Source organism: Neolamprologus brichardi, chromosome 23 (assembly GCF_056152115.1).
Source record: "Neolamprologus brichardi isolate AB-2024 chromosome 23, ASM5615211v1, whole genome shotgun sequence".
In the NCBI taxonomy this organism is placed as follows: Eukaryota; Metazoa; Chordata; class Actinopteri; order Cichliformes; family Cichlidae; genus Neolamprologus; species Neolamprologus brichardi.
The window spans coordinates 20,443,913-20,516,001 of NC_142125.1; the positions used below are offsets into that span (position 1 = coordinate 20,443,913).

At 39.6% G+C, this 72,089-nt stretch overlaps 3 protein-coding genes across 5 annotated transcripts in view; 1 reads left to right on the forward strand and 2 right to left on the reverse strand.

Moving 5' to 3' along the window:
- Positions 1 to 3,679: 3,679 nt before the first annotated feature.
- Positions 3,680 to 39,112, reverse strand: stk11ip (serine/threonine kinase 11 interacting protein). Of its 2 annotated transcripts, none has more exons than XM_006800270.2 (26): positions 38,950 to 39,112; positions 38,585 to 38,652; positions 35,965 to 36,167; positions 35,800 to 35,874; positions 35,590 to 35,685; positions 35,397 to 35,504; positions 35,239 to 35,310; positions 35,007 to 35,136; positions 34,606 to 34,709; positions 32,629 to 32,718; positions 32,284 to 32,325; positions 31,874 to 32,044; positions 31,704 to 31,785; positions 30,952 to 31,461; positions 30,581 to 30,798; positions 30,370 to 30,480; positions 29,046 to 29,286; positions 26,186 to 26,343; positions 25,837 to 26,089; positions 22,480 to 22,589; positions 21,438 to 21,535; positions 18,754 to 18,935; positions 12,269 to 12,353; positions 11,069 to 11,151; positions 8,662 to 8,882; positions 3,680 to 6,165 (listed from the first exon to the last, which is right to left on the reverse strand). In XM_006800270.2, the coding sequence occupies exons 2-26, from the start codon at positions 38,649 to 38,651 to the stop codon at positions 6,025 to 6,027; spliced, it is 3,651 nt and encodes a 1,216-aa protein (XP_006800333.2). In that variant the 5' UTR covers position 38,652; positions 38,950 to 39,112; the 3' UTR covers positions 3,680 to 6,024. The 2 variants fall into 2 exon arrangements, with proteins under 2 accessions (XP_006800333.2, XP_035767707.2); XM_035911814.2 differs by having other exon boundaries at positions 3,681 to 6,165; positions 18,754 to 18,932.
- Positions 39,113 to 44,289: 5,177 nt separating this feature from the next.
- igfbp2a (insulin-like growth factor binding protein 2a) lies at positions 44,290 to 61,612 on the forward strand. Its single transcript, XM_006800269.3, has 4 exons — positions 44,290 to 44,700; positions 58,080 to 58,261; positions 60,294 to 60,434; positions 60,822 to 61,612. The coding sequence occupies exons 1-4, from the start codon at positions 44,301 to 44,303 to the stop codon at positions 60,972 to 60,974; spliced, it is 876 nt and encodes a 291-aa protein (XP_006800332.1). The 5' UTR covers positions 44,290 to 44,300; the 3' UTR covers positions 60,975 to 61,612.
- Positions 61,613 to 64,473: 2,861 nt separating this feature from the next.
- igfbp5a (insulin-like growth factor binding protein 5a) overlaps positions 64,474 to 72,089 on the reverse strand; it is a 10,137-nt gene continuing 2,521 nt past the window's right edge. The window contains exons 2-4 of one of the 2 annotated variants that reach the window (XM_006800268.3): positions 68,786 to 68,979; positions 68,373 to 68,492; positions 64,474 to 68,244 (exon numbers count right to left, since the gene is read on the reverse strand). In XM_006800268.3, the coding sequence (XP_006800331.1) occupies positions 68,113 to 68,244; positions 68,373 to 68,492; positions 68,786 to 68,979 (446 nt within the window). In that variant the 3' untranslated portion in view covers positions 64,474 to 68,112. Of the gene's footprint in view, positions 68,245 to 68,372; positions 68,493 to 68,749; positions 68,980 to 72,089 lie in introns of both variants that reach the window. The other variant, XM_006800267.3, reaches the window with a different exon arrangement.

A 72,089-nucleotide genomic window follows, 5' to 3' on the forward strand; every position in this document is an offset into this window, starting at 1 on the left:
GATCAGACTTATAGGAGGAACGCTAAACCTGTTGCTCTTCACTGGTTTTGGAGGGATCGGGGGGAGAGAGAGAAAGAGAGAGAGATGGGTTCCTCAGCCACGTGGCTGCAATTGAAGCTTGTCCAGTGCTTCAACAAGCATGTGCACAGCACATGTAAAACACCAATGACTAAAAAAAATAACTGCACCTTGAAGGTGGTTAACTTTCACAGAGCTGAACCTGAACCAGTGGTGATTCCAGAGTCTGTTGGGGCCCAGGGCACATACTAACAGTGGACCCCTCCAACCTCCGACTTTATCGTCTTTATGTTAGAAATGTTTAAATAAATAAATAATATCAATTTTTTGACTGAACTGAAACGAAAAAAGAAACATGGATAACAACATAAGGAGGACTCTTTGGAGTAGAGTGCACTTACGATATAATACATTAAATGTGGAACAATACTGTGGCATTATCAGCCTTTGGAGTAGGCACCTTATCTTTCTCTTTTGCTGCTGGTGCCAGAAAAATAAGTCAGTGATATAGTAAGGGATATAGTATAAGGCACTCATAACAACATGTTAATAACATTAAAACGTTTTACAGAATTCCTCAAATTCAACTTCTGAACGGTCTTCTTGGGTGTTTACCATCTGCCCATTCATCCATCTTCTGCCACTTATTCAAGTCTAGCTTGTGAGTGTGGCAATCTAAGCAAAAAAGGTCCTCCTTCTCCCCAGCCACCTCCTCCAGCTTTTCCAAGGGGACATTGAAGAGTTCCCAAGCCAGCTAAGAGATTTAATCTCTCCATGTCCTGCGTCCTGTGGCCTCCTCCTCATGCGACATGGCCAGGACGACTTGCCTAGGAGGTGTCCAAGTCAAATTATATCTCAACTCCCTCGACTGACTCCTTTCAGTGTGGAAGGACAGCAGCTCTACGTTGAGCTCCTGCCTACAGACAGCATTCAATCTATAGGGTTTACTGTTTTCTTTTGATAGATGTGATGTAATAGTTCCAATACAGATGATTAAACTAATGTGCACTGTGGCTGCACTGTCCATTTAGAGTTTTACATGATGACACATGAAACCACAAAGTCTGCATTAACAATACAGAAAATACAATAAGCGCACCAGACTGCACATCCAGCACATCCAGCACAATAATGGGCAGTTCAGTACAACTTAGCATAACTTCTAGTGCCCCGTCCAAATTTCTTTGAATCTAAATTTCATAACTTTCATCAGTTAATTATAAAAATGTGTTGTCTGCTGGGCCAAGGGCCCCCAGCAGTTGCCTACCTTGCCTGGTGGCCTCTGGTTTGGACTCACAGTAAGCTTCACTTTACAGGAACAAGCTCGACAGTTTGGCTTCAACTGACTAACGGGAAACATAACATAAACATCCTTAAACAATCAAGACTTGAAGACTTGACTTGAAACCCCAAGCAGAATATTATAATGTGCTGTCTTTTCTTCTCTAAATTAAAGTTTGTAGTTTCAAATAACGAGGTCACCATATGTGCAAGTTAATCCCTTCAAAGGCTTCAGTGAGTTCTAAACACTCAGTTTCAGATGGTTGTTTTCTACTCCCAGATCTATACGATTGTCATCTCAGCCACACATCAACCATCCCTAGTTTAAGACTGTGTGGCGGCAGAAGTCACTGGGACGTTTGTATCATGAAGGACATGTGTAACTGCACTTTGCGAGAGGCAGCCAACCGTAAGTGGGAGGGTCCTTTCACACCATTGCACTGGCTCACATTAACTTCAGGACACATTTTCAGATTCTGGTTGTGACTTTTACATCGATACACCCCAACACGTCCCTGAGGTCATGTGACCAGAGCCTGCTGATGCTCAGAACTAAAGATTCCCACACTCTGGAGCTCTCTCGCTCAGAACTTCAGCTCCGTGGACTCAGTGACCTATGAGCTCAGAACTAATCTTTTTAAACTTCTCGCTCATATGTTTTTGGCATTTTGGTTGTGAAGAATTTTGAGATATTTTGAAAGACGCTATATAAATTAAATCTTACTCCATTTACTTTAAAATGACTTGTTTCAGACAGTATACAGTGGGGCAAAAAAGTATTTAGTCAGCCACCGATTGTGCAAGTTCCCCCACTTAAAATGATGACAGAGGTCAGTAATTTGCACCAGAGGTACACTTCAACTGTGAGAGACAGAATGTGAAAAAAAAAAAATCCATGAATTCACATGGTAGGATTTGTAAAGAATTTATTCGTAAATCAGGGTGGAAAATAAGTATTTGGTCAATAACAAAAATACAACTCAATACTTTGTAACATAACCTTTGTTGGCAATAACAGAGGTCAAACGTTTACTATAGGTCTTTACCAGGTTTGCACACACAGTAGCTGGTATTTTGGCCCATTCCTCCATGCAGATCTTCTCAAGAGCAGTGATGTTTTGGGGCTGTCGCCGAGCAACACGGACTTTCAACTCCCGCCACAGATTTTCTATGGGGTTGAGGTCTGGAGACTGGCTAGGCCACTCCAGGACTTCCAAATGCTTCTTACGGAGCCACTCCTTTGTTGCCCGGGCGGTGTGTTTTGGATCATTGTCATGTTGGAAGACCCAGCCTCGTTTCATCTTCAAAGTTCTCACTGATGGAAGGAGGTTTTGGCTCAAAATCTCACGATACTTGGCCCCATTCATTCTGTCCTTAACACGGATCAGTCGTCCTGTCCCCTTGGCAGAAAAACAGCCCCATAGCATGATGTTTCCACCCCCATGCTTCACAGTAGGTATGGTGTTCTTGGGATGCAACTCAGTATTCTCCTTCCTCCAAACACAACGAGTTGAGTTTATACCAAAAAGTTCTACTTTGGTTTCATCTGACCACATGACATTCTCCCAATCCTCTGCTGTATCATCCATGTGCTCTCTGGCAAACTTCAGACGGGCCTGGACATGCACTGGCTTCAGCAGCGGAACACGTCTGGCACTGCGGGATTTGATTCCCTGCCGTTGTAGTGTGTTACTGATGGTGACCTTTGTTACTTTGGTCCCAGCTCTCTGCAGGTCATTCACCAGGTCCCCCCGTGTGGTTCTGGGATCTTTGCTCACCGTTCTCATGATCATTTTGACCCCAAGGGATGAGATCTTGCGTGGAGCCCCAGATCGAGGGAGATTATCAGTGGTCTTGTATGTCTTCCATTTTCTGATGATTGCTCCCACAGTTGATTTTTTCACACCAAGCTGCTTGCCTATTGTAGATTCACTCTTCCCAGTCTGGTGCAGGTCTACAATTCTTTTCCTGGTGTCCTTCGAAAGCTCTTTGGTCTTGGCCATGGCGGAGTTTGGAGTCTGACTGGTTGAGGCTGTGGACAGGTGTCTTTTATACAGATGATGAGGTCAAACAGGTGCCATTCATACAGGTAACGAATGGGGGACAGAAAAGCTTCTTACAGAAGACGTTACAGGTCTGTGAGAGCCAGGGATTTTCCTTGTTTGAGGTGACCAAATACTTATTTTCCACCCTGATTTACAAATAAATTCTTTACAAATCCTACCATGTGAATTCATGGATTTTTTTTTCACATTCTGTCTCTCACAGTTGAAGTGTACCTCTGGTGCAAATTACTGACCTCTGTCATCATTTTAAGTGGGGGAACTTGCACAATCGGTGGCTGACTAAATACTTTTTTGCCCCACTGTACATTTATCAGGTCACAGTTCGAGAAAAATAAGCACTACTTACGAACTGTGATTAGTACATCGCTACACTATTTAACTGCCTGGATAACACTGGTCTGGTAATGCTAATGAACAGAATAGATTCCCTTCAAACTTAAGTTAGCAAATGTTTTAAAGTAAGATTTTAGTAAAGCACATTCAATACACTTCACATTTACAGTGCTGCTCCCTTATTTCATAGTTTTGAATATTGGTCACACTTACATGTTTCAGATCATCAAAGACATTTAAAGGTTAGATAACCTGAGTGAATACTAAGTGCAGTTTTTAAATGATAAGTTCATTTGTTGAGGGGACACAGTTATCCAGACCTACCTGTAAAAAAGCAACTGTCCCCTAAACTCAATAACTGTCTCACTCTTGGCAGCAAGAACGGCAGTCAAGTGTTTGTGATAACTGGTAATGAGTCTTTTGCATCACTGTTGTGGAACTTTGTCCCACTCTTCTTTGGAGAATTGATTTAGCCACATGCCAAAGCATCTCAATCAGACTTAAGTCTAGACTGATTAGGCCACTCCAAAGCCTTAATTTCATTTTTTGAGGCATGCAGAGGTGGATTTGCTGGTGTGTTTTGGTTGATTGTCCTGCTTCATAATCCAAGTGTCCCTGGAGCAGAGTTCATGGTTCCATCAATTACAGCAGGTCGTCCTGAAGCAGCAAAGCAACCCCAGACCACCACACTACCACCACCACGTTTGACTGTTGGTATGATGATCTTTTTATGAAATTCTGTTAGTTTATGTCAGATGTGACACGAGCCTTTGTGATCTTTTTGGTCAGCAGTGGTTTTCTAGTTGAAATCTGAACTTAACTGAGACAAGTGAGGCCTGCAATTCTTTAGATGTTGTTCTGGGTTCCTACGTGACCTACTAACGATGAGTCGTTAATGCGCTCTTGGAGTCATTTCTGTAGGATGCATGATAATGGCTCTTTTTACGTGGTTCAGTGGTGTCTCAAAGCCTTAGAAATTACTTTGCAACCCTTTCCAGACTCTTTCAATGTCTTTGCCATTTCTTTAAATTGTGGCAGCATGTGTTGCTTTTTGAGATCTTTTAGCCTGCTTCACTTATCAGACCGGTTCTATTAGGTGAGTTCTTCATTCAGCAAGTTTGGCAGTAATCACACCTTGGTGTGGCTACAAAAAAATGAACTTCACTTCCAAACACATCACTTTCTTTAGTCACGTATATGCATCATTGGCATCACATTGATATAAAAATAAAACACAGTCTTCTGCATAAACCTGTTATGAAAAAAAAGCACAGAAATAAATAAATTACTAATTACCTAATTAGTAGACCTAAATTAACTGCTGACCTTTGCTGTAACTGATATGTACAGTTTCCCATTGCAGTGGTTACATATGAACACAGCTGTAGACGTTCTGTCTTACAGCTTTAACCGACGTACAAACTAAATAAACAAGGATTCAGTTGAGATAATGTTTATCCATCACATTTACTGAATGATGACAGTGCCTGATGTCAAAACAGATTTTTCTCCCTGCCCTTGATAAATGCTCTGAAAACAAACCAATCAACCAAACCCGAATTACAAATTAAAATAAACATCTTTTTCAAAATGTTTAAACACGAGAAGTGCTACTGTTCACCGAACGTCTGAAACATCACAAGACCTTAATTAGGTGAAAACTGCGTGCAAATTCTTTGACGACAATGTCTTGAACCTTGGCCTTTCAGAGGCTCCCCCAGCCTCGTGTTGACCGCGTGATGCAAAGCACCCTAAGACGATGAGAGAAAAAAGAAAAAACGGACAAAGGCGGTTGACATATTCTAGGCTCAGCCTCTTGCATTACTTCCCTACAAATCCTAAGACAGAACATTTGTTTCACTCCCTTGACTTAATGCTTGTAACTCCAAACCTTCCCCCAAAATCTGCTCCATATTAGCTTGATGCTACAGACGATCAAAGAACAGCATGTGATGCATTAAGGTGCATTTCATTAGGACAACACAGCATCAACAAAAGAAACAAGGCACACTCCATTCCAGCTGTACAAAAGTTCAGTGGGATGGTATCTGGAGGAAAAATTATGCAACCAGTGCTTTTACAGGCTTGTGTGCCACATGAATGAGTGCAATCATTTCCAAGTTCTTGGCTTAAAGCAACAAGCGTAATGGGACCAGACTGAGTGCAGACTGCGTAGAGAGAAAACAAAGACACACTCGGTCATGCTCACCAAACTTTACCCGGCACCATACAACTTTACAAAACACACACACAGAGTCTATAACTTTTTCTCTCTTTGCACCCCCCCCCCCCCCCCCCACCCCACACACACACACACACACACACATTACGCCGCTTTGTCTTGCAGACTTGTGTGCAGTTTTACTCCGAACATGGCCTCCCACTGTGTTTTGACCCAGGCCAGCAGACCCTGGAGGAGCTCGCCACTCTCTGAGCGCACACACCACGTCCTCTCCTGTTTCACAGTCTGCAGGAAACACACACGGGAAAGTATGAAAATTAAAGCAGTTAATCACATGCGAGTTAAACTTGGCAGGGCCACAATCTATAACATGCTGCTGCACAAACAGAAGGAGAACGGCAGCAGAACTTTGACAACATCAGATCTGATAACAAAGTAATAAACATTAGAAAACAGCACTGCATTTTAGCCACTTACTGAACAGCAGTATGGTTAATTCACCGGTACGTACGCTGTTGGTAACAATAAACGTCAAACACAGTGAGATTGTGTTCATCTTCAGTGAAAGTCTTGTGCGTGATATGGTCGTCACAAAATACTGGGATGGATGATATCTGTGACATTTAATAAGTCCTCCACATGGACTTAAATGTATAATGGTTCTTTTTTATGATTTTCTACAATTAATATTTATTTATCTCCACATCCCTACACTTACACTGAGTGTAATTTGCTTAAAAATAATAATAATAATAAAAAAATGGGGGCAAAGACTAAAGTAAGCACATGAACAATTAAACACTGACTGATGTTTTTTACAGGTATTTTTACCACTATAGTAAAAAATAAATAAATAAATATTTCAACTTTCACATGTAGTAATTAAACTTTGGTGGCCTTTTATGTAACACAGATACAACTCTGATTAAAGTCAGAAGCTGCATAAAAAAAGTTGGTTAAGTGGTGGGTTGCAAAGTGGCTTGCAGTGGTAATAGGCTACATAATAGATCCTGATATTTCGGGATTTAAAAATCTGATATATTGCCCAATGGTTGTTTTTCTTAAACAAACAAACAAACAAACAAACAAACAAACAAACACAAAACACATCCATCACACCGCTTTGCCTTACAGACTTGTGTGCAGTTCTACTCTGAACATGGCCTTGAACGACCTTTCTCCCATCTCTTTTTTTATTTTTAAAATTTAATAATGTTGAAGTCCAGGCTCTGGGGAAGCCAATCCATGACCGATTGTCATTATTTAGGGTCATTATCATGCTGACAAACGAATGGGCTGCTAATAAGATGTTTTCCAGATGGTATTACATGGTGGATCGAACTCTTATGGTACTTTTCTTTGTTCATAATTGATCAATTTTGACAAAATCTCCAACACCACTGACTGCAATGCAGCTCAAACCATGACAGAGCCTCCAACATGTTACACAGATGCCTGCAGACACTCACTGTTGTACTTCTCTCCAGACCACTTCAGGAAATACTGATGATGATTTGAACAAAAAGCGTAAAATTTGCATTCATCACTTCATCAGACCCGTTGCCACTGATGTTCGGTCTAGTTCTTGTGTACTTTGTCGTACATCGGACTTCTCTCCCCATTTCCCTTCCTTACAGACTGCTACTTCATAGACGTCTTTAACAAATTACAATACAGTTTACAGCTCATTGGAAGCAAAATATAAGGAAACAAAGGTTGGCCCAGGATTTCTGCACAGTACTTTATGTCAAACCCCAATTTTAATGTAAACTGAGTGATAACATCTACCTGTTTAAGTATATCTTTACTTTATCTCCATCTCCAATGAAAATTAATTTCCATTGCTTCTACATACTGCTGTAAGAGTTTCCAACTTCACCTCATAATCACTGACACAACCGCAGATTGCAGGTCTCATTTGTGCAGCATGAAAATATTTCTTAAGGTCTGGCAATGCCATATCTCATTTATGTTCTCCTAGCTGTTTTCAGATTTGATTCTCAGCCTTTGACCAGCCCGTATGAACTTGGAGAAAACTTTATCCCCGGTTCTAAATCACACAACGTTTTCTGACTTTATATTTCATTGTTGGAACACAACAAAACTTTTCCACAGTCAGACAGGCCTGCCAAAGTACCCGAAACAGACAGACGCACACACCCACACATGCGATCACAAGATTAAATCAATACTAACTTTGCAAATGTAGTTGCTAATAAAGACGAAGGAATGACACAAACATCCCCAACTGCCACGGCCAATTTAAAACCTCAAAATACTTCATATGCAAATACGCGACTGTTTTTGTAAGTCATTTTTGTTACCTATTTGTTGCTTTATCAGCCTGTTATTATTATAGAGTTTAGGATCTGCCAAAACACCAACGAGCCATTAGTTTGTTTCCCTAAATCTGTATGCAAGTTTCATACGAGGAAAAACTAAATGTATGCCAGAACATGTTCCTGTGAACTACAATTTCTGCCAAGATACATAACTAATAGAGCGGTATTACATTCATTACTGCTTTCTACCAAAGAGAGTGTTTGCATTTTCTCATGCCTAATTATTCCTCATCTCCCCGGTGTTTTTAATCAGCTGTATGCAAAAGAAACAAAAAAGGAAGCTTGTCTGGAATCAAACTAAAGATATATTTATTCTTCATTTCTGTGTAGTTTTGAGTGGCAGTTGTCTTCATGAAAAGAACCAGAAGCACATAAAGTTACTATAAGACTTTCTCATGACATTTCTGAGCTTTGTTTAAACTTCTGAGATCACACGCACCTCATCGTAAAGCTTTATATCCATCCTGCACTGGTCCACAGGCCACAGGAGAACTGAGCTCACACAGCTGATTGGCAGAGTTTCTAACACAGTGACGCTCCCGCTGCACGGTTCTTTATTTTCATTCGCCGACGGGCTGTTTTTCCTCCACTGGTGATCCTCTCTGAGCAGATAGAGGGTTTCTCTAGTCGCCAGAACCGTCAACGGCATCCAGATATCCTCTGAAAGAAAGCCAGAAAAGTTTCACGTCATTTAAATAACTCCAAAAGTGCCATTATAACATATTCACACAGAGCTAAATCATATCTTAAGTCATCTCAGGTCATTCTATAAAGAACTGCAGTATTTTCTCCCTCAAGCAAGAGCAACACATTTAAACGTTACTGTTTTGAGCTTTGAGATTTTAACCTCTGATCTTGTCATATAAGCTGCCTTTAGAGGTCACTGATGTTAAAAGCTTTACAAAGTACTTTTGAACTATAAAGAAAAGTTATGGTGTTACATTTCATGCCAGAAAGCTGCATCTTCTGTGGGAAACGTGAAGGAAGAAAAAAAAAAAAACAGAGAGAGAAGTCAGATCCAGACATGTTAAAATTATAGTACTTGAAATTCCAGAGACCTACACAGCTCTGTGCAGCCTGCAGCTACCCCTGCTTTAAATGTGCCTGCTTTAGCAGAGCCAGTTAGGCGTCCTGCAGGGCCAGTATCTACCAAACTCACGCCAAAGCAGTCACCTGCCATCGCTGAGTAAAAACAAAAGATGTCTGCCTCATTTAAGGGCACAGGTTTGATTGTTGACAGGCGTCTCACGTCAGCTACTCCCCACGGGGGTGGGGGTGTGGGGGTTGGGGGGGGTTTGAGGTGGGGGGGGGGGGGGGGGGGGGGAGCCTCTTCCTGCCATAATCTACTTTTATCTTCAAGGAAATAAAACCTTGTTGCCATTTCATTTGTAATGCTCCCCTTTAGCACATTATCCTGGCATTTATTCCTGCAGTAATTCTGGGGGTGCAGAAGTAGCGTCAGGGATTTAATTGGGCCAAGATTCCTTACTTCTGGCTAAAACCAACAGTTAGGATTTAGCTTTTTCTCCAGCTTGTAAACTAAATTACCTCAATACAAAAACCTCACAACAAACAACACTAACATAAAGAGATACACTCACCAGCCACTTTATTAGATAAACCTGTTCAACTCCTCATTAACACAAACATCTAATCAGCCAATCACATGGCAGCAACTGAGTGCATTTAACCATGAAGAAGGTCAAGACGACCGCTGCAGTTCAAACTGAGCAGAACTGACAGATCACCTTTTTCAGCAGAATGGTCAAAAAGGTGATTTAAGTGACTTTGAACGTGTCTTGGTTCTTGGTGCCAGACGGGCTGGTCTGAGTATTTCAGAAACTTTTGCTTTGCTGGGTTAGGGTTACAACCGTGTCTAAGGTTTACAGAGAATGGTCTGAAAAAGAGAAAATGTCTAGTGAGCAGCACTTCTGTGGGTGAAAGTGCCTTGTTAATGCCAGAGGAGAATAGCCAAACTGTTTCCAGCTGCTAGGAAGGCAATAGTAACTCGAATAACTACTACTTGTTACAACCAAGGTATGCAGAAGAGCATACCTTGAAGCAGATGGGCTACAGCAGCAGAAGACCATAATGGGTGTGGTCTCCTGTCATCAGCTAGAACAGGAAACTGAGGCAACAATTCGCAGACTCACCAAAATTGGTCAATTCTGGAAAAATGTTGCCTGGTTTGATGAGTGTCGATTTCTACAGCGATACTGAAATGGTAGGGTGAGAATTTGGAGTAAGCATGCACGGATTCATCCTGCCTCGTATCGACTATTCAGGCTCGTGGTGGTGTGGAAGATATTTTCTTGGTACACTTTGACCACCTAGTACCAAATGAAGATTGTTAAAACACCTTACCCTGCCTGAGTATTGTTGCTGACCATGTCCATCCCTTTATGACCACAGTGTACCATCTTCTGATGGCTGCTTCCAGCAGGATAACACACCATGTCAAAAAGCTCAAATGACCTCAAACTGGTTTCTTTAACATGACAATGAATTCGCTCTACTCAAATGGTCACAGTCACCAGATCTCAATACAATCGAGCACCTTTCGGATGTGTTGGCAGCAACTGTCTAAAGCTATCATGTCAATATGGGCCAAAATCTCTGAGGAATTTTCCAGCTTGTTGAATCTATGCCATGATGAGTTAAAGCAGCCCTGAAGATAAAGGAGGGTCTAACTAGGTACTAGCAAGGTACCTAGTTATCTAGTGATAACTGATAGAAATCCAGAACAGAAGCAAACTCTATGAGATAAAAAGAAACAAACAGAAAAAAAGAGTAATAAAAACTCAAGTCAGCAAAAAAAACAACTTATGAACACGTGGATGTGGCACCTTGTAGGACAAAAGCCAGAACATAGAAGAACTGCAGCTGTCCGTCCTCCACATCTGCCTGGATGTCTTCGCACACTAAAGGCCTGACAGATCAGACAAAATCCAGTGTTTAACATGACATACAAACACAAACAAAAATCTCCTTCAGTTAAAGATACAATGGCATAAACACCGATTTGTATAAAATAACAGGGCGGTTTGGAGCCTTGTGGCTGACAGGTGTGAGATTGAAGGGCTTCAACATCCCAGCGTAAAGTTCACAGTGACTCTGAAGCAAAGGGGATAATTAACATAATGACAGCTGACAGGAGTAGTGTTGTGCAAACACTGGAAGTGAGACTGTGGTTCGCTGCCTCAGAACACATGAAGGTTTGTTTATATTTTTTGATTTTGTGTTGTGAAGCCTGGAGGAAAAATGACAAATTGGGAGATTTAAGGCCTTAATGTGTTGGCACCTGAATGAATTTGCTAATCTACTTAACAGCCACTTAACAGGCTTGGTTTCTGTCACTGTCAATGTATTTTTTTAAGCTAAAGAAAAAAAAAAGTATTTATTTATGTTCTCTAACTTGGAAAAAAAAATGTTTTCCAGGATGTCTGAACTGCCTCATATACTTACACAGTTGGTGTGTATAATTGAAAAGTTGGATTATTCACAGCACTTTTTTTTTTTTTTTTTGCAGGTTTATGGGGTTTTTTTTTGTTTTGCCTGTTTCTTCCCTGAAATCATACTTTCATGAGCTAAACCACATTCCTTTTCAGTGAGCACCCAGGAAAAGCGTCTATCTTCTGAGTGAGAAAGGAAAACATACAAATAAAGGTGCAGAAACACTACTGGCACTGTTAACAAACTACACGGGGGACATGCATGCTCTAGGACTTGCAGAGCAAAACACATGTTACAAATTAAGATGTGGTTTACCAGCTAATTTAGTGGAGCCATTTTACAAAATGGAGTCTAAAAAAAGCTGATTGTAATCAACTAAAGATGTGTCAGAAATGTGCAGTGTTAGAACTTCTACTGCCGTAACTCCCTTTAACCTACACGGCCCAACCACATACAAATGTGCACAACACTATTCAGACCACATCTTTCAGCATCTACGCAAATAAAATCAAAGACGCCTGCTGTTTTCTCACTGCATCCAGCGGGTCCTCCCTCAGCAAAAGTAGGCGTGCAGATGCAGTGTGGGTGCGTACCAGAGATGGTGCTCAGGGGTGAGCCTTGTGGTGGAGATCGACTTCAGCTTGCTCTCTGATTTGTGAGCCATCTCACGCACAATTCCTGAAGAAACGGCAACAAAACAATTAGTAGTGGTTAAAGAATTACCCGTGAATATTCCCTCTCACCCAGGTTTTACTAGAGTTGGCTTGCATGATTCACTGTTAATTATTTTATGCTGCATCTTGGTGAGCTCCCTCAGTTCATCCTACCTGAAACAAGCCATTTTAGCACTTCTCCCTTTAACTTTTTAGCCCCCGAAAGCCTCTTAAGTGTAACCCTTGAAGCTCTTTTATGAACAGTTGTTTCTGTCATATTTCAGACCTCCTCATAGAACAGAATTACTGGGTGTGCCTGAGAAGATAGTGAGGGTGGTCTCTGCCTATGCAGCCATCCTTGGATAAGTCCAGATGCTATTCCAACTGTCATCAAACCACATGTTTATTGATATATACTGAGGTGTTAACACTTGTCATTAAGGGTACTGGGGCAGGTTGCCAAATATCATCTTTATGTGGGAAAGTTAAAACCTTTCAATAGTTCTGCATTTGTTCAGGTATTTGAATATGCAGAACTTAGGCAGAGGGGTATGCAACCTATGCAAATGTGGTTATATGCGGTGTTCCAAAAAAAACCACAAAGCATGTAGCTTAGTATCGATGATGCTGTGCATGGGTACATGCTTATTGGTTGGAAGGCAACAGGATGAAAAGAACCGATGAAAGGGAGTTCACCATGAATGGGAGAAGCATGAAAAAACACCAAAGATTACCAAAAAATTGCATGAGAAGCATCAAGAGTGGCCGCAGTCATTTCATTGTTTTTAGCATTCAGTTTCACTTCATTTCAATTTTATTTAAATAGAAACAAACCACAACAACAGTCACCTCAAGGTGCTTTATCTTGGAAAGTAAAGACCCTACAAAAACAGAGAAAACCCCCCAACAATCAGATGAACCTTGCGAGGAAGCACTTTGCGACAGTGTGAAGGAAAAACTCCTCTTTACCAGGAAGAAACCTACGGCAGAACCAGGGTCAGGGAGGGGCGGCTATTTGTGTGCTCCCTCTGTGACTGACCAACAAAAGTACAAACTGAGGTTTTTTCAGCATTCTGAATATGTAATCTGTTAAGATTTGGGTTTATATTTGTGGAAATTGATGTCAATTTTCATTGTGGGATATGATGCATTAGGGTCATTTTAGGTGACATTTGCAAAATAATTCCAGAGGTGGAAGAGCTCTAGTATTCCAAAAGAAACCACAGAATTTCTGAGATAAAACTTCCACATATAAAGCGTGTCACTCAGTGTCCATCGATGTATCGCAGAGTTCATCATTAATGGACAATCCAGGCCCCAGTTGCCTAGATAATCCTCTAATTTATTGATATTAACATTCATCAAGCAACTACCAGTGCGAACAAAGGATACTGTCAATATTGACAGTATCCTTTGTTCGCACTGGTAGTTGCTTCATTTGGTTATCTTAAGTTTCAGGAGGTGTATTTGTCATTTGTCTGACATGTTCCATTTAGCACATTAAGAAATATCCAACCACCAAAAATTCAAAAATGGTTCCAATACTCAAAAAATGTAATGAAGGTTGAATGAAGATTAAGAGTCTGAAACCTCAACCTTCCCAATCAACGATCTATTAGTTCACCACTGAAAATTACTTAAAATTTCTTAGATTCCTTCTGAAAATGACATGTGACCATTTCAGCAGTTTACAGCTGGCTGGTTTACAGCTTGTTGAATCAGCTGAGAGGGTAGCACTCCTCTGTTCTCACTTTCCTGAGGCATTTTAGATGAAGTGGACAGATTTGGGGGTTTAGGAACATTTAACAGGAGAAAGCAATCAGGTGAAAGGATACAAATATTACTTCTAAACTTGTAAACGTGTACTATCCTAGAAATGTCACACCCAAACTTTCATGGAAAGAAGTCTAAAGACAAAAGTGGAACCCAAGCCGAAACTTCTTCTCGTAACTGTCATAAGGTGCAGGTGTTAAATATCAGCACCATTGAATCAGTGGTTGAGAAAATGCTGGGAACACAATCCGCCGGGTCACGCCAACAGTTGTGAATTGTGGCGTATCATTGAGTGTGACTATAACAAAGGGAAGAAATGATAACTGGGGTCAAGTTTGAATAGATGAGATTTCAAAGATTTAAAGAGACACTGAGGGGGAGACGGAAAGAAAGAGGACAAGGCTCAGTTACAGCTGAAGGAACATAAAATGAGGGCAAAACATGCTTTCTTTTATTAAAAATGTAAAAATCAGAAAAAAAAAGTCTTATCTAATTTTCACCTATGTTACAAAGTGACACCGTATCCCCAAAGGTTCATCTACAGTTTGGTTCCTTAATTTCAACAAAAACATTGTTGACATTTAATAAAATGATTCTAAAAATATACACCAGCTTCTAAAAGGTGTGTATCAATCTATAATGTTTGATGTAATGAAATGTCATTCATACTGACATTTCAGTGAGCATGAAGAAAGATTTAGGGTTCAGAAACCAGTCGTGACATTGGCCACACACACAGTTTTACATTCCTGATAAATTTCAAAGTTAAACAATCATTTTGAACTAATCAGTGCTTATAAACACATAATTCACCTCTCAGGATTAAGTGCCACAAAATTAGATCAGCATTTTATTTTTTGTTCTCATATATTTCTAACCGCTACCTTTTTTTTTTTTATCCAAAAGGTAGTGGTTACCACAAGAACCCATTTTCATTTCTTAAAAAAAAAAAAAAGATAAATAAGAAAAGAAAAATCATATTTTGTCATTAAATCTAATTGTCGAATTGTTTAAAATCTTGTGGTTTATCAAACTCTGTTGCCTTTGGATAAAAAAGGTAAGGTTCTTCCCCCGCTTTGTGTCACGTGTCTGATGTTTTTCAAGACTGTGCATAGTTTTAATCATATTCATTTATTTTAATAATTTTCTTTAAAAAAAAAGTTTCAAAATATTTTGGACAAAACTGACAGATGGCTCAGTTGCTTTCACGAAAATCTGCACTGGCCCCGGGTCAAAGTTTCCCCACACTCCTGGCAGTGTTTAGCATGTCTGAGGGGAAGCAGTGAGCGTTAAGACTAACAACGAGATTAAATAACGTGTTAACGTGGACAGTTTAGTAAGGTGCCATCCAAGACCGCAATCAGGAGTAAGTAAAGGTGACAAGCAGAGCGTGTTAAGAACCAAATCTGAAACAAACAGACTTTCACTAGAGCTCTGCTCTGTGTCAATATTGCTGTGTGGCTGCTTCCAACAACAACACCCCTGATCATTTTCACATGATATCAAATACCAAACCACCGTCTGATACGTTAGACACTCGGGACAGGAAATGGGTAAAGATTTGATTTTCTAATTCCAGTTTCCAAAGCAACATCTCTCTCTGTTGATACCGACAACTCGCACCAAATCTTCTACAACACGGTTTGATTGCAACAGTGAACATTAATAGTGTCCTTCAAGTGTGAGAAAAGACCTGGCAGAAAAGAACCCCCCCCCCACCAAAAAAAACAAAAAAACAAAAAACCCCACCCCAAAAAACACTGGGCTGTAGATTCCTCTTGTGTTATCTCTCCTGTTTCAATAAAGCTGTGTCAGACTAGGTTGGAGAAAGAAGCTCTAAGCTCCAGAAAACTGTCCCTGTTATAACCACATCCTTCCTCTGTCTTCCAGGCAGCGAGTCCATCGTCATTCCAGTTGTGGTTTCGAAAAAACTTGTCCACATGAAAGGAGCCAGCTTGGACAACAGTCAGACTTTGTTATGGTTAAGCTTTTCCGTATTTCTCCTGACAAAATATTGCAACAGCTGTTTTCGGGGTTAATTTGGCAGTGGCATCAGAGAGTTTGTCATATTAGCCACTTTGTTTTCAGGACAGAAATAAGTACAGCCTTCGTATAATTCACATGTAGGTGTCTAAAGCAATGAGAAACATCGGGATTCATTTGTCTTTTGAGCACCTGGAAGGATACAAAAAGATCTTATTTGTGGGTTGTTGTTTTTTTTTTCTCTACTCCGTCTGCTTTGTTTTGGAGACATTCTGGTCTTGCTGAAAGCAATCTGGAATTATTTTCACCCACAAAGAATACAACGCAGTAAATGAGCGGTTTATGGACTTAAAAAGAAAATGCTGTTAGTGGAGAGACAAAACTTCAAGGAAGAGGGAGAAGAAAGAAGCAAGTGGGATGCCTAAAATGTTCCTTGATCCTGGTCAGTGAGAGGATCAAATAAGTTCATAAATACTCTCATATATGTGAGTGAGGCTTGAATTTAGCTTTGGAAACATTTGTCAGACAAACATATTTAGATAATGAACTGCCTTTTTGTTTCAGTACATTACATTGAAATGTTTCTTCTGTTTTTTTTTGTTGTTGTATTTTTTACTGAAAGATGAAACCAGAGTGAAAATTGAAGATAAATTATTTTAATATAATGACCAACCGCTAAACAATGCGACTCTTACAAAAGCGCGTTGGTAAATGAAACCAAATTGTGGTAGCGACTCTCAGCAGAAAATCAGGACTATTTTGGCTAAAATATATACCCACTACTGTGGCAGGAAGCCTTCAGAGAATTACTTGCAAAAGGGAAAATCTGCCCACTTTTGATAATTGGCGGTTGTTTCAGACCATTTCTATAAGCGATGCGTGCAAAATGTCAATTTTTTAAAGGTTTTTGCCTTTTTAAACATTCCTTTGAAAAGGAAAAATAGAGTCTGCATTTATAAAAACAAATTACCCCTTCCTCTTAAAACAATATGTAAAAAGATTTGATATGATCTGAAATAATTACACTTGTAGCCTCAAAATTATGTTGCAATGTTATACAGTCCAATATAAGTAAATAAGTCAGCAAAACTCACTTCTCTCTGATGGTAGCAATACTGAGGTGACATCTTGAGGATATCATGGACTTTTCAGTCAGTAAATGCCAGTGTTTTTGCCCCTGTGAGCTGCTGTAGGCCTATGTTAGCTGCTGTTAGTGAAACTTTTTTGGTTTTGTTTTTTTAATTGGATCTAACATTATTGGACTTGGACACTTAGTGAATAAACTCGATACTCAACAGACACTCCAGCCTAACATTAGGCAGGCTAACAATAAGCATATTTATGCATGTTTATGTGTTAGAGCCCTGAATTCAGTTCAAGAAATGAGGCTTGAGGTGAGAAGGAAACGCGTGCCACATATTTGACTGGTCTCTAGCCACAGACATGCGGTAGATTACATAGAACGGCGATGTCCATCTTGGCCACTATATTCAAGATGGTGGGACAGCTTTGCAGCTTCAACAAAGCAGCACCTATAACCGTGTCAACCAGCTGGCAGCCAGTTGAGTTGTGCTCATTGACAAAGACTCATTCAGATTGATTGCAACATGTTGGCAATCTGTCTGTATTTATAAACTACACACCAATTATTTGAACTTGAACAATCTCTTTGAGAGTGATTGCAGTTAACAAAAGTGGTCGTCAGTGTTGAATACCCTCCAGCTCTGTGTAACCATTTAGTCACCACACGTGGTAATCGGTCACAGAATGTGAAAAAATTCAACACAATTAAAAGGCAGCCATCGGTTTTGTCTGTAGTTGTAAGGAGAATGCTGTCCTACTTTTACTTGTGACTGAGCCATTAGCTTGGTCTGAATTAGGAGGTAGCTTTGTCATGCTAACTGTATCCCGTCCCAGGTTATTTTTCAGTTAAGACTTCTACGTGAACAGAAATCAAAACAAGTAAATAAACTGAGCAAGATCCTTAAAAAGTCCATATACAAAACACAACTCATGCTTTTTTTTCCACATCCATCAGGCTTGATCTGTACAAACATCAGGGACCATCCCTCTCTGTGCTGTTTTAATTGTAATTTTTGTTCGCATGGGTTCAATATCAAAACGTTACATGTGCTAAAACTAAGCATCGATCCTATTCCACACATGCCAAAATGTTTTTCTGTTTTCTCCAAATGTTTAGGGGCTGGTAACTGTCAAATAGATTTTCCATATTTCTCCAGACATTCCAAAGCCCAGGAAGGAGTCCCTGTATAATAAAAGGTTTTCCTCTCAGCCTCTGGTCCTTTCAGTCAGATTGGTTGGTGTGGTGATGTGCTCAGTCTGTGGAAACCCAATACTGAGGGGGACGGGGTAGAAATTTGCGTCACAAAGTACACATATGGTATAGTATTACTTTGTGGCGGCGAGGGGTCTGTGACAGGGAACATGTTGTTCAAATGTCTGCCTCAGGGACGTAACACAGCCCTCCAACTTTTAAAATTAGGTTAACTGTGTTGCATCTTCCCTCACTGTGCCCTGAGGTTAATCCTGAACCCAGTGTAACCAGTAAACACAGCGAGAACGGGACAGTCACATTGTCTTTCTGACTATATTAACAAAATAAAAACTTCCATACAGTTTCCTTTTATTCTGTGGGGTTTCTTTTTTACCTGTTAAACGGCCAAAGAAGCGTTTGCACCGCACGCTGTCCCTCACGAGTAGCGTGTAGGCCACGCCCACATCTTCAAACTCCATGTGGATGCTCTGAGAGCCCAGCCCCACCTCCAGGTAGCTCAGCTCCATGATTGGGTAGCTGTCCCTTTTCTGCAGCCAATTGGTGAGCTGGCCTCTGCTGGGAGGAAACAACATGAGGCATCAGGAGGTAAAGAAAATGTCCTGCCTCGCTGACCTCGATTAAACAGTTTACGTGATGTCTGACACTTGTAATACGTTTGTAAAAGTCAGAGTTTTGTTAGTGCAAATCACATCAGTAACTTATGTAATGCCTCATTTTTCAGGGATTAGGACACCGGGTCAAATCCGGTCTGGTTTCCGAGACAGTGCCAAGAACAAGAGAATTCAGCACCTGCAACGTGCAGTACATAGCAACTTTTGACGTCACCTTGGAAGAGGATCAGAGGAAAAGCTGATGTGTGAGGGAAGTCGAACTATTATAGCCGACAAATTTCTCACAGAGGGAAGAAAAACAGAAAAGAACCCAGGGACTGCAGACGCTTTGAGGTCAATGTGTTTTCAAGATGTGACCTAGAAACAGGTTATTCTGCTGGGCAGGTTGTGCAATATTAGCCAGATCCTAATCAGAGGGTGTTGAGTTTTTCACCACCATCACAAGACATAATTGTTATCTGCCGCGTGGTTGCATGGAAAAGTCAGCTTTGAGGACGCTGCTTAAACTTGTCCTTAAGTGGCTTTGATTTATTCATCTTTTTATCTGTTTCGGTTTTATGATCGGCATACACCTGCTCTTGGGGAAAGTCTTCACACTTTATTCAACGTAAATCAATCATCGAGGCACTGGAGATACCACAAAGCTAGAAAAAGCGCTCAGATAGTTTTTGTCATTAAGGTCTACATAAAGTACTAAAATAAAACTGCAAAACTCATAGTATTGCCATCACAGTTCAAACAAGATACAATAAATGTAAGAAAGCAAACAAATATGCATCATACAGTGTCTTGAAAATGTACTTGCCCCGTCCTGATTTTTTTTTTTTCTGCTTACCAAGCAAATTATAATATTAGACAACAATAATCCAAATAAGTACTAAATGCAGTTGGTAACTGACAGTTTCATTCATTAAAGGAAAAGAGTTATCCAAACCTACCTGGCTCTGTGTTAAAAGTAATTGCCTTGTATTGTAAAATCATGAATAAACTGGGATTCACCACATTTTTAGAAAGCTGAGTTCAGTTTCACTCCCCAATCTCAGGTCCGATTACTGACAGACCTGTTGAATCAATAAATCACTTAAATAGAGCCTGTCTGTTAAGCGAAGTAGGTGAAATGATTTTAGAACACGTGATGCCACAATCTAAAGAAAGAGCTGAGAAACAAAGTTACTGACATCTTTCAGTTTTTACAAAGCCATTTACAAAGCTTTGAGACTCCAGTGAGTGAGAACCATTATACACAAATGGAGAAAACTTGGAACAGGCGTGAACCGTACCAGGAGTCACCAACCCCCAACAGCACATCAACGACTCATCCAGGAGGTCACCAAAGAACCAGAACAACATCTAAAGAACTGCAGGCCTCACTTGTTAAGGTCAGAGTTCATGATTCAACAATAAGACAAATACTGGGTAAAAATGGCATCCATGGGAGAGTTCAAGGAGAAAACCACTGCTGACCAAAAAGATCACAAAGACAACGTCTCACATTTACCAAAAACATCTTGATGATTCCCAAGACTTTTGGAAAATATCCTATGGACTCACGAGACAAAAGCTGAACTTTTTGGAAGGTCTGAGTCCCGTTACATCTGACATAAAACTAACAGCATTTCGTAAAATGGACATCATAGCAACATTCCAGTCAAACATGGTGGTGGTAGTGTGACGGTCTGGGACTGCTTTGCTCAAGTAAGGAAAATCCTGAAAGAGGATGACTATCAGTTCATGCCCTGAAGCACCTCTGAATGACTCAAAAATTAAAAAAAAAAATAAAAAAATCCCAAAATGAGGATTTTAGGGTGGCTCAATTACTCAAGTTATATTTATATTATATTAACATTTGTTTGATGATCTGAAACAGAAGTGTGACAAATATGCAAAATACAAAAGAGGAAAGGAGCAGAAACCTTTTGACAGTGCTGCATTTACAATTTAGATATCTGCATAAGACTGAGAGGACTGATAGGACCAAAATCCCCTCTTATGATCTGACTCTACTGACCAATCATACTGGAGCAAGCTTCGGTTGCAGAAGGAAAGGTAAGACTACAGTTACTGAAATACAATCTTGAAATGATTGCCAATCATCTGATGATTATTTAATGTTTTGTTAGCTTTTTAAGATGCTTTTTGCATCAGAAGCAGAGTAGTTGATGGGTTCCATGACGCTGACGGTCATTCATGTTTGCCTTCTCTGTAGTGTTGTTTTTTGTTTGAACAAAAACTTTGTGATTTATCTGGAGCTTTAGAAACTCTTGTCCCCAATTCTGTCACTACAGTTTGTCCCCTCTTCACCGCTACCAAACTAATCACTACTGGCTGAAGAGAAACACATGTGGGTAAAGGATGCTACAAAACTCCATTATGCAGGGAAACACAGAGATTTACTTGGGAAAGACTGGCTTAATCAGCTTTGTGTGAACAAAATTGTTCTACTTACTGCAAATCTGATGTCATTTCCAGGAAATAAATACGTTGATTTGAGACAACCAGCAGCGAGGGAACCTCCCCAGGTTCTCCAAATTTGACAGCTGACATCTGAAAGTCCAGAGAAAAAAAGAGCAAACAGAAGGGGGTAAATGACAAAAAGCTGGGAAACACTGACCGTCTTAGCAGAAGAACAGAGAGGCTCTCCTGTGCTGATAAACTCTTTTACAACATTCTAATGAGCACCATAAAGTCAACAATAAACTATTAAAGAACCACATTATCAGATGAAACCAAGCTCTGCAAGTTTTCTTGTATCATTTCCTCCAATATAACACAAGAAGTAAGAGAACAAGTGAAAAACGGAGCAGCCCCTGTCACTGGGTAAATAAACATAACCAAGATGAATGGTGTGTGACTTCCTGTTTCCAGCTGCCTTTTTGCTCTTTGTACAAGTGTCTCATAGAGACAAGCAAGAGCCTGGTGATTCGCAGAAGTCTCAAACAACATTTAATGACGACAGCAGTGCACAAGCTACACAAAGGAGCCAACGAAGAGGAAGAAGAAAAAGAAGAAGAGTGGGGCTTCAATGGGATCCTGGGAGATTTACTGTCAGAGTTCGTCTTGGCTGACTGAGATGAAACCGCAGATGAAGGGTAATAGGTCTTAAAGTTGTCACCAGCTATTAAGTTGGAATTTTTTTCACCCCACTGGGAAGATAATCTAAAGTTTTTTTTTATTTTTTTCCCTTTAAAACCACATTCACAAAAGAAACAATAACACTGACATATAAAAACGCTGCACTGCCAAAATTGAGCGATCAGTCATAGGCTGCCATCGCCGGCAAACTTGTGCTTTAACACAGAGTCTGGAAACAATAGTGTTTCCTGAATTACACTAATGCCAGTAAAGATTTAAAGACCCTGAAAACATATTTTCTCAATCTTCTCTCTACTGTGAATTATGAAACCCTACAATAATACATTTTTTTCTTTGGTTTTTAAGCTCTAAGCTTTGTTTTTTTTAAATGTCCCCTCTATGTGAGGCTCACAAACCTTAAGGAAAGAATGAAGTTCTTCTTCTTCCTCAAAGACTTCTACATCCAGGAAAAGCTTGAGCCGATGGTCCACCACCTCGTAATCCTCAGACAGAAGATCCAAATCATCTAAAAAATATATATGAGAAAAAAAACTAAGTCATAATAAATTACAAAGTAACTAAAATCAGCTCTGTATTTATGCTTTCAGATGATTCTACATTAATATTGTTATAGCGTAGCTTCCTGGAAACACTGGGAAGCCTTGCATACAGTATTTCTTGGTTTTTATGAAACCATATTCGGAGTTTACTGTAGCAGACTGCAGCGCTGGCCAACAGCCCTCACGCAGAAAGGCATTTAAGAGCAATAAATCCACCAAAGAACAGCAACAGAAGTTATTAGAACTGTGATGGATGGTTGTAGCTGATCAAAAACAACAGGGCACGGATCTGCAGAGACCAAAGCTGAGGCCTTTGATTTGAGAAGAGTGCAAACAGAGATCTGATTAAAACAGCCTTTGAACTTTCAGATAACTGCTTTTAAATGGGGAGAGGTGCATGCACACACAAGCATACGCACAGGTTGACAAGTCTTTAGAGACCGGTTGAAGAGGTGCTCTGGAACAATGGATGCACTGTGTCGCTAAAAAAAACCCCCAAACAAACCCCATATGTTTTGGGATGAGTTCTCCAGAACAAAACTGCCATTTCAGAAGGACAGATTACATGGCTCTGCAACTGCAATCTCACAATTGGAAAAAAAAACAGAGTAAAAAAGGGGAAAAAAGATACAGAAAGCTATCATTACGACTCGGCCTTCCCTCTCTGAGGCTTTCATTCCTCTCCCATCACTTCCAGCAATGACTCCAATCTGTCTTGTTGCACATTTACCATGTGGTTCATCTAAAAATGGCAGCCAGATGTGGGGGGGGGGGAGTCAGATGCTGTCACAGAGATACAGAGCAGCTCAGAGGATTTCTGTGCCACACAATATTCATAAATATTTCTCAGTCTGCGCTCACTTTCAATTAAGACTTAAATCTGTCTTTAGGAAAGGCAGTAAAGCCGACGTAAACAGTTTTAACCACATGCCACTGCTGATGTGTTTTACAATGACCACGCGAAGTGCAGAATTTGAGTTTGAAGCAATAAAACTCCACTTATATTTTACTGCTGTTTGGCTTGTCCTTCAATAAACAGTGCTGCCAACAAAGTTATTTTAGATGTAAAAATGTATGTATGTGTATGTTGGGTATGCATGTCAGAATTTTCACTTGGGTGCGATTAAAAGGTGCATGGTTAGCTGTACTGTTTTTAAAACTATACTACCGGCTAACAGCCGAAGGTTTAAAGCATGACTCGAACGAGTTCAACCACTACTCTTTATGACAAGCGCTCGCTTATCCATCCAAAGATGTGCACTGTGCCTGCAGTTGACTGATAAGAAAAGTTGACATTTGAGATGAAGTGATGCTTTTATTACTAAGCTCTTCATTTCTCTTTTACGACAACAGAGTGTTGGAATAGTGACTATAAAATGCTCTACAAGCCTAAGATACAGTGCTGTGAAAAAGCATTTGCCTCCTCAGATCAAATAAATTCTAAGTTTAAGGTTTTTTATTTACTTGGGTAATCTTTGTCAAGAACTAAAACTTGTTTAATGATCGGAAACATGACAAATATCCAAAAAATTGCTAAATAAGGAAGGGAACAAATACTTTTTCGTAGCAGTGTATACAAAAGCCACAGTGTAACATCTGCTGTGCATTGTGCCCGCTGCCACAACAAAAGAAAAATGAAAAGAAAAAAGAGAATAAGGAAACAGTTCAGTCGAGGGTACAACAGTTATTCTGTCTTCCTGCCTTTTGTCACTGCAGAGTTGCTCCAAAAAGTAAACGGTAAACGGCCTGTATTTGTATAGCGCTTTCCCTATGGACCCCAAAGCGCTTTAAACTACATTCAGTCATCCACCCACTCACACACACGTTCACACACTGGTGATGGCAAGCTACATTGTAGCCACAGCTGGGGCGCACTGACAGAGGCGAGGCTGCCGGACACTGGCGCCACTGGGCCCTCTGACCACCACCAGTAGGTAACGGGTGAAGTGTCTTGCCCAAGGACACAACGACCGAGACTGTCGGAGCCGGGGCTCGAACCGGCACCCTTCCGATTACAAGACGAACTCTAGAGCTACGATCGCCCTTTATCGTAATAAAGGTAACAAGCTAACAAAAGACAAAAGAAACAACAGCATGCTCAATTCAAAATGATTAAACAGTCTAATGGGTGCTAAACCACTTAAATCCAAAGTATTAATAAGAACTTCGGCATTCACATTTACAAATATTATAAGAGGGTTATGACTACAGTTTTATCTATGCACCCAATGAACTAATCATAAAAAAAACAAACAACACCAATTGCTTATTTAATCTTTCAGGATACCCTGTTGACAGATAATTTATCCAATCAGCTTTGCTTTGGAGGTCTAGATGACTGTGAATGTCAGGCTATAGGGAACGTCTCGTTGTAGTATCTGATTATGTCTAATTCTCAGCTCCTCTTACCTTCCCCACACAGCAAAATCCACAAGGCCACTTTAATTAGTGTGCCACATGTGTGGTCCTAAAGTGATTCTGTCACTCAGTCTTTTTTTTTTTTTTTTACCTGTATGTGGGTGTAATAAATGATTCCCTTTAATCATTCCATTACAGACCACACAGTTCAAATAGCCATTGTGAAGTACAGTACACACCGAAACCAGTAGTTAGGGTACTGTAATAAACAATAACATGTGAACATATACAAATGTCACAGTGTAACATGTATCCAAATATTGTGCCATGAGCCAAAGAAAACAAAAAACAAAGAGAAAACAAAGGCCTGAACATTTAATTTCATGCTTTAGTTATTTTTGTGTTTATATGATGTTTGAAAGTGAGGAGAAGGAGGAAGGGAGGCTAAGACAGTTTGATATGAAGAGAAAAACACATGAACTGGTTCCTAAATTTAAATCCATATGGTTAAAAAAAATTAGTGTTGATGCAAACCGCTGAACCCTACTCAAGAGAAAACTCACTCAAGTGAAAACCTACTACTTACATGTAACTTTCATTAGTATTCTGAATGTATATTATTGTGGTATTGAATTTATATGTTCTAAATGTTTTGTTAAAATTCCTATTTTAAGACCTTAGTGTATTTCCATTTTGTGTATGTAGTTAAATGTCAGGTTAGTATTGTCTTTCTGTCACAGTAAGAGGATCCTGGGTTGAAATCTACTGGCTGAACAGCTCAAACGACATAGACACGGATTTAATGTATGAACCTGGACCCTCATTACTTGCATTGTCTTCAAAGGGCAGACTCACCATTAGGGGTGGACCTTTCTGCAGGATGTGCTTGCACTTGAGGTGGTGTAGCACCAGTAGTGGTGTAGTGGTAGCTGCCTGCTAGGTCCTCTCTACTTTGGCACACCGAGTTGCAGGAAAGGCGACTGGTCTGACTTGGACTATCTCCAATGAAGAAAGAGCTTCCTTGGGCAGTGACAAACATGGACTCTTCTGCTACGGTAACAGCTTCTGGGATGGGACTGCTGCTGCTACTAGCATCTGTGTAATCATCCTGATGTAGAACAAAGAAAACATTAACAATTCTGAAAATCAATTACCGCAGGAGACAGAGCAAAAGACAGTGAATAATTTAACATATGGGAAATACCTTATTAGCACTTTGCATGCTCACAGTTATGTCCCGATGGTCATCGTCACTGTCGGCCCTGAATGAACGCTGGATGGGTGTACTGCTGTAGGGAGACGTTTGAACAGCCACTTGGACAACATGGTCACTACCACATTCTGGACAAATCTGACTTTTTCCTGTAAATATAAAAAGTATATAGTAAAGGGGACCTGTAAGGTTTTTCCTTATTTTATGTCATAAAAACACTATTACAATGATGCAATCTCATATTAAACGTTGCTAAAAAAAATATTCAAATAATGAGGTCAGTATATCTGGATCATGAGAAACTGGGACTGTTGCAGATAGCCACATCTTTATAAGATTAATGGTGTGGGCCTCCAAAACAGGCCACACCTATTCTTACATTTCTTGGTGTACCCCTCCACAATAGGCTGCACTTCTTTTAAATATTACTGGTGAGGCCCTCCACAACAGGCTGTACCTCTATATAAACTTATTGGTGAGGCTCTCCAAAACAGGCTAAAGAAGCCCCGGCAACCTGCTGTTCAAGCCTTCTGTTTGCGAGGGGCAGCAAATTTAAGAAAAAGAGTAGGCTTAATGGGAGGGTGGCCTTGAAGAGAAAGGAACTAAAAGGCCTTTCTTCATTCAGTAGATGAATGGAGTAGCTACACCAAGACGCGGTAAAAGATACGACTTTTCTAACCTGTGACTCATGCAGAGCTTCTCTTGTAATATCCAAAAGATAGAAATAGGTCCAGTTTAACAAAGTTACTGTAACAACTGTATAGAAATCAAGATGTATTGTTTTTTAATCAAGATATGTTGTTACATATTTTTCCGTCAAGATACAAAAAGACAAGGGTTGTATAATAAACCTGTTTGAACTTAGGTTTTGTACTCAAGAATAACAGGATGTTTAAAAAAAAATCTGAAAACAACAGAGGAGAGTGACAGAAAACATGCATGGATATGTTTCAGGTCAAAGGAGATTATATTTTATCTACAATGAGTGTATTCTGTAACCCACAGGCAAACAACTGTCTACGTTCAGACACGTGCAACGTGAAAAAAATCTTTTGTTGCCCAAAATGTCAGCAGAACCACAGACTAAGCACACTAACAAAAGGTGTATGGTTCCAAAAAAATCCAAACATTTGTCGAACACAGTCTGTACAAGCCTGTGCAGGTCTTAATGTCAGGTTTGGTTGGATTGCGGGTAGGAGGCTGCTGGAATGATGACTATTATCTGCATCCTGCTGAAGTGGGAACTCTTGGCTATGGAATCCACAAGATGACGTGTTTGACGCTTCGAGAGAGGCTGTCTAAAACTAACATTTTGTCATGTGAAATCATGTAGCTCTACCAGTGGGAAACTGATAGTTGGCAAGTACTCTGAAATCAAATGAATTTGGTACTTGCAATGTGTGACCTTGTGTCATTTCTGCTTTGGTTTTTATGGTAGCACAAAACCTGCAGACCCTCATATATTAATCATTAAAAAAATCTGCCTCTTACTATCATAGCATTATTCATTATTTTACTGCATTATTTACCATTTTTCTTCATAAACAAGATAAAAATGGTAGACATTTTTGGCTTAGTTTCCTCCTGACTCACAGGCCTTCTGTTTGCAGGGTATAGAAATTTATATGAAAGTTGGCTTAAAGCAGTGATTCTGAAACATCTTGGCCATTCCCTAGATCAGAGTCCAAAAAATAAAGCTTCACACCCACCACTGGATTATTGAATTATTATCATTTATTTATGTTTAAACTGCTCATTTTAGTTTAAACTGCCCTTTATTATATCTTTTTATTGGCTATTATGACCAAAATGGCATCTTTTTGTTCACAGTGCTTTGTGCCTGTTTGCCTGCGAAAATAAGTAAACCTATAATTTACTCACCACCCATTTTCATTAATAATAAAGAACCAGCCCAGCTGAACTTTAATAACCTGAGGTTAGCAAGACAGCAGCAGCAAACTCTTCACCGTTTATTTTTATTATTCAATTTATTGTGTATTTTGACCCTGGTCTTCCACCGACGACATGCTGTAGCTATGTATCCCACCACTATTGCTTGACCCACAGTTTGAAAAGCACTGGCTAAAAAAGAAAGCTTAGGGCTCAAAGAGAACTAAGGGTTATTTTGTTAATCATGCAAAGCTACTCTAGGAGAGTCCAAGAAAAAACAGCTGGAAATGAGCACAAGATTGTTTTACCTCTTTATAGACCTGTCTGTGCTTTTTTTGGAACGATTTATTTCTCTGTGCAAGACATTTAATCTCTCTTTGTATACAAAAGGTGCTTTATAAATAAAATCTCCTCATCTAGAAACATCTAGTACTTGGCTATTTAAGGATAGTTTAGTTCGTGAGAGTGACCATGATTCATCAGGGATGACTCAGTTTCATGGATGAATCAGAATCAGTGTTGTAGTGTGCATGTCTGTGCGTGTGTGTGTGTGGGCTCCTCTCACATGTGACGATGACAGATTCAGCTATAAACTAAAGCCAGATATCACCTTGCTTTGGCAGTTTTCTATTTTTTTTTTGTTGTATTTTTTTAACAAAAGATTTGTGCCTTAAGTGCATTTTTCCCCATTTCAAAATAGCTCCAAACATCTGGCTAGTGCAAACAGATCAAAAGGTTTTTCTTAAACTCTTCTTGCTGTTTGTACATTTTTTCCTCTGCACATTTTAACTTTATGGATGCCAATTTAAAGAGAAAACATGCAAAAATACTTAAAGAAAGAATAATATTAATTTTATCTGCCTTGAGTGTTATATACATATAACACTCACTTTACTGAGTGCCTCTTCCTGTGTCTGTTTATCAACTGTTGACGATGAACGCTGCAGGAACTCACTCTCACCTTTGTTGGCCCACTGTGCCTCTATCAGCTCCTCCCCGTCCTGTTCCTGCACACCTTCTGATAGCATCACAGCTCCTCTCCTCTTTGTTGTTCGTTCACCGGCTTCCTCTACATCGTCCCCTCCCTGAAGAGTGAATTCTGACCTGCAGCGAAGGCACTGCAGGCGAATGCAGCTGTGACAGAGCTCAGAATCCCGGCGTTGGTTTTCCTCCACCACATTAGACAGTATGTCAGTCAGAGCCTGGTCAGCAAAAAAAACCTGTTTGTTAATAAGCAGGAAAACCAAGACATTTCTGCTCACTAAACAGTTCTGCAGGAGTCAAAGGTGGTAATAATACATTTTTTACAGCAGTTCAGAGATATACAAGCATTCTCCACACATTTCAGACAATATTAACTTTTTCCTGTAACTACACAAAAAATTATATAGAAAATTAAAGGGTACCTATAATGCTTTGTGTTATTTTATGTCACAGATATACTGTTACAATAGATGATTCTCATATCAAACGTGGCAAAAATAAATAAATAAAAAAAAAAAATGGGCAGGCAATTTTCCCACGAGGCCACATGAGAAACTAGGACTGTCGTGGAGAGCTACCTCTTAAGTTTGTGTGGTGCTCCACAACAGGCTGCACCTTATTATTAGACAATATGTCAGTCAGAGCCTGATCGGCAAAATAAATAATAAGAAATAATTCTGGAGGAGAGAAAGGTGGTAATAATACATTTCTGCCGGCAGCCCATGAGATATACAAGCATTCTCTTTGCTTTTCTCTCTGACAGGCGACTGCAAGCTAAAAACTGAAGTATTTATATAAAATGTCTTAACAGGATAGGAGAACTCAAGATAATATTAGAATGGGTTTCTATAAACTACTACATTTGACAAACTTCTGAAACTAGCAGTCATTCTTAGTTCTTTCCTTAAGTAGAACCTCAAGGTGCTCGTTTGGTTTTACACTTAATTCAGTTATGTGTGTATTTAAACATACATTACATATTAACTGAACAGCTTTCTGCTTTTAACATTTCATCTGACACAGGTTTTAGATTGTACTGCTGTTGATTGTCGTCAGGTACACAAAGGTAACATGGACTGAGCAGAGGACAGCCTGTGAACATGCCCAGACAACTGCAGTGTGTCCAAGAAGTCAGTGGGTGGGTGTTCTTATTCTTACATTGCTTCACTGTACGCACCTTGCACGTCATCCGCATTGATGTGTGGGAAAATTGTTTGCTCCATCTGACAGCACAAACCACCACTCCTGGCAACAGAGGTTTGTGTGCATGAATTTAAATGTGTGAGAGTTCTTCAGCTAACCTGCAGTGCTTGCTGAGGGTCATCATCTAACAGGACGTAGCGTCTCCTCCGTTTGTCCTTGCTGATGTAGTCAAAGTAAAGTTCTACAGCTGGAAACTGATTTTCTAAATCCTGAAAGATAGTCAAAGTCATTTATCAAGTTGATAAAAACATTATATTTTCCTTTATAGACGTAAAGATGTTAGAGATGATGAAGAATCTCCTTACATACCCCTTGGGTCCACGCAGCCTCAGTTGTTTCCACCTTAGCCAGGCTATCCAGCTCCAGACGGCATCTCTCCTGGCCACATTGCATGTCCATCTCAAGCACTAAGCCCTTTTTGATGCACAAGAACACCTCCCTTCTTCCCTTCCTCTGCCCCTGACCTTCACCAAGCCCCTCCTCTTTGTCAGATAAGACACCAACAAGCAGAGGGTGACAAAGGTCCACTAAGAGAAAAAAAAAGTAGTAGTCAGAGAAAACAGATCATAACTGGAGGAGTTTTGTGCTGATTATCCTTCAGAATAACTGCATTATGTTAAGTCGAGAACATAATGAGTTAGATACTATTTAAAATGTTTCTCAATTTTCAACCTCCCTACCTCCTAAATCCTCTTCTTCTTCATGATTGGTCTCCCCACTCGCTGCTCTAGCAGACCTGTGGCTCTCTGGACTTGGCTGAGGTGAACTCACTACTCCCTGGCTCATCACCAGTCCATCTACCATGCTGCTATCCAAGGTGGACTCTGTCAGCTGAGGGGTCTGACCACCTTGCAAGGTGGACTCCATTTCCAGGTCTGCATCCACGTCAGAGGCCTCATTTCTAGGTTCAGAGGAAAGAATAGGTGGTGGGAGGACTTCCGGGACCTTGTGGGAAGACGGCGGCAATGGCTGCTGCTGTGGGATAGATGTAGTGGTAGTAGTGATGGTGGTGGTGGTGGTGAGGCCGTTGGAGAGGGTTTGAGAGCAAGAGGTTTGCTGGTTAACAGTGGTGGTGAGCGTTAAGGGTGAAGCTCCATCTAGATGGTGTTCATATCTTAGCCAGTCTTCTCCGAGTTGTTCCCTGAAGCTGGACATGCGTTCAATCTCCTGCTGGTGCTGAAGGACGATGCCTAGAAGAGGAAAAAAAACAGCAAAAAAAACAAAACAAAAAAACATTCATGCTTGTATCCACCTCTATACTTTTAGTCTTGGACTTTGCATGACTTTTCTTAGTTGAGCATATCCTAAGGTTGTTATTTGATACTTTAGCAATATTTAACAAGAGCATACTCCATTACTACAGTACAAGGTGAATCATAATTTTTGCCTTTATGTTGAAACTTTAGACGGCAAACATGTTATGACAACAAACCCTGTGTGGAGGACAAGGGTCTGGACTCATAATCAGTATCACTGGGTTCGGATATACTGGCCCTCCGCACTTTCACCTTACTCTGAAACAAAAATTGACAATTTTTCAGTAAACATCAGAGAAAAGCACTAACAAAAGCATATCAACACCCAAAAGAGCATCACTCCCACCCTATTTTTCCTTCTGCGAAGGTTTGAGACAACCGCTTCACCGACGGACAGGCTGTCACTCAGCTCCCCCACCCCACTAGATGCTTCCTGGTAACTGCGTTCTGCGGGCATGGTGTAACCTGAAGGCAAAGTCTGCACCTGGACCATCAGCTGCCCTGGTTTTGGCAGAACCTGCAAAGAAGAGTACTCCAACTTTACTACAACAAATGATTTTAAGTATTAATTCCACATTTTCTTTTCCAAATACAGTGCAAATAAATGTAGATTATACCTTGCTACAAAGTAAATAAATGTAGCAAGTAGCAACAATTTACACCGCATGAATTTTTGAGTCACTCTGAAGAGAATCTGCTTTAGTATCAAGCTTTTAAACTGTGAGATGATTAAGTGATGTTAAGAGTGAGACTCACTGATATTTCGGATGAGGACAGTAGGGTGCCATCAAGTTTGAGCTATAAAGAAAGAAAAAAGGGAATGCCTGAAATTTTGGGTGAAAACAAGAAAGGCAATTCTGGGAAGCTTCTGCAGAGCAGCCACTCACACAGAAACACACTGCAGCTCAAACCTTTGTGTGAATAGCAAAGCTGCACTTTGTGACAAATTGAGACTTTTCTTGTAGAACAGATGACCCAGAGGCTACTAGAACTTAAAAACAATACTTTCACACCACATTTCCATCCTTCTTTGGAAATGTAAGGTAAACTTTTAAAGTATATATATGCATAATACATTCAGTTACAATTCTTATCACTCACTCTGGTGTTGGCAGCTTTTGGCGAGAGGTGTCTGACTGTGGAGGTGCGGTGGGTCTTCTGGAAGTACAGTGGGTTTCCTTCCAGATTCAACTGAAAAAAGACAGTTTTGCATTGTTAGCTACTCTCCTATGGGAAAAAAACCTCCCACTTTGAGACCAGGAGGCATAAAATATTAGGCTAGATTACATGACTTTAAAGTTTTTTGTGTAAAACCTCAGCACTAGATGTCAGTAGACTGCTGATTGAAGTTAACTGAATTCCGTTTTCTTACCCCTCCCAATTCAAGTGTATAATTCTATCTATGATGGCTGCTATGGCACAAACTGTGTATCTGATATCCCCGTGTTGGTGTTGTTTGTACATCATCTTAATAATGCTGGTCCAGGATCAACATTGCAACCAAGTAATCACATTGTTTTGTTGTCATAGCTTTGCAATGTGAGGAAAAATGCCTTTGTTTTAAAACTTTCTTCTGGATCAAATGGTAAGCATTTCAACTCTTTTATTAGCATTAGCTAACTTCCTGGCTAATGTTAGCTAAGTGCTCAGATGCCACTGGTCAGCTGCGACGTTAATCCTGGACCACTATTGTTATGATGATGATGTAGGACCAACACAGGGATATCAAATCGTAAAGACTGTCAGTCCACACTTTACCTCAGCTGTCAATATATGTACATGCCTATTTACTGCGGAAGAGGCTGTAAGTCTTTGTGAAAAGAGTCTGATACAAGTCGATGAGTCAATGAAGTTTACTTCTATTTGATTAGCGCGATACTGAGGTGAGTTGTTCAAGATATCCTGAACGTTTCTGTCAGTGTTTTTGCTGCTGTTAGCTTCGGTTAGCCTTTGTTAGCTGCTGTTAGTGAAACTTTTGTTGATTAGGATGCAACACTGCTGGACTCTGATGCTTAGTGAATAAACTGCCATACAATGTGGGAATATAATCAAACTGTTTGTCACAGGGATAAAGCCTAACATTAGCTGGCATAACATTAGCTTATAACCAGCTGTCATTGTTCATCCAGCTTTCATCAGCTGTACGGAAATGAGGGGATTTTGCATCTAATCTGTTGCCATTAAGTAACTGTGACAATATCTGGAATAAATAAGCAGGTTTTTGTGTGTTAGGGCCCTGACTTCAGTTCTGCAGGGGCTTGAGGTGAGGGAGAAGAGGATGATATTCTATTAAGATTCTGGTGGTGTTGCCTCCTTCCTTCCTGTTTTCAGTTTGTCAGTGGAGGGGACCCCTTCTTAGATGATAAAACACAAAGTATGAACCTTCATATCTAGAGTCTGAAGGTGCATATACAAATTTAAATTTGCCTGAACAGCATGTGAATGGCTACAAGTTCTCTCCTTCTTTGGGATGTATGTGGCCAGTCTCTAACCACGTAGATAAAATATGATTAGGCAGAACAGTGAAGTCCATCGTATTCAAGATGTTTGTGGCACAAACTAGTGCCGGCGCCTGTGCATTTTTAATGGGTTAAGTCTAAGTTTATAAGAACACATCAATTTGTTGGAAGATGTAATTACACACTAATCTGTGTATATTGATGAGTACAACTTTATTTTTCTATAACATAAACTCAGAAAATGGCTATTGCACCTTTAAACCATTGTTTAGTTATGCTGCTATAAGCTCAGGCAGCTGGGGGACCTCAAAGTCAACCTCATTAGTATTTTCTAGAGATGTGAGGTAAAATGCTTCCTCTGTATCGCAATGTTACAGACTCTTTCAAAAAAAACAAAAACAAAAACAAATACTGGATCCTGATCAATTCCAACAGTTTAGCCCAGCCCCACTTTTGTAACGTTTTCATGCAAATCCATCCAGAAATGGTTGAAGAAACCTGCTAACAAGCAGATTTAAAAACAATGAGCCCTAATTGCTTGACCTCACTGGGAGCAGTAACAAAGTGTCATGTAAATTTGACCAACTGAGGATAAATGTGTGCATGTGTGCATCTTTACTGTGTTGAGGCAGTGCAGCAGGGAGAGAGGAGCCAGCTGGGAATGCTCCAGCAGGATGTTGTAGGCCAGGTCTAAATGCTGGAGAGAAGACAACTGTTCCACGCCTGTTTTGATGAGAGATGCCAATGATGCAAGTGAATTCAAACTCATGCACAAGTTCAAGAGCACTGGTTTTAAAGGAAAAAAATGACCAAACATTAAGTTATTTAATTAAATTCTCATGTTCTTTTCCCTTATTAAAAATGTCTCTGTGTGATGAAGAAAACTATCTTACAAAACAGTGGCAATAAAGTTTGTATATCTTCACGCTGCTTCCTCACTATTTGGTCTCTTTGCTGAGAAGGTAAATTGGGCTTTAAGAAGAGTACGGGAAGCCTGCGACTGATAACAGTTGTCCCTACCGTTGATGGTTTCCAGTTCGTTGTTCCTGAGGATGAGTGTGACCAGCTTGGCCCTAGCACTCAGACCGAGCGTTGGCGCCCTCTGCAGGCAGTTGTAGCCCAGGTTCAAGTGTTCCAGTTCAGTCAGAGCCTGGGCGAAAGCGAAAATAAAGTAAAACAAGATTACTGTAAATTGCAGAATAAATAAATAAAGCTTAGATTCTATGTAACCAAATGCTGATAGCAATCCAACCTTTAGGAATTCAGCACACTCCTGAATCTTGTTATGGCTTAGATCCAAAGATTTCAGGACATTCAGTAAACTCTGTAAGATTTGAAGAAGTTGAAGTTGGATAGAAACCTTGTGCTTATGAATCAGTAATGACACATTTGTGTATTTGCTTGTCTCACCAGTGACTGATCAAGGCAAACTATGGAGTTGTAGCTGAAGTTCAGGGTGTGAAGTTCAAGCCACGGTAGTGCTGAGCTCAGATCACCTCCACACAGAGAGAGCAGCTCCTAAAAATGCACATCATATCAAGCACTGAGCTTTTTGGTCCTCTCACATTCCCAGAAACCTGCTCATGCTACCGGCTGGGAGTACCTCCAAGGAAGTGAGGCTCTTTGAGCAGGTGAAAACCTCCAGCTGGGAGTAAATTCCTCTGAGGCCCTCGAGACAGTGAGGGGGGATTCTCTTCAGCTGGTGAGGAAGAACAAGCAGAGACGAGTTATAATGTAAAAGACCTGTGTACTTCAAAAAAAAAAAAGCACCGTAAACAACAAGAAGTGAAAGTAGGAAGTATTCACACATTACCTCCAAACACTTCAGAGACTTGAAAGGGAAAATTTTTAACACAGACTCGAGCCTCACACCCAGCGGGTTGATGAGCTGCAAACACACAGCGAGTCAGAAATGAGTTGGCAGGGCCAACTTTTTGGGACTCAATGTGAAAGAACCAAGTTCTGGGTTAAAACCAACCTTGAGGGAAACGGTCTTCTGCAGGATGTCAAACAGGAACTGCAGCTGCAGCAGCGAAGCGGTGTCAGCTGGGTGGGAGGGCAGTGCGAGGAAACCGTGTTGCTGGCTTCGGGATAGCAAGTACTGCTCAAACAGCCTTGTGAGCTGCTGCAAGGTGGCAGCAGGCAGGGTCAGCGTGCTGCTGCCGTCCAGCACCACGTCACCTGAAGGGTGAAAGCGAGCTTTCATGCTTAAAGTAATCAGCCAGATTAAGTTAGTCAGCTACAGAATGAATGAGTAGCTCCAATGCAGTGCTACAGATTTGGACGCATCCACCTAAATATTATTGTTGTTGGATGTCAGTGGAGCTCAGTAATTTAGGTAGCTATGCCTCTTTTTCACCAACTTCTACTCAGCGCGACTCAGTTTTTAAGGTTTTCCATTAGGTGGTAGTAGCTGGTACCACATACTTTTTAGTATCACTTTGGCCCCGGTTCTAAGCGAGCCAATCTGAGCCAAAAATGTGACGTCAATGGACGGCATGCCGCTAATCGGCCAGGCAGCGACTACACTGAAAGAGACACGAGTGCGACTCCTTCCCAGTAATCAAACCTGCCATTTTTGAATCCTGGTAACAAGGGAAGTGTTTACACACGCCTCCCACCAAAACCTTCACTTGCTGTGTTGTGTTTGTGGCGCATACTACTGAGGTCTTCGGATGTTTGGGCAGCCTTGCTGTAACGACCCCACCCACATTGAGATGGTACTTGTAACTGAAAAATGCAGAAACTGTGCAGAGTAGGTGCCAGTGGAAAAAAGGCTTTAGTGATCACAAACTTGGCAAATAGCTGAGAGTGTGTTAGACACACAAAAAATCATAAACAAACTATTATACTGTTGTTAGTGGTCTGATGTCAGCTAAATCATTTGCATTTCTGAAAATGAATCATTATCAGTGAACTATTAACACCACTCTCATTCATGTATTTAGTTCATATTGGAGAGTTCTGTGGACAGGAGGAACCTCAGAATAGCATCCCTGCTGTTTGGTGATGATGTGGTTCTGTTGGCTTCATCAGTGCATGACCATCAGCATGCACTGGAGCAGTTTGCAACCGAGCATGAAACCGCTGAGATGGGAGCCAGCGACTCTGAGTCTGAGGAAGCGGTTCACTGCTGGGAAAACAGTGCAATGCTCTCTTTGGGTTGGGAAAGAGAGGCAGCCTCAAGGCGAGTGAGTTCAAATATCATGGGATCTCATTCACGAGTGTTGGGAAGCTTGATGGACGGTTTAGCGCGGCGTCAGCAGAAACCCGGCTGTTGAACCAGGCCGTTGTGGTGAAGACAGTTTCAATTTACTGATCCATCTACGTCCACAACCTTCACCTGTGGTCATGACTTCTGAGTAACAACCAAAAGAGTAAGGCAGTGAATACACCCTTTACCTGGACTGTGCCTTAGAGGTGAGGTAATGACTTAAGGCCCGGGGCACAGAATCGTTGCAACAGAGGTTCCACTGGACAGTTTCGAAAAATGAGGGCATAAATTTTGGACTTTTTATAAATTTTTTCATAAGTTTATAAGTTTTTGTTCTACTGATAAAAACCTCCCACATGGACATTCAGAAATTAACTAATAGATAAACATTTAAATGACAGAAAAGATTGTTTAAATTTAGCACTATCTGCTCCAGGAACTTCTTTTTACAGCGGGCCCACAGTAAAAATTACCTTGATGCCATTTTTACTGAAAATCACAGAAAATGAAAAGCACAGAAAATGATTTCCTATTTTCTATAAATTAACGAAAACTTTGTTTTACAATTACAGGACAGTCTCAGCGATGAGCAACTAAATCTTGTTCTGAAACTTTACACATTTATTTCTTACAATTTAAGCATACAGTGCTCATTGACAGATTTATTTCATTTAAAACAACAGCATTTCTCTGTCGTGCATGGTTAAATCTGTAGTTCAACTTTAAATTAAGAAAAAGGGGAGCTTCACAGGTCCGTCCCACTTGAGGTTAAAACGATCTATATGTGGACTGTGATGTAAAAGGAGTTTGACATCCCTGATCTAGAGGACTCTCAGAGCAGAGCTGCTGCTCTTGCCAGCTGAGTTGCTCCAGGCATCTGGTTAAAAGGCTGTTTTTTTTTGTTTGTTTAGACGCCTCCCTTTAGAGGTTTTTCAGGCACGCCCAACTGGGAGGACACCCCAGGGTAGATCCAGAGGAACTGGGAACGCCTCTGGACCCCCCAGGAGGGACTCAGAAGTATGGCTGCTGTGAATGTGACCCAGCATCAGATAAGTGGAAGACAATAGATGGATGGTTGATTTCTCTCAATAATATAACACCCCCTTTCAAATAACTCCTCAGACAAATTAAAAGGAAAACATTATCTGTAAACAGACTGTAAAACCCCTACATTATTAATGAATAGGGGATTAGGCTGGCTCAGTTATTATCTCATACATCGTCTGTTGAAATAGTTTAAAGCGCAATCAGATTGGGGGGGCTGAGCGAACCTGGATGGCCCTGAACCTGTCAACATGAGTAAACCCCCTTATGATTCTGTGTCATGCTGCTGTTTTTGGACGGATCTTGTACGTAAAGGGAACAGTGTCACACTGGCACATACCGTTATTTCGGAGAAGCGTGGCCAAGCTATGTACGAGAGGAGAGTGGCCCGTCTGAGGTGCAGCCATCCTGTAAGAATTCAAGAAAGAGTCCTGAGGACACAACTCACGGAAATTAAAAACAGAAAAACTTGTCTTGCATGCGTTCAGTACGTTTCGTGCTGTTGTTTCAGCGGATTTGATAAAAACAAAAGACGACTACAGACAACTATACCACAGCCTCGGGCTAATAAACACTTTTTCCGTGTTATTGTAGTTAGCGTTCAAAGCTTTAGAGACACGCTAACTGACATAGGCATTCAAAACTCTGCTATTGCTAGCAGTTAGCTCGGCTAAAGTATCCCGATAAGTAAGCAAAACGACATACCTGTGCAATGACAGCCGACAGCCGGATTGCTAACATTAAGGTGTTACTTATAGTAGATCATATTAATTTTGGCGCACAAAGAAACGCCAAGTTATGGTGCTCATTTGTTATTGTGGCAATCAAGCGCAGAGTGATGTTGACATTTTTTACCTCCGTCACTTGACGGAACTGAAAGCGTGTACGGTAGCCTCGTTATACCAAAAAGTATGACTCTTACGCGCCCATTAATAATAAAGTTTCTTCTTTTTTAAAATGGTTCTTCTTCTTTCTGCTTCTTCTTATTCTTAATATTATTATTATTCATAATAATAGTAAAAATCCTCACAGTTTGAATAAAGGCACACATTAAAGATGAATATAAATGTCACCGCATACAGTCAAAAGGTCAAACGTTCAGTTCAAGGTTATTATACTAAAATTAAACAAACATAAACTAAAACTAGATGTGCAAAAATTGTTGTTAACTGAAATAAAAATAAAAAGTGGCCCTTAAAAATAATAAAAATTAACTGAGATGATTTTTGTAAAATGTGAAAATTTACTAAAACTTTAAAAATCTATTTAGAGAAAAGAAATGTCATTTGTTTTCCTCTTTGTCAGCTTGGTAAAGTTTGATATTACAGCTTGCCTGATGAGGCTTTGATGACCTGATACTTATGTCTGCAAGACTTATACTGGCATCAAAAAGTGGTGCTTTTTTATTTTAATACTTATGCAGATTTTCCTGAATCTTGACTTCAGCATATGTCCTCTATATAGTATTGACTGAAATTAATAAAAGAAAAAAAAATTTTTAAACAATAAAAACTAAACTAAAATGAGCCAACCCGATCAGGAAACTGACTGAATCTGAATTTTAAAAACAAGAAAACAGAAACAAAAACAAAACTGATTTAAGAAAATACAAAAGTATAATAGCTCTGTTATGATCTTACAATAATTCAAAAATACATATTTTTGTACATATATAAGATGTAAACTATGGCCAAAAAATATTGAAAGAACGATTAAGACAGAGCAAGCCTATAAAAGCAGTTCTTTTCGTTCTACTTAAAAGGCACAAAAATAGAAACAGACATGTAGAAATGCATACGAACTTTTTTTAAAAAGAGATTTTCTGCTTTTTCATCAATAAAAAATTCTGTCATGTGCTAAAACATTTCTGGACATGATGTATAGTTGAAATTTAAACGTCTGTGGCCACTGGGTGGAGCACTTGCAGCAAAGAGGCTAGATTCCATATAATGGTCTGTATTAAATAGAAATAAATACAAAACTGCAAAACTGCAACTTTCAGATGTCAAAACCATAGAAAATAAGCATCTGTGCGTAAGTAGCTGTATACACTATATGTGTTTTAACTTTGTGCTTGAAAACCAAAAGCAAATAAAATTTAAAAAAATGTATACATAAAGTTAAGATGAAGTCAGGCCGAAGTGTTGCAAATCTTACATGGACCCTTCAAAGGTCATGCACTAAAGACTTTTTCTGGCTTCTTCCCTTTAAAAGCCCATATAATAAGACACAGACCCTGTGGTAGCTGTGGTTTTACAGCTGCTGGCAGGTGTTGGTCCAATCAGATTCCAGCCATGGCAACCAATAAAAAACAGAGTTCGATGGGTTTCCAAGAGGCATCATTTGAGCTTGCACTGCACAGATGCACAACATCTACTCATATCGAAGCAGACCAGATTAAACTGAATTGAATTTGTGGTGATTTTAGCAGGTACTATAATAGAAAGAAGAATATAAATCTGAATATAATCAAGAATACTGTGAAGGTTTACAAGACAATCACGTCCATGTACAGTGATTACATCAGCATGTAACCAGGTGACAAGCTTTAACCTCTGTACACTTAACTGATCTAAACCAGGAAAGCAGTTTTCAGCAGCCCTTTTGTTTTATTGGGTAACACTTTTGGCTTCATAACAGATACTTTACAATGATTTGCATGAGCAAATAAAGCAGGAACTTTCCTAATTTGCACATGCATCACTTGTTGCTAGGCAGCAAACAAACATACTCTCACGCACACACACACACACACACACACACACAAACACACACACACACAAACACACAAGCATTTTTCCATTTGGGACTTGTGAAGCGAACATTTCCATGTAAGGATTTATGCTCTGTAATTTGGTAAACATTTCCATTCTGTAAGATGCTGCGCGTTTCACCCGCTTAAGAGACCTGAGTGCATATTCAGTTAACCCCTTAGTCCCAAAGTTTTATTTATTTAATTTTACATTTTTCTTTTCACCTAAAAAAAATAGAATCCAAAGTGAGATTTGCACAAATGCTAATAATTTTACTTTGGCCAAATAAAAAAAAACCTGTACCGCAGAGAATAAATGAAAGCCTCATGGCCGTGATTCAGTGACACTGATGTTATCAAACATGTTTTCAAACCTCCAGGTGGTAACCCTTCTCAATTTCATACAGCAGAAATGAAGTACAATACATTCCACATGCAGTTTAGTCATAGTGCTACTAGAGGTCAGCATCAGCAAACCTTTGAACCTTTACATAATGTATGAAGTGGAACACCTTCAACTGGGAGGAAGAGGTTACCCATGCATGCATGTCTACTAGTTTTGACAGTTTATTACAATATGAAGTCATAATCCAGCTGCGTATCTGCTGTTCGTGTGACCTTGGTAACTCCCACTAACCCCACTAACAGGATGATATATTATTTTCCTAACTCCCTGCTCATTGCTTTTACTTATCCAATCAGTAATCCAAGTAAAGGGAAACCGTATTTAAGTCAGTAATCAAAGCCAGACATTAAACAGTGCACTCATTCATTGTCAAAGTGTAAAAAATGGACTTGTTTTCACTGATAAGATGCCAGGAGAGTCCAATAACCTTAGTAAACTCGGTTTTATTCTTATTTGTTTTAAATGACAATGTATTTTGAAATTAGAGATGACTGTGAAGTAACAGGCTTGCAGTGAGGCCTAGCAGTGTAAAATTAACGAAATACATCATATTAATCGGTAAGATAGTGATTCATCTCTCTACTGGCTAGATAGGAGTTTGAATAATTCATCAACAATGAGAGATTCTTTTCAAGATAGATGGAACTATTGCTTATTCAAATGAGGAATTTTTACTTTTAACCTCTTAAGCCCCAACGCCCCCTGATACGGGGGCAAAAGGCAGGAGATCAGTTAGGCTTGGGGCTTAAGAGGTTAATTAGGTATTTATGTGCTTTAAGTGCTGTTAAAGCATATACATTTCTTATCTAATATATTGGCAATGACCTCACCGATAGATTCAAGAGCCTTGTCATCAGCAACATCTCTCATGTTGATCTGATCTCAATGTGATCTGAACTACTTCCAGATTACTGTTTTCTCAAACAAAAATTCTGCTAACAGTTTGAACTGTTCAGCTATATTTACTGGCTTACTCTTTCAGTAATTCATGTACTATTTTTATCTGCAACTCTGTTCAGATTATCTTTAAGCAGTTTATTCATGATTTGACTAAATCTAGTCATCAATTAATATTTTTTTTTCTTTTTGGCTTATGTGAGAGTTTAGTTAGACTTTTCTAATGTTTTGGCCATAATTCTAGCCAGTTGTTTATCAGGTCTAATCATTTAATTTCTTTATATTGTTTGCAAATTCTATTAGAAACATTTTTAAACTCGTTTGCCTATTGCGTACTTACCTATTACTTACTTAGCTACTGCTGGCATATTATTTACCTACGTATTACTTACCTAGTACTTTCTTATCTAGTATTTACTTACCTATTATTGGCCTAGAACAGTCTTACCTATTATTTACCTGTTCCTTACTTACCTATTATTTTTCCATGTATTCGAATAATAATGTTTTGCTGTATAACTATTATTTATTTATTATTCAAGTGCCCCCTGGAGTGATTGTATCCATTTCCGGGATGACCTCTTACATAAAGAACTCCCTCTGTATACAGACTGAAGCACATAGCACATCAGTGATCCCATATTTTTCTCTATAAATGTAGAATTTATCCAGAGTTTGTGTTTTTTTAATAATTCCATGGGGAGGAATTTAAGTAACTGACCTTGGTGGGGATCACTTTGCACACAGGGGCAGATACTGTGGCGTGTTAGGCCTATAAGCTGGTGACCATCCCAGACACATTACCGGCTTTCTCCCCACTGTTTTTCCATCCATGGTTTTTGTAAAATGACATATGAGGTTCTATGTGCAAACAGCCTTTTGGGCATCCCCCTAACTCACACCCCCGAGATATAAAGCAGCTTCAAATGTGCCCTTTCTCCCTCCCTATACCTCCAAGGTGAGCCAGGGATGCCGATCTTGAATGGGGCTAAATAGCATGAAATCAGTGGGTACCCACAAAACAAAATAATCTGCATTTATATCTGCGGAGTAAGGTTACACATGCCGTTTCTATTTCTGGGCCCTTGAATAAACACCTATTAGTCTGGTGCACTGGACGGGGTTAATATGGCGCTTATTTAGCGGGCGAGCGCGACACCTCAAGGCTTGGCCTCGCCAATCAATAGGAAACACTGCTGTGTAACACACACAGTAGCATCACTGTACACAGGTATAAAGGCTGGTAGCAGCTGGCAAATTTTAATTGAGTGTCAATTGACATGTCAGCCACTGTGGGGAGGTCTTTCCATGTAAGGAATACTCTGCACATAGTCCTGTTTGTTTGTTTGTTTGTTTGTTTGTTTGTTTGTTTATACATTCTTGGGAGTTGAGGGGAGAAGGTGCTGATTGAAACAAACAGGCTAATGTAAAGTAGTCTTTGAATATGCAAGTTGTCTTTTTTTCTCTCTTTTTTGAGCTCAACTTCAAGCCTCACATCGCTTTTGGTAAAAAAAAAACAAAACAAAAAAACCAAACTGTTTTTCATTTGGGAATAGTTCGCCAGTAATCGCCTATAGGAGGTTAATTTTGCCTTGATATGGCCATAAAAAGGTCTGATCCCCAGCTGGTTCAGCTGGGGAGCAGCAGTGCAGGTCATTTAAAGATAATGATGATGATGATGATGACATTTGTTTCCCCGCGTGGCATCAGTTAAGTTCTTCTTTCCTATAATTTGGGTTAGACGGGATCTTTCCAATAAAACACGCCATCGAGAAATATAATGAGAAAGTGTCACAACTGCTCTTCCCTGTGAAGGAAATTCCACAATCTTCCTATTTTCCCCCTAATGAACAAAAGTTTTCTTTGGCCCCGAGAGCAAACCTGGGAATGTGTAGGACCCAGCAGACCTCCCAGCCCCCCGGCTTCACCTGTTCGCGTGCACATTTCTGCTCCTTCTCTCCCCCCCACACCCCCCACACTTGTGATTGCCTTCCACTGCCCATGATAATTCCCCCAAACCTCATGCCTGTAACGATGCTGTTGTACGCGGGCTGCAGCTTGCTGATCCTCTCCGTGTCTCTGGCCGGTGCCTCTCTGGCCGAGATGGTGTTCCGCTGCCCGGGCTGTACCGCGGAGCGCCAGGCGCTGTGCCCAAAGCTCACCGAGACATGCGCGGAGATAGTGCGCGAACCGGGCTGCGGGTGCTGTCCCGTGTGCGCCCGGCAAGAGGGCGAGCTGTGCGGCGTGTACACCCCGAGGTGCTCGACCGGTCTGCGATGCTACCCGACGCCCGACTCGGAGCATCCCCTGGAGCAACTGGTGCAGGGCCAGGGGCAATGTCGGCGCAAAGTGGACACCGAGGCAAGCGCCCACAGCCAGGAGCAGCGGGAGCAAACCAGCGGTCAGTCAGTTTACCGGAAACCTGCTTTTCTTCTATCAATTTTTAATGACACTGTCTAGACTGCAGGCTGAGAAACAGTGCAGAAATATTGCATTGTCATGAAGGCTAAGCCCTAATCTGGGACTCAGCAGGGAAGTTGTCCATATTCCTCTTCACTGCATATTTATGATACTAAACCATGTTTCCCCTCTTTTAAACACCTTTAAATAAACTGCGAGTTTGTATTTCACGCAGATTTCAGCATCTCATAGTTGCTAGATTGCTACATTCATACATGGCCTTTGCATTGCCACGCATTTGAGGGGTGTCATTTTATAATTTGTGCTACAGCAAATGACTAGTTTTTAAAGCATTTTGCAAGGCGGGGGATGTAATGTGCATTGGGTCATTCTAGTGTGCACGCAGAGAAATAAACACAAGAGATAAAGGAACAGCCACTCTGCACAGCTCATCTCAGCTGTGCACCACACAGCTGGCCCTCCTGAAAAAGCTGCCTTTAAAACACTGCAGCAGAGTTAGTCACCTGCAAAAGCCCCAGAAGTTGTACTCAGTGGGATGGACACAGAAAACAGTGTAGTATTGATGTTGACATTTCCCCCAGGGGAGTGGAGAGAAAGAAATATATATGTAGAGAGGGAGAACGCTGAAGGAATGCCGCATTGATTGGAAAAGTGGACTTTAGGCTTTGACTAGACCTAACTAGAGACTGGCTCTGACACTGACTCCATTAACTGTAGGCCGTCTACCTGGACGTATACGCTGGAGGATCACAATGAAGCCTGGAGCCAGTGAGGCTTATGTGGTTTGTGTTTGAACAGGGGCAGGTCACAGTGAGGAAGAAAAGCAAACAGCCTCATTAACTGGCTGAATTTGAGGCCGCAAAACACAGTCAATGAATGTAGAGTGGAGGCAGCCGGGGTGTGATTTTTACTCATTTCCAAAATCCATGCTTTGTCAGAGTTTACCTTCAGACTGACACATGTTTATTTTGGGCACTGGAGTCCTGGAACATAGAGAAACTACCAAAAACAGGACTCTTGTGTAACCCCCACTCCCTGAGCACAAAAGGTCAAAAAAAGCTTTGTGATGCATTTTATGATTTAATCATCAGCCCCAATAATTGCTTGGTTATGCTCACATTAATAGTGCATGTAAAGGAATGAACTGAGAGTTACACAAGAGCAAAACCAGAGTGCAGACTACATGGGCACATCGTGTAAAGGCTTGTTAGACATCACTATTTCTTTGCGTTCTCTGAGGTTTTCGGCGCCTGGTTCCACAGGTTGAAGGTTTCAAGATTTAGTTTGATGTGTCCAAAAAAACTGGTAAAAGCTTAGAAATAAGCTCTAAAAGCTGAACCTGGAGATGTTGTAGATAAAAGCTTTGCTGCTAATGCTGCTGCAGATGGAAGAGTGAAGTCTGAAACTCATGCAGCATTACAGTGAGTGGTCTAAGTGACATGCAGAGCTTTCTTGAGGTCAGAAGATAAAAGAAAGTTAGATTTTTTTATTTTTATTTTTTTTTACCAAAGTGAGGCTAGAAACACTTTCCTGAGGCTAATTTCAAGAGTCACAAAATAATAAATTGCTGCTCATCCCATCATTTTTTAAAGATACTACACTAATAGCTGCTAGGTTGATTTGTCGTGGAGTCTGAGCTTTTGCGATACATAAGTCATCTGCAAAAAGCAAAAACACAAAGCAGCTCACAGAGGTCTCTGGATGATGAAGAGCAGCCTTTAAATGTTCTGGTTAATACCCATTGCATTCACTTTATTACAGGAATTAATCTGGGGAAAAAAAAGATTAATATAATAATTAAGTAGTTTTATTTATTTGATCCCTGAGGAGGTGATTCTTGAGCTGATTTGGCATCTGGGCAAGGAATCAAATGACGAAATAGTACAGCTGCTTTATTTGGATGTTTATATAAATACACATCATCCTGACATCATCTTCTTCTTTGTCCATTTAGCATGTCAGCTTTTAAAAAGGAACAAAGACAAGGAACAGCAAGCTGTGTCTACTTAGAGGTGGCATTTTTACAGTTTTTTTTCTTCAAAAGAATTTATCTGATCATAGGTATACAAGAGTGCACCGAGAGCAGCTGCAGAGTCCCTATAATCTCTCTAATCAACACTACAAGTGACCCGCAGCAAAGAGGCCAAAGGTCAGAGCACCTATTTCTTTGATCCAACAATAATCATGTAGGGAAAAAAGGAAAGAAAAGAAAAGAAGAAAAAAAGTAATGCACAGCTTTTTGTTAAAAGTTGGAATAGGAAGATATAGGAGATTGGGTGATATTAAATTATTGTTTGCAATCAAAACCAAAAGTCTGACAAGAGACGAATGAAAAATATCAGTGAAAATACTCAAAACAAGATAGCAAATAGGAAAGGAACACATTACTGTGAGATAAAGACTTCAGTGATGCTTTCAGCATATGTGTCTGTGGTTGAGGTTACAGTGCTTTGTTCTGACCAAAGCACCTAATTAATAGCATAACTTGGTAACAGATATTGATTCATCACTGAAAATTCCTTTCAGTGTCATGTTAGATTCGTATTAAAACTCTTTGTACAAATAATGAAGGTTTTTGACTGAGAGTGAAAGAAAACTGACTCATTTATAATTAGGTGTGTAAAGAATACGTTTGTCTACAGCCTGATCGAGATAGGATTTTTAAGATTAAGCTCATGCATGTCGGTCAGATCTACTGAGCTATATGTATGCTATATATCAGCGGTCCCCAACCTTTTTTGGGCCACGGACCGGTTTATGCCCGACAATATTTTCATGGACCGGCCTTTAAGGTGTCGCAGATAAATACAACAAAATAAAACTAGTACCGGTACCGAAAAAAAAAAGATTTATTCATAACACACGTGAAAAGACCAAGGAAAACCGAGTAAACGATAAAAATGATAATATCTCTCTATCGTCTTGAATATCCTGGATTGGATTCAACAGGATCAAAATGTGAGGATAGAGCTCCTGAGATGATTGCTGGCACTTGACACAGACCGTGAAGATTAACAGATCTTAAATGTCAAAGTGGTCTCTGTAATGTGGTGAAAAAGGGAGAAAGAAATGGGATACTCCCTTGCAAAATAATGTTCCATAAATGAACCCGTGACCTGGTTAGAAAATTGGATTCTAAGAATATAATGATATAAAATATCAGAGCGTAAGTTTTTTCAGACACAACAAAATGGCAACCAAGTTATCCTATTTACTTGATTTTGAGCTGAAATGTCTTCCTATTTAAAATTAACACCCACATTTTTCCCACTACCCTGTGTTTATGCACAGTATCACTTGATATTCCATTCCCACAGAAACCTGGATCCAAATAAAGGTTCCTTTAAACAGATTGGATGGGCGTTTAATTGTTTTGACTGGAATCATACATATACAACCTCGAAAGAGAACATGTTGATAAAAAAAAAGCTCCAAATAGAGCCAGTTCCTGCACACAAGATTTCAAAAGAGTGAAGCAAATGCTGTTGTCCCCTTAACAACACCTCACTAAATGTACTGTTAATCAACCAACCACTCAAAACAACCGTCTTCCAGTGTTACTTTTGCTGTTATGGAGATGGGAAATGAGGTGGAAAGAACGGGGGGGACTCCTGTGACATCTGGTTGCTGAAATAACATTGTTAGCTGACAGGGGGCATTCCTGTGTACCTGCAGGGGCATTCAGACGGAGCCTGCAGGACTGAAATAGCTCCGAGATAATCTCGCCCAAAATGGGTATTTATGCCATCTCCCCCTGAGGCGTCAACTTCACGCATATCCGTGCCAAGAATCTCCTCTTGCCTATTGAGAACCAGAATAACTTCCCACCCTCCAGATTGGTCAAGGGTGATTTAAGACAATACAAACACTGTCTGAAATGCAACTGAAACTGGGAGTGTGAATGGGGGCAGTTTCTGAACTTGTTTTAATAAAGGACAACTTCTTAAAAAGTATGAGAAAGACCTACAGTTGTCGTAAGAAGATCATCAGCTCAAAAGCACAAGTTTGGTCTTTTAATGCTTTCTTTGATCTGTTCTTTTTCCAGAGTGTAAGTTTTTATTTGACCACTCTTACTGGTAGAATTGATTGAGTTCATTTAAATGGGCATCCAACCTTTAAGCATAGTCTACAAACTTTCAATAGGGTTGAGATTGGGGCTTTGTGAAGGCTATTCCAGAAGCTTAATGTTAGCCTGCTTTCCATTCCAAAGCCAGTTTTGATGTGTGTTTGGGATTATTGTCCTGTTGGAGCACCCAGCAGTGTCCAAGTTTCAACCATATGGCTCATGATTTAAGGTGAAGTTGAAGGATTTGAAGGTAGTTCTTCTTCACTCAATTATATCCAATGTACCAGTACCAGTGGTAGCAAAACAGCTCCAAGAACATGATACTACCACAGCCATTCTTGACAGTTGGTATAGTCTTCTTTGGTTTGAAAGTCTTACTTTGACAGCTCCAAAAACACTTCTTACCACTGTGGCCAGATAGCTCAATCTTTGTCTCATCTGACCATAAAACTTTCCCCAGAAGACATTTGACCTGTCAATATGGGGAACTGCAAATTTCACCCAAGTTGGAAGGTGCCAATTTTTAAGCAGGGGCTTTTTTCTTGTTCGGCACCCTCTAACTGTCAACACTGATGCAGTTTCCAGGTCATGGTAGACCTGACCCTACACATCCAAACCAATTTCCTCTCATCTAAGGGTCTTCTTTCAGACCATTGCAAAGCGGTGACACGTTCAAATAAGTTGTAGTTAGGTACAATTGTTTGAATGGGTGATCTTGGAATCTGTAATTGTTAATCTTCTATAATCTCTTCTGGAGCTCCAAAGCTTAGAACTCAACCCTATTGAAAATTTGTGGACTACATTTAAATATCAGGTCCATTCCAGGAAACCAACGAAATTAATGAACACCGATAGTTTTGCCAAGAAGAGTGGTCAAATATCCACCCAGAATTATGGCAGAAGCTTGTTGATGAGCACCAAAATATGTGCAACCTTTTTTTTTTAAATAAAAAAATGGTACAGTGATAGATAACTAGAAGTTTGTGAACTGAAACTTTTGATTAACATCTAACTCTGTAGTGTAGTGGTTAACACATGCATTATACATGGAAGGTTGATGGCTAGTGTACTCCCAAGCACAAATAAGTGGGAGGATTCTTAGAAAAAGGGAAAAAGGGAGCAGCTGAAAGTACCAACCCTGGTAACTTGTAGTTAGCAAACAGTGAAAACTAAATATTGTTTAAAAACAAATTAATGATTAACTTATGTTTCTAAATAATAGATAAACAATAGCTAATTCTGATAAAACTGTGTAGAGAATCGGGGAAGATTCTTTGATTTACAAGCCTAATCTATTATAGTCTAGTGGCAGTAGTTAGTAGTACAAGTCTAATAATATTTTTGTTATAATCGAAGTCATGTCCTAGCCAAAAAAAAAAAACAGTTTTTGTTGTCATTGTTTAAAGAAATCTATTTAATGGTGCCTTATTTAGTTTTTTTCTAAACAGATAAAAGTCAAGTTTACAATCATTGTTACTGACCAAAACACGCAGAGTGTATTTCAGGGCTTGCAAACATCATGACTCTATCTAAATGTTTGTCAAAAAGTACAAAATGTGCATTCTTTTAGATTTTTTTGTACCATCCCACAGCTTTCTTTTATTCCTTTGCTTGTTTCAGCACTTTTCCACTTGCTGTAGTCCATAAACATTATAGTTAAAAAATGCACAAGTTATTATAATGTAATTGTTGTGACTTTAGTTGAAAGATTAATAGGATAAGAATGACATTTGTTGAAAATCTGTGTGGTCATCACCACAAAAACCATGATCAGTTCCTAAAAAGTAGACCTTTGAGGTACAAGGTTTGTAGCAGAGTATTATTGCCAGCGTGATGCACTCCAAGCGTTGTCGTGTTACAGCTTGCCTCTGTTTAGGCCGTGTAAAATCTGCCCAAAGTTCACCCAGGGCTGCCGGTAGTGATGCCTAGTCTCGGATACCACAGAGCATACATACATGCTGGAGCCTGTGCAAAAGCCTGCTTTCAGATGGCTGTTGCAGGCCAAAAAGCCTGCAAGGTAAACATATCTAAACTCTGCTGAGTTTGTGTTTCCAGAAAACAGCTCCACTAGGTCTTGTAATGGATTGTAGTCTGTAATAAATCTACTCATTGACATATGACCTATTTATTTCACACCTTAGAGCGATGTTTAAGAAGTTAAAAGAGAAAAGCTGTGCCTTTTAAAGCCTCTAAAATTTAAAGAGATCAATTTTGGGTAACTGTTGTTTCCACTTACTGAGAGTCAGAGAGATGCTTCATTTGTTCTTAATTTTTTTCCCCTGCAAACACACAAAATATGCACACTTCTAATTAAGTAAGTGGTAGCCAGAAGTAATGCATATAGTATATCTGTCTATGAAGATTTTAGCTTGACCTAGTTAGTGGATGTCTCTGGAGTTACACTTAAGCAAAGATTTAAACAGACAGAAATAATTGTCAGAGAGGATTGTTTGAGTTAATTACAGTGATTTCCAGTCTTGGAACCTTTCAAAACTTACTTGATTTAAAGTTCAAGGTGAGCATTTCTAGTACAACTTTCAGAAAGGTTGCTTGTATTGAGTCAGTCCTTGGAAGTTTCAATTTTGACCACAGGCACTGTCCTGACATGCCTTGATGGGGAGTCATTTGTTGGAAATTACTTTAACCGCCGCTCATGCCATTGTGATTGTTATTTGGCCACATGATCACATTCTGTGCTTAATACCAACCCTACTTGCCAGATTTGGATCCCTCAGACCTTTCTGAAATTGAAATCAACAAGGCGTGCGATTTTGAAAATTGATAGAGTTGCAAAAGCAGAAGTGCAAGATCTGCCAAATTTAAATCAAATATTGTTTTTGACCTCTCGTATCTTCATACACAGATATACATTTTTTCTAAAGCTGGGCTTAGGTTAGGCTAGCAGTTAATCAGTTAGAAGTTCAATATAGATGTCTGCAGCTCCCTAACATTATTATAAGTTTAGAGCCCCATTTTTAATGGACAGTAGCTGTACCTCCAGTAGTGTGCAAAAGTCTCGAGCCACCCCTCATTTCCTTATATTTTGTAAGGAGCCAGACTTTGTTGTTATTTTTTCTTGAGCAATATTTCTCCAGGCTTTCTGGAAGTTTTTCAAAGCCACTTAACACTGACATATGAATCATTCAAGCATGAGAAAAGACATCTAATTCAAGAAATGGTTAGTGTTGTGTCGATATGTAGCAGACAACTTAGCAAAGAACCAATTTTAAATTGTATCTTTAGGCATTTTGTTACTGGTGGCCTGTTGGAAAAACCCTTAATTTGTTCCAGTTTCTTTAATCAACAAAATATGCCAAAGGTAGAGCAGTTTGACTGACAAAAAAATAGCATTTTTGCGCTAACATGGTGCTCCCTAAAAAGCTGTTAGCTGAACATTTCGTTTTTCTCAGCATGGTGTGCAATGTGTTATTAAAAGAAATGAGGAAACTGGACAACTGGCGGACAAAAGAAGAAGTGTCAGTCGTGAAAAAATATCTACAGCAGATGAACAATACCTAAAATTCATGTTTTAAGAAATAGAATAAAATCCTGAAAGGCCCTGAAAGATGCATCTGGCCAATATACTTTTCATTAAAGCTTATTAGAAATGTTCTCAGTGGAAGGCTGGCTGTCAAGAAGCCATTCATAAGGAAGGGAAACAGGGAGAAAAGGCTGACGTCTGAAAATTACACAAGAACTCAACTGAAAATCAGTGGCAACAGGTCAGAAGCCTGGAGAACTATTCCTGAAGACTACTTAAAGAAAGGACAAGAAAGCTGCCTGAGAGAGTTTGGACTGTGTTTGAAGAATAAAGGTGGTCTCACCAAATATTTACCTCCAAGTTGGAAAGAATGGAACAAACTCTGTTCTTGGTTTATATACTGCATTTCCATGTATGTTTGCATATTTTATTGAATTGTTGCGCCTATTTCCAAATTTTCCCAGCAAAACGTAAACAAATGAAGGGTGGCGCAAGACTTTTGCACAGTACTCAGTTATAATATGTATACGATGGAGCAAGAATGCTTGGTGCTCGGAGATTTCCTTTCTGAACCTTTCCATTCTCTATGGCTTGGCCAAGTCTGTCATTTGCTCAGTTGACCAAACTCTGGACAATCAGACATGACACTTCTGGCCTACGTGCCACCTGGGAATTCAACATGGATCAGATATAGAAAGGAAGCCTCTCAGGCTATTGTGTAGGGATTAATTCAAGCAGTAGACTGGACAGTAGGCCTGCTGCTCTGTTGATGCTGCTGATCTCCAGCCCACTGCTATGGAGTGGCTTGTACTGCAGAGGCCTAGTGCCCCCTAAAAGTGGGGTCCTGACCCTTTGTATTTGTGTGTGCGTATGTGCGTTGAAGAGGAAGTGCACTGCTATAGATTGTGTATTCATGTGTGTGTCTGTGCGTGCCCAGACTTTTAGTGAACATCTCATCTGAACATCTGACTTTTGCCCCTTTTAGGAAAGAAATGCTTTCCTCAAAGAAAATCCAGAGAGAGCACAGTGCAGCATCGTAGGGGGAACTCAAGTCCAACAACACTAGATCTATCTGATGGCAACAGGCACCAGCACCTTGTTATTGTTTCGTTTGAAATTTCCTTTCTCCTGCTCTTTCTTAGGCCTTTTGTAATCATATTCTATAACCGGATGTCAAATTTACCTCTTGCAGGGTACAGGGAATGCCTCCTCAGTCCACCATCGTCGCTTTCATTTAAATACATTTCCACAAGTCTGCATTGTAAAGCTTGGTCTGCATAGCTGCAAACTATCCACTTGATTGGCAAACTATTTGACCTTCTTTACTGTCTCTGCTTATTTCCCTTCTTTCGTTCAGGTGTCAAGTGAAGCCCTGCATAAGCGAAATACACAATTTCCACCAAAAGTTCAGCAAAAAGACACAGTGTCCTGGCTCATAAATTCACCTTGTGAAATATTACTTGTAGCAGCAAGAATGCGCATCATGTAACATCTTTTCATCGAAAATCTGCTGGTTTGGAAAGACGCTCCTCTTCCACTCCCTGCCAACCCTCAACTCCAAAGTATGCTCTGTTGTCAGAGACAACAAGTTGGGCTGGACCTGATGGCCTCTTTCTTTGTTTGCTCCATCTGTCTGGAGAGCTTTTTTGTGCTTTTAGGTTAATGTTTAACAAGACTCCTAGCAGAGGAGAGACGGTGAAGTAAATGAAAGCTGCCTGGAGGAATTTCTACAGGGACTTGAAGAGGCAGTTGTCCCTAAATTTAAATTTAAGGTTCCTGTTTTAACGCCAGTGTTACTGAGGGCATTGTTTGCTCCTCTGGTATTGTGTATTTCTGTTTTAAAAGGATTAAAATCGACACACAGGATTAATCCTACCGAATTTGCTGATTTTTCTTTTGATCCTTTTTTTTTCATATGATTCGCCCACACAGCTTTTCTCATGTTTATTTGTGTTCATTTGGGCACAATGGAAGAATTCTCACCTGCCACACAGGGAGCCTGGGTTTAATTCCTCGCCAATGTAGAGTTTTTATGGATTGGAACATAACTACTGGGCTCCTTTCTTAAGATGGCCTTCAAAGAAACTTTGGCCAAGTTGCCCCTGATTAGTGTGTACTTAAAATGTTAGACAAGGTGCTAACGTGATAGGTAAAAGAGGACTTCTATGGAAGTGTGTGCAATACGCTGAGGCTTGTAGTAAGAAAGTGCTTTGAGTTCACAGTTAGAGTAGAAGAGTGTTATATAAGTATCAGTCCATATACATTTTAAATGGTTTTAAATGATCTATTTTTAGCTTACCATTTATTAGCTAGGGTTAGTACTTTTAGGTGCTATTCCATTTATTCTACTTTATTTAATGACCCACTTTCTCATTTACTTGGATATTTAAATGTTCATCAGTAAACACTATTAGCTAAGCAAGCCCATTCATACGAGCACTTTTAGGTTAACTTTCACTACAATGGGCAAAACTCAGGTTTTAGTACCTTGCCCACGGATACTTCAACATGCGGACTAGAGGAGCTGGGGATTGAACCACCAACTTTTTAGTTGGCAGCTGATTTGCTCTGCCTCCTGAGCAACAGTCACCCCAAATTAAAAACAAAAGAAAAAAAACGTTGGTGAACTTCTCAAGAATTAAGCCACTCATTTTCTTTGGGAGGGAAAAGCCAACAGCAGTTCTTCCTCCTGTGGATGATCACATTTTTATTCAAGTAGCATGCTTGGTGATTTTATTTAGAAAGAAAACTGAAAATCTGTATTTTGGAGTTAATTTTAAAGACACCACAATTAAATCAATGTAGTGGCATAGGATACTTGTATGTATCCTATGTTTGGGCTGCCAACCCAAATCAAGGCTTTAAAAAACATGTATTTACCGATTAGCTCCACTGTTAAACTCACCTGCTTAATATTGTGTAGGTCTTTTGTGCATAACCAAAAAAAAGCTTGATGTGTATGGACGCAGGGGTAAGTGGTTTTACTAGGATCTTCTAATTCCAGTCAAAATCACCATGATAAATCCTTGGCAAAGTAGAAGTAATACAAGTAGCACCAGTATAACTAGTAGCAATAGTAGTAGAATATCAAGGGTGTCAAATCCATTTAAATCACTGGCCATGTACAGCCCACTTGAATCCTAAGTGGGCTGGAGCAGTAAAGCTTAAAAAATGTTTCCCTTACTTTACGTAAGTTTTTGTGAGTTTTCGAGACTTCTCAAACATCAATGTGATTTTTTTCACAGAAAAACCTAAAAAAGAAAATTGCACAGTAAAATGTTTTTAAGCAATAAAAGTAAAAAAAAAAAAAAAAGAATGTGGGAGATGTGACGCAAACAAAAATTCACGTATTTGATTTAATATTTAATTAGTTGTTTTTTAATTTCCTAGAACACCTGATTAAAGAACATTTTAAGAAAGAATTTTCTGTCAATTATTTCACCGTTCAGCCTTTAAATGGGTTAGAAAAAAATATTGCAGTTCTGGCAATACATTTCACTTTCTCCAAATTGAAAAAAGAAATGCTGCTGCAGCAAGTCAACGACCCATCAGCAAGACTCTCTGGGCTTACACTGTTATGGAAATGAAAAATAAATTACTTTATTGTGTAAATTAAATGTATCTTAATGCACAGAAAATATTCCATTTTCAATAAAAAAAAAAAAAGAAAATGATATTGTAAAGATTAAAAAAAAAAAAGAAACGTTTCAGTCTTAAATTGAACACTAACAATAAAAAAAAGTTTTCTCTCAATTAATGTTTCATCTGTTAATCACTCTGCTGTATGACAGGCTGTAGGTTAAATCTTTGTCAGCAAGAAAACTGTTAAACTCAGGAAAATACTGTTAGAGGTCCAATTTTTATGGTGTCCTTCTTTAAAATTTCCACATTTTTCCAAAGCCATCCACTGGGCCACTTTTGGCCAATGGGCCATATGTTTGACACCCCTGCACTACATGGACAAAAGCACTGGTTTTCCTACACATCACACCTACAGGAAGCTGCTCAGCCATGGAAACCATGCAATGAAGCTGTCCGCTCACAGTTTTTGTGCTGATGTTAATGTCAGTGGAGGTTTGAAGCCATGCAGTTACTGACAGAAAAGAGTGTTGTTGATTTTTACGCACTCAGCGACTCCGCTCCGCACTTTGCTTGGTCTGCTACTTCATGACTGAGTTGCTATGTGTCCCAAATGCTTCCTCTTTGCAGTAATACCACTAACAGCTGATCTTGGAATAACAAGGAGGGAAAAACTTTCATAGTATCACACTTGAATTCAGTGAGATCTTTAGAACGACCCATTCTGTCACAAACGTATACTGCATGGTTGATTTTATGCACCTATGACAAGTGTGGCCCATCTCTTTTGTCCATACAGTGTAACTTTACATATTTGATTATATCTATTGTATTTTTTTTATCAGCACCATTAACATTTGCTTGTGGGACTGATTCACACTGTAAAGCCACCATGGAAACTTCATCATGACGCAAGTTCAGTAGTGGCCAACATTTCTCAGCTCATAAGCTGGTCAAGAATTTGGGGTTTCTTCTCTCTTAAGAGAAAGGAAATATTTCCAGTGACTCACTGATTGTGCTGATACATTTCACAGTGGTTTGGACACATTTTGTGGAAAAGTCAAATGCGTTAAATAAACTATCACAAGCTCAGGAGACGTGCTTGTAAAAATGCAACAAAAAGTAAAACAAACAATAAAAAACAGCCACAAACACAGATGTGTAAAATACAGTATGTTCTGTGTTTATATCAAAATTAAGGGGGAAAAATGCATTTAAAACATTTTAATGCTTTTAAACACCAAACAGATTATGTTGAACCTTGTGCTTCATAGTTTCATGATTTATAGGGTAGATTTGCATGAGTCACACTTTACAGTTTTTATCATATATCGTCTGAAACAAGCTGTTTTACATCTTCAACAATGCCAACCTACCTTTAAGAGCATTTCTTTCCCTGATTGGCTCAACTGAGCTGTGTGCCTTAGATGACCATATTATGCACTGAAGAAAACAGTGAAAGATTTGGAGGAGTCTGAAGCTTTAACTCCACAATGATACATTGTGTTTATTGTCTATCTAACCATGTCTTACACACACAATGAATAACATTATTAATCTGTTTTTTTGCGAATATATGTGTTTTATTTCCTATTTAGTCTATAAATTCTAAAATTAGTTACTTTACATGGATATTAGGCTGATTTATATCACCAAGACACTGTTTGAGATGACATTGTATCTTACAACCGTTTTGAAATCTTGTTTCAAGACCTCCTAGTAACAATTCACAATTTAGACTTTTGTTAATACATGGGTCCTGGGTTCAACTCCACTATCTAGCTAGGAATTATTGCTATTACTCCAAAGGACATGCTGTTATTATTTATTCCTGATGGAGCTCAGTCTCGGAGGTCAATCTCACCTCTACCCTGTAAAAATGCTATCAGCGGTTTTCTAAGCACCTCTTTTGTTGCTCTGAAAAATGATCTGTGCAATCTGGAGTGTGTCTCCTGTCACTTTCAGCGGCTAAAAATTCTGTTTCATTACCAAGAGAATGACAGTTAATGGGAAACAGAGTGGTTGAGAGTGCAAAGACACTCTAGGTTGTCAGCAACGTGTCCCCGAACAATAGCCATAAGAACTTTCCTGGCTAAACCGCACAATGTTGCTGATTCGTTAAAAAACAAACAACCAAAAAAACCAAACAAAATTCTTCATAGCTTTTTGATCTTTTTAGCATTAGAATGAAATCTTAATCTGCTGCTTTTGTGTCATTACCCATCATCCACAGGAGAGGCTGTGGAGCTGCAGCCGGAGCATGGCGCGAGCGAGATCCCCGGTATCCGAAAGCCCAATAAAGAAGCCGCCTGGCTGGGGCCCAAGGAAAGCGCCGTACGCCAACACAGACAGGAGATGAAGACCAAGATGAAAACCAATAAGGTGGAAGAGGTGAAACCTACTCGGCCCAAACAGGCAAGGCGAAGTGGCGTGTCTGTTTAATTTCTGTAGAGGTTTAACAAAGTCACACTCATGTGATTTTACCTCTATTTTAGGAGCTGTATTTACACTGTGTTACATTTTAATAACACATGGGATCATTACAATACTCGGTTATTTTAAAGTCTGGTAAGATTTTGCTTTGAGACACTGGGATCACATGAAGCTTGCGCCACATATCAGATGTAGACGCTGAGGTAAAATCGCCTGAATTATGCACTGCAACAGAGCTTAGTGTTGATATAAGATTGTATAAACCGAGTACATCTACTGTAGTCCCTTTGAGTGTGGTGGAACAGCTGCACTCAGACTTCACAGACATGTGCTGCCCCCCTCTGGTGCTGCAGGTTCTGATCTTTTAGACGGCTTTGAAGATATTTAAACGGACGAACCTTCAACCTTTAATACCCCTGACCTGCTCTGAGTGAGATTTTTGGGAAAAACTCATAATTTTTATCCATCATCTGTGCACTAAAACAATCAGGTAAAGGTTAAATTGCTTTGCTGGGAACATTAGAACTTCTCAACAAGATTTCTGGCGGATACCGATGAGTCATTATTCACAAGTGGCTTTCATAAACAGAAAGACCTTTAGCTGTAGCTGAACCGAGTCAAAAATGTGCCAATAGCTTTGCAAACCTGCTGTTGATGTGCATTGGAATAATTGGTTTTAATTGATTTTAAAATAAAATTTTAAAATATGAAAATTAAAAAGACACATGAGTGAACAGATGTTTGATTTTCAGAGGGAGCCTTGAAGCTCCAGCACACCTAAATGCCACTATGGATGCCCATGGGTTACACGTGCTATAGCTTTGCAGTTGAATTGAATTAAATTCCTTCCTTTCCAGTACAACAAGATTCAAGGTCAACTTCTCCTTTCACACAGTAAAACTGAAAAAAACTCCCTAACGGTAAAAAGCGATTGAATAATATTATAAAAGACAATACAAATATACGATGTAAGTATAAAAGTATGAATACAACTCAAGTCTCTTCAAGTCATTGTTTGTATTGTTTGTACATGTATTACTTGTACTGTCTCTCTAGTGTTTTGCAATCCTGGATTTATTTATTAGTTTTATTTTATTTATTATTATTATTATTATTTGTATTATTTAACTTTATTTATAATAATTTAGTATTTTTATGTATTTATTATATTCAAATCTTTCTATGACTGCTGTCTGAAACTAGTCTAAGAAAATAAGGATTGCACTCTACAGAATAAACACCCTGTCTATATTAATATGTGCATATAACAATAAATTACTCTTACTTCTATATAAATGAAACAAGGTGCAGTATTCATATAGTGAAAATTGTTTAAAATATGGCTGTAGAGCCAATTTTGCAGTAGCGAGCTGTAAATTCTTGTGATTTGGCTTCACAGTTTCAGTTTTGTTTGGTTATTTTAGTTGAAAATTACATTTTACTGATACACTGTCAAATCCTAACAACAGTCACCTCATCGCCATCTAAAGCACATGTACACACTGCAATAGTTTATTTGCACATCCTTGAGAGACAAAATAACAAAGTGCAGTATAACAAGAGAGACACCTCAATGTCAACCATATGTATTTAATTTGTGTAACATACTGGGATATTTATAATTTGAGCTGTTTTGTTGTGTTTTGTAACTTTGCAATATATTGTATTATTTAATTTTTAGCTACTTACTGTTCTTACTGTCTCAGAGCAACTGTGACCACATAATTTCCTCAGACATTAATAAAGTATTCTGATTTTGATTCTCAAGATGCTTTTTATTGCAGGGTATAAGGTAAAGACCTTACAATAACACAAAAATGTTAGTTTCAGTTTTTCTGAATATTATTCTGTGAATAGCCAAGATTTAGGAAAATCCAAATTGTTATTACGAGAAGAAAGAGAAAAAAACGGCCCTTTGTAAACAAAGGTGACTCACATGTAGTTATAGTTAACTATAACAGCCTTGCTGTGGACGTGACAGGCTTGTTGTTCTTATGTTTGCTTTTTTCTAAAGACTCAGTGTCAGCAGGAACTCGACCAGGTCCTCGAGCGGATATCCAAGATGCCCTTCAGAGATAACAGAGGTCCTCTGGAAGACCTGTATGCCCTGCATATCCCCAACTGTGACAAGAGGGGGCAGTATAACTTAAAACAGGTGACTCTGGGCTTTTTGGGAAAGAGGGCGGTAAGCCCAGAGGTTATACCCAAATGATAATATGCAGGTATGGAGAGGTGAGGTGGGCATCGCAACCACCATCTCTAACAAAATAATCGGTTGCACTGACATATCAAACCCTACAGTCATTTTCTCATCATAATACTGATAATAATAATAGTAATAATAATAACAGTATTAATAATTATTATAATGATAATAACAATTCAATAAATTGAACACGAATTACTAAAAAGGGGGGATTGCACATTGTGAACTGATAAGCTTCTTTTTGTGCATGCACTTTATAAAACATGTATAGTAAGACTGCTAGCTTAGCATGAAACGTACAGGTAACAAAACTACAACATAAATTCTGTTTTTCAGTGCAAGATGTCTCTCCATGGTCAGAGGGGGGAGTGCTGGTGTGTCGACCCACACACTGGCCGACCCATCCCATCAGCTCCGACCGTGAGGGGTGACCCCAACTGCAGCCAGTTCCTCACAGAGCTGGAGCTCCCTGACATGGCCCAGATTTAAAGTGTCATCAAACATCCCAAAACATAAAAGGAAAAAGAAAAACTGTAAAGAGGTTGGGAACAAAGAACATCAGAGTAAGCTATGTATTATCTGTCTGTGCGTATGTGTCTTTAGTTCGTACAATGACACTGACATTTGAAGTCTTAACCACCAAAAAGGATTAAATGATAGAATCCAGCTTGCTGCGTAAGATGTAGCTGCAGATTACTTTTAGAGGGGAATGAGTGGAGATAAGACTCCCTTTTCCCACTCAGATATTCAGTAGGCGTCATCTGGAGCGTCGGTGACTATGCTTTAGTGATTTTGACTTTGCTCGGATTGCTTTGTTATCAGTGTTTTGTACTGTATGCATTGAAAAATGAAACGCCTTCAACATATGTGATGTTTCGAGGTGTGTTTTAATGCTCTAGCTTACAGACTACTGTTGGTTTAATACTATACACTAGGCTTTGAGTACACCTGGCTATTAATACAAAGTATTAAAGATGAAATGTAGTACCTGTTGGAAGTAGCGTGCATTAAATGTTCAGCCGAAGGACATGACCGTAAGTGATAAACAGATAATGTCATTAAAACTACGATATAATCAATCTGTGCACGTCATCATTCATGTGATGTGAATGACTTGAAAGCTTTTCAGAATGAATGAGCGAACTTGACAATGTTCAAACCTTGGAGATTTAGACTGTCTGTGCAAAAGTGTCAAGCCATCCCTCATTTCTTTATGTTTTTCTTCATAGAAGCCAGATTTTTCTGGCTTCTAAAGTTTTAACCCACTTAACAATGACCTATTAATCATTAAAGCACATAGCAAACAATTTAGCAAGGAAGCAGTTTGAAGTTTTAGGTATTTTGTTAATAGCAGGCTTTTCCAAAAACTAGCTATTAGTGCTATTAGCTAAAAACTTGGCCTACTTGGGCATAGTGTCGAGTGTAGCAACAGCTCTTATGGAGTGATGAATCCAAATTTGATATTTTTGGTACAAATCATCATCTGTATGTATGAAAGATGGTTAAGGGAGAGGTACAACAGTGAGTGTCTAAGAGGGTGGAGGCTCAGTCATCGTTTGTGGCTGCTTTTCAGCCATTAGTGCTGGAGATCACAGAAAAGTAAAATCAGACTTTGCATGACAATGATCCCAAACACACTGCCAATGCAGTAAAATCATACCTGGATAGAAAAACACACAGTGGAACACTATCAGTCATGGTTCGGCCTCTCTGAGCCCGGATCTCATCATTATTGAAGCAGTGTGGGATCATGTTGACAGAGAACAGAACAGAAGGCAGAAACATCCAAAGAAGAGCTTTGAATGTCCTTCAAGAAGCCTGGAGAACTATTCCTGAAGAAGACTTCAAGAAATGTTGTTCAGACTGTGCTGAATAATAAAGGTGGTCACACCAAATATTGACTTTTAAGTTTGTTTCTATAAGTTCTATAAACTCTACTCTTTATACTGTATTTCCATGAATGTTTGCACATTTCAGAAAACTTGCTGCAACCATTCCCCATTCTCCTAGCAGAATATAAAGAAATGATGGGTCAAGACTTTTGCACATTACTGTATGAATAGACAGTTTTATAATACCAGAGCCTGCATTTCCCCAAGTGAAAACATTAAATATAGTCATACCGTTTTGAATTCAAATAATATATATATTGGTGCATACTTTATTGACTTTGCAGTTGTAGCTTGTTCATACTGACCCCAGCAAGCAAAACTGCAGGACTGAAAGTGTGAAGAAAACATGGTCTTTGGATTTGATCACTTTCTGCAGAAAACCTGATTTACCCTGTCCTCTATTATCAAATCTCACAATAACAGTGATCTCCAAGCATTTTATTTTATAAGGTCAAGACCCAGCAAGAGTGAAAAATCACCTGTGGGCAAGCGCAAAGCAACAATGCGAAGGAGAAAAAGTCCTTCCTACACTCAAAAATATGAAATTGAGTGGTTGTTACATGTACAAGATTCAAACATGTTTCTATGGTGAACGTAATTAAAACATCTGCATGAAAATTCAGCAACTTAATTTGTTCTTCTTGAGATGAAATGATACAATCTAGTAAGAGTGGTTAGTTGCCTGGACTCGAGAAATTCACAAGATCACATTAGATGTCGAACTACAGGAAAATCGCTGGAGTTTTAAGAGGCAGACAACTACACCCACACCACGTGTATGCTATTGCTATTTATTGTGGTTTAACCTGTCAAGGACAAAAGCATACAGAAAATTCTGCATCAAGCCTTGTAATCATAGCTTTCCTACTTTTGTTAAGCCTGTTGGTTTGACAGCTTGGTGGTGTGATGGTTAGTGCTGTTACCTCACAGCCAGAAGGGCCTGCGTTCAAATCCACAATCTGGCTGGTTTGCAGTGTGTATTTAGAGTTAGGTTAACGGGTGATTATAAATTATCCATGAATGGAAGTGCAAATGGTTGTTTGTCTCTATGAAATCATCAACCCCCATATTGGTTCATTAAGCAAGACTAGCAGTAATTGCCTTGATTAACAAATTAGTTGTTCAAACAACAAGTTTTCATTGTGTTTTCCTAAAGTTTTTCACTTGTGTAGAATGAATTAAAACAAATTTCACTTTACATACTTAAATAAATCACTTCAAGTCAATGTAAGTATACTACGTTGAGCCAACGTAATTTGGTTACATTAAACCACCAAATGCCAAATGTGTTGGTTTGACATGGTCAAAAATGGGTTATTGTACTTGGGTAAATCACGTGGAAAAAGCTGCCATGATTAAATTGTGTTCATCCAACAACAGATTTTTTTGAGTGTAGGAAGAAGAAATGTTAGGACAGGCAGGCGTTCACCCTGAGTGGTTGGGGAATGAAGGTAATAAGATGAATGGGGAGTGAAAGACAGGGGAGTGAAGAAAGAGTCCTAATGGCATCATGTGAGGTCCTCTAGCTGCCAAAAAGAAAAAATAACGAAAGGTTGGCTTATGTGATCCAGCCCTAACTATATGATTTATCAAAAAGGAAAGTTTTAAGCTTAATCTTAAAAGTAGAGAGGGTGTCTGTCTCCTGACAGGAGTGGGGCCTAATAGCTGAAGTCTTAAACTCCCATCCTACTTTTGGAACCACGAGTAAGCCTGCAGACTAAGAGTGAAGTACTTTATTGGGATAAAATGGTAGTGTGAGGTCTTTAAGACATGACAGAGAATAATTGTTCAGGGTCTCAGAATTCTAGATCTCGCAGAGAGCCGATGAAAACAAGCTAACTTCTCTTTGTCATCCCATAAGTGCTCTCGCTGCAACGGAGAGCAGCCAAAACCACTCAGTGATGTCACAGAGAGCCGTTCTGCTTTGACAGCAGATGGAAGCCACCTGCGTGAAGACTCACACGGCTGCCTTTAACAGTGTCAAGGTCACAGAGATAGCAAAACGCAAAACACACAACTACTGACTCAACATGTTAACCATGGAGGCCCCTCATTAAATACTCGTGACAAAAGTGCAGACGTACAGTTTTTGTGAGTACATGAACTTTATTTAAATAGTGATTAGCCTTTACAAAAAACAAAAAAACGAGTACATCAATTACACACCTGATAAATATTTCACCATAATGTTCACATTAAAGTGTTCAGAGTGTTACTGTGTTGTTGTGTTTACACGTGTGCCTGAATCAACAGCATGCCAGAGGTTTGCACTGAGAAAAACAGGCTGATGTGCCGCTGTCAGTGTTCCCCAACCATCGTGATAAAGCGAGGAGACATTTCTATATTTCATTGACTGAATATTAGGATTACACAAGCAAATTAGGCAAATGCTTGACAATAGAATAAATCTTTTCCTCTGTCGTCATAGCAGCACTTTGACTGGAAGATCACGATAGTCTTTGTCAGCAACCGACTGAAGAGTGAAAACCACATCCACACCTAAAATTGTTTTCCTCTTTTGGGCTTGATCTGTCCCTCATCCAACAGCTCTGTGGAGCCACATGCAAATCAAAATTCAAACTGGTGTGGGGTAGAAGGCACTTGAATTTACATAAAAACTCAGCGACCTTGCTCTTCGCAAAATGAAGTACTCGATGAACCCTGAGAGCAAGTCACCATTGGCCAGCACATTTGCCTGTGTGGTGGCAGTGAAGACCCTTCACATGGAAAAAATAATCAATGCGGGACCTTTGCATATGATTTGTGTGCGAGCTGTGAAGGGAAATGCACAGCACCGAGTCTGGCAGACAGTAGTTTGAGCAGACTTTGCTCATGTGAACTGAAATCAGAGCTTTTGAGAAGCTGAGAACTACAAGGGTATGGTACGCTTAGCACACACACACATACACACACACACATACAGTCACACTCAGGAGCATGCACACATACTTTATACATACATTTACAAACAGTGGAAACAGCTGTCTGGAAAGGGAAAGTTCTATGGGTCTGTCTCAGCTTACACCAACATCAATAACAGAAAATTAAGAATGTGCATAAATCTGACAATAAGAAAACTCACGGGTTAAGATGGCAGGACCTAATGTCCTTCCTCATAAGGGCTTATTTATCAAAAATGCAACCTGTTTGGAACATCCTGTTTCACATGCATGCAAAGCTTGGCAGAGAGTGGCACCAGCCACAAATAAGTTTAGTCCAAGTGCACTGGAGGACAAAAAAAAAGATATAGACTTAGCTGATTAGGATGGAATTTTATAGGTTTCTTTTTCTTGTCTTGAGACAACCAGTTGAGATGAGGAAATTACTAGTCCCAGCGCAATAACAATCTGGCACATAACCCACCTCTGCTAAATTGCAAACCCTTGTTTTTGTACAAATTAAGCAATCAACAAACATAACTTGTTTAATTAGAAAGCGTTGCAGACACTGGTTTACTTCCTTTTTTTTTTTTTTTGATCCGCCAAGCTAACCAGCTGCTACCTCTAGCATCATATACAAAACAACGATTCGAGTCTATGCTACTAATCTTCTCATATAACTTTAATTGTCTCAGCCAAATAAATGTGCTGTGTTACTAAAATGCCAGACTTCATTAATGCTTGTCAGCTTCTCATAGCAAACCTTTTCATTTCTGAATCTATGTTGATCATAAAATTAGCTGCATGACCATAATGAAAAAAAGTCGCTGTTAGCTAATTTTGAGCTCCAAAAATGCCTAACAAGTACCAGTAGACTGAAGAAGTTACTTGGAAGTGATTAAACGTTTCTCCCACTAAAAACGCTACGTCCAGATGAACAGAATCAACCTTTTGGGAAGTGACAGTGGACACCTACAGCCAACTTAGTCACTGTGTCACAATGTGTATACATCCTTTAAGACACTTCCATGTTGTACATTATCTGCACTTACACTCTGCATTCATTTAGACAGTGTAGAATTTGTGAAAATGTACAAGTTATCAGTCATTAGACCACAAAATAATAAATTCTTCAACACTGAAGATATTCTTCTACATTAAATGCAGATAAATTAGTGCCTGGCGGATATAAGAGTCTTAAGACTGATCTCCATACCAATATTTGGCCAACGTATAGGGTGATATTTTCTTTACATTCAGACTCCCCCATCTCTACTTCACCTATTTAAATTTAAATGTATTTTTATGCCATAAATTTTGATTTTATCCGGTTGTTAAGTGATGACGTGACGAATTCTACTTCCGGGCCTAAAGTAGTCTGCATTTAATATGGCTTTTGTGTTGTTAACATGTTTAATGTTATGTATTTTCTTCTATTTAATCTCAAAAAGCTCCTAAAACAGTCAGTGATCACTGTTGACCTCCCTTGGCTTTTATTACCACTAATCATTTATTTAAGCTCAGTTTTTAAAACCTTAGGATGTAACTACAGCCCATCCCATGCAGCAGTGTATGAATGACTAACCTCGTATTGTGGATGGATTATCTCAGTTGTTCTCCTGGCTGAAGTTTGGTCCTTTTACAGCATCCTGCCATGCGATTACATTTGTTCCTGACCACCAAGAACACTCACGTTAACTTTTATCGAGTGGAAAAAAAGTTAGTTATATTATGCTAACATAGCTGTGTCGCTAGCGGTCACGTAGCACATCATTATATACCAGCTAGCCAAACTTCAGTAACCCTACAAACGTCACTGCTGTTTAGTTTTCTGTCTTCATTTATATTAGAAGTGATAACAGAGCTGTACGTTTTAATTTGTTTCCAAAACCCCGCAGTCAGGACATGCTATGTTGTATTTAGATAGAAGCTAGCGAGCTAACTTCCTGCTAACTTCTAACTCCGTTAAATGTCATAAATTAAGTATCAATAGATGCCTGGATGTTAAACTGAATTGTTACACCTGGTAGAGCAGAACGCTGATCATTTTATTAAAGATGAAAGACTTTAGACAGTTTTTCAACTCTCAGTAATGCCATAGTGATCGTTTGATATATGGACCTGCAGCGGAGTTTAGGCCCAGACACGGCTAGTGACGTCAGACTTAACGACCAGATAGACAAATAGCTCATATAAATTAGTGCCTGAAAAAAAAGCAAAAAAATTGCCCGTGTTAGCAACCTAACTAGCATTAGTTATTTGTATTTCCCCCTGTATGCTCAAATTTGTAAGCAGGATCAGACATTAACCATTGGGTACTAGTAGAACCCTTAATTTAGCACTCAAAATAACAATGGAAGTTATGGAAGTACTTGATTTGTGACACAGTGAGTACTAGACGATATTCCCACTTAGCCACCTAGCATATTTATCATCACCATTGCAAATATATAGATATAAAAAAATATTGATATTTAGCCACATTTAAAATATGTCTTGTCTTTTTTTGGAATAAATTCTATAATAGTCGTAGCACACAACATACGGTCTCTATATGATCTATGATTATGAAGAGATAAGGTGTTAGCTAACCTCAAAAATAGTACACAGTCAGTGGGAAGCCAGAATAGAGCTTTACATGTGCAGATTCACTTAAGCAAGCTTTTTGATTTGGCTCCCTTTACAAAATTACAAAAAAAAAAAAAAATTAAAGATGATAGAATCCATCACACCTGAACATATACAGTATAAAACCATTTGTGCCATATTTTCCTGATTGTCAGTCATAAAGTGTGCTACCTTGATTGGCAGGCTTTACGAAAAAAATAGGGCTCAATGAGTACAACCGGTTTGCCCTCATTCATTGCTGTTGTTGTCGAGATCTTTGCACTGCAGTTCTCCTCCAGCGTAGTTGATGCCGGGGATCTTGACGCCAAACCGGTCTACGCACCAGCAGATCCCCCTTTTGCGACCGCGAGATGGCTTGCACTATGGGTTAAGAAAGCAAGACTGGAATAAAGAACTTGTTTTCAAATCATTTGTTGTGGCATTTTGACTTTGTTAGACTGTCAGATATCAAAGTAGCAGTGCACTCTAACTTTTTGATACATTTATACCTGTTTGCGCTTGAAGAAGCCCTTCTTGTCACAGTTGGGAACGTACAGTGAGAGAGCAAAGACCTGAGAAGTGTCCTTCATGGCCTGGATGAGATTATCTAGTTTTCTTCTGCAGGGGCCCTAGAGTCACACAGAACATAAATCTAAATGTCTGCTTGATTACAATGCATATACATGCAAAATATTTCAATTCTGGTTAAAAATTATCTGGAAAATTTGAGAAGCCAGATGCAGTGGTATGCAATATCTGATTTTGTAGAGCCAAAGTTTGTTCATTCAGAGGAAAAAAACTAAAAATAAAAAATTGTTCAAAATCTTGCAAAAAAACCAACAGATCTTAGTCAGTGTTTTGTTTTTTTTTTTCTAATTTTATTTACCTTGGTATGCATCTTTGTAATCTCTACATCACTTACAAAATGAGGATCCAGTTTATCTATGCTGAGTGGAGCCAAGTTGCTGGCAGGCCCAAGCTTGGCCAGCTGCTTCTTACGGTCCTTGGCCTGCTTCATGGCCTGGGCCTTGCGACTGCTAATGTGATCTCCATATAAGGGCACCTTTGTTTGTGGTGGGACTGGGACACGTAGCATGTCATCATGAGGCTGTCCACCTATTTGGGAGGCAACAAGACAGAAAAGAGGTAGATCACTTATTCGTTTTCTGGGGAAAAAAAGGTGTTATTTACACCAAAATGCATTGCGTCTATGGCCTCATGTGTTCCTTTGGTATAAAACATTTGCTATTTTTGGAAAATTTCGAAAGCCTTAAAAACCTGTTGCTGCTGGATTTCAGAGTCTGTTGGAGCATTATTACTGCCAACAACATAACACTGAAGAATGTAATTTAGCACAATAAAACTAACAGTTTTTGCACTGAACCAAAAAGTGTATTGCACCATGCTTGGGCATGTACAGATGCGTGTTTCTCCAAGGGCTAATAAAGCAGCAATACTCTGAAAAAAGTTCTGAGTTTCCCAACTCACTTTTAGTATAGTAACTGGTAGAGTCCCACCAGTATACAGGATTTTAAGACAGGTAACAATATCAATATTTGGTGATGTAAATATCCTATATGTCGGACAATATTTTTTTTCTTTCAGGTACACAAAGCATGCACAATTTCCCTAAAAAATTGCTAAGTGAGTCATTAATAAGATGACTCACGCACCAACTACAATGTAGTTTAAAAATAATCTTATCATGGCAAGTTGAGGATGACTGTTCTACTCAGATCAGCTGGTTGTTGTGTTTCAAAACATGTTATGCCAATCGGGAAGTTGCATAGTGCCCTCTGGTGGACACACTGCACAACATCAACACTCATAACATAGTTGAAGGGTGTTTCTTCCATCTCTTCTTTACTATCATTAATCTACTTTTATAAATACAGATATAGTTAGATTTGCTAGGAGTGAATATATATCACAAACATCAAACAATGTTCTTACACATGTAACATATCTGCCTGTGTCAGAAACCTAGCAAGGATTAATCATTTGTATTTGCTATTGATGTTCAAATTTTTCACCATGAGCAGACATTAATCATTTGGTTACTCGTTGAACCCTTGAGTATGAACACATTTATGCACTCAAAATAAAAAGTATTTTTATGATTTATTGGTATGAATAGATGAGGTGTTAGCTAACCTGAAAAATAGTACACAGTCAGTGGAAAGTGACTTATAAAGTGGTTGAATGGCAATTCTCGTGTTTCTTCTTTACATTTTAATTTTATCAGCCGTTATAAATGTCAGTAAGTGTCAAATAAATGCCAGCATGATGCTTTCAATAACAAAAAGTTTAACTAAATCTTTTTAATGCTGATCCTCTACACCCCACAGTTTGGGAACCAAACAAACAGATTTGCAGCCCAACAACTGTAAAGCATGTCTCTGTTAAACATGGCTTCCTTTACTGCAGAAGTTTGAGTCACACAGGACTACTGTTCAACATTTCATCTGCAGTCAGTAATGGTGGGCCATTTCCACTGGATGCTTACACATTAAAGATGAAAAACAAAACAAAAACAGCAGTAGTAATCATTCCAACAAGTCAACAGCTGTAATATTAGTCCTGCGTGAACGTGGCTCGACATGATGGGTCAAAATTAAGAGCACCATGACTTCCAACCTGGATTTGTAACTTCTTGAACTGCCAAATTAAAAAGCTCAAGAGGGCACAAGGCAGCAGTTTCCAATTTGGAAATGTCACAACACAACGTGATGATTTCACTTGCCCCAGCTAAATGCTTATTTAGCACAGTTAGTGGCTACAAGCCAGATTCAGATTGGATGTGTTGACATACGGGACAACATAAGCTACATTTATGGCAAGTCAGGCTGCCAGTTTGGGGTATATGTAGACCAGGGGTTTTAAAACTTTTATAGCATGTGACCTAAATGAGATATTTAGTCTCACCCTGGCACCCATGGCCATGAAAACATGCTATTACCCTTGTCATGTGGCAAGCCACCAAAAAACAGCCGCAACCCATTTTGGGTACCAACCCCCACAGAAAGCTTCATGTACAAGTATCTTTCATCTGTGCAAAAACACTGCTCTGTGCTAAATTTTGGGGAGTCGCACAAACCTCAGCACTCGCCCCTCTCCCTTGTCCCCATCCTCAGCCACAGTGACTGCACTGAGGCCAGAGTGAGTGACTGTGGCTATTTCCCCTCCCAAACAGCACTATAAACTGATATTTCATCGAGTTTCTATCCTGAAACATGCATTAACTGTGCATGTGTCCTAAGCCCTCGTTGGCCCATTTCCACTGCTGGGTCACGCACTTGTTTCCGCTTTCGTTTTGGCAGATTGAAAACTCCACATATAAACCTCTGTAGTTCTGCCAGTGACGTGGTCGCTAAGCTACTAAGCTAACTGCGTGGTGAACTGAGGTCACTGTGTAGCTGCAAATGATGCTTAAAACCTTGATGACTGACGATGATGAAGCTCATGATGATGATGTCATCCATCCATTCCCCTTAATGACAGGCTCTTGGAAAACAGAGATTCCCCCTAGTTTCCCGCTGACAATGTTTTTTTTTTCTCTCTTTCCCCAGGGAAATCTGAGGCAGCTCAGCGCCAGTATGTCCAATCAAGTCTTCACTTGCTAATCCCCAAGCTTGTCTAATCTGACGTGTGCTGACTGATCACATCTTTCACTTTTCCCCCCTTTCTTCCTGCCTCTTTTCCTCTTCGTGATCCTGGAGAGCTATGCAGCTCCCTGCAGGAATTAATGACTTAAAAAAATCTTTTCTTCATCTATCCAATCATTCCATGTATTCTCCCTTGCCACATCTGTCCAGACGTTACTGTACATCCTTTCAAATGTAAAAACTAGATTTTTAGCTGTTGTTACAACTTAAATGCCATCTTATGTCACAGGTTTTCTGCTCTCTTACACACAGCAAATATGGAAAATATGGTCAGACTGCACACACGAACACTTGTGCATTAATATAGCTGTACATGCCTATTATGAATGCATATATGCATGCATATCCACAGCCCAGGGTTGTCAGGTGTCTGCAAAGCGTTTTTACTCTATGGGACATTTGCTCATGGGTGTGCATGTGGGTTTTTTTTGTTTAATTTATGTGTCAACAGAACGCCCAGCAGGAGATTGGGAGTTCATGATGAAGCTGACTGCCGGATAGACAGACGGGGGATCAGAAACCCACGCTCAGCCTGCATTCTGCTGAATCACTGCACAGCCG

Bases quoted from the DNA above. Each gene is read 5' to 3' on its own strand.
- stk11ip (XM_006800270.2), bottom strand. From the start codon at position 38,651: ATGGCTGCACCTCAGACGGGCCACTCTCCTCTCGTACATAGCTTGGCC. The intron at 31,462-31,703 runs GTTTGTTGTCAT...TTCCTCTTCTAG, and splicing joins ACCCTTGTCCTCCACACAGG to GCATCGTCCTTCAGCACCAG. The intron at 11,152-12,268 runs GTACGCACCCAC...CTGATCTGTCAG, and splicing joins ACCCCTGAGCACCATCTCTG to GCCTTTAGTGTGCGAAGACA.
- igfbp2a (XM_006800269.3), top strand. From the start codon at position 44,301: ATGATAATTCCCCCAAACCTCATGCCTGTAACGATGCTGTTGTACGCG. The intron at 44,701-58,079 runs GTCAGTCAGTTT...CATCATCCACAG, and splicing joins GCAGCGGGAGCAAACCAGCG to GAGAGGCTGTGGAGCTGCAG. The intron at 60,435-60,821 runs GTGACTCTGGGC...TCTGTTTTTCAG, and splicing joins GGCAGTATAACTTAAAACAG to TGCAAGATGTCTCTCCATGG.